At 39.5% G+C, this 72,089-nt stretch overlaps 1 protein-coding gene across 1 annotated transcript; it reads left to right on the plus strand.

Moving 5' to 3' along the window:
• Positions 1–35,296: 35,296 nt before the first annotated feature.
• Positions 35,297–37,498, plus strand: LOC145106214 (uncharacterized). Its single transcript, XM_079043232.1, has 11 exons — positions 35,297–35,315; positions 35,393–35,467; positions 35,574–35,667; positions 35,745–35,872; positions 36,014–36,098; positions 36,193–36,328; positions 36,409–36,464; positions 36,697–36,785; positions 36,897–37,069; positions 37,147–37,197; positions 37,289–37,498. The coding sequence occupies exons 1-11, from the start codon at positions 35,297–35,299 to the stop codon at positions 37,496–37,498; spliced, it is 1,116 nt and encodes a 371-aa protein (XP_078899358.1).
• The last annotated feature ends 34,591 nt before the right edge of the window (positions 37,499–72,089 follow it).

Raw genomic sequence — 72,089 nt, forward strand, 5'->3', positions numbered from 1 at the left:
GATTGATGTCCAAAGTGAACATGTCACCTATCCTTTTGGATTTCAGTAACACTTCTTTAGTGTTAACATTCGAAATAACACTTCCTTCTTCATTAAAAAGAACTTGATTGCCAGTGCCCACAACAAGTTGGGAAACACTTATCAAGTTATGTTGAAGACCTTCAACATACACAACACGATTCACTGTGAATTGTCTGTTTGTGATCTTCCCATATCCTTTAACTTGACATTTTTGATTGTTCCCAAACTTCACAACTCCTGCATTTTTTAGGCTTCGAAAATCACGTAAATTCTCCTTCTTCCCAGTCATGTGACGAGAGCAACCACTATCAATGTACCATTTATTATCATATTGCTCGTCACATAGTACCTACAATCAGTGGAAAAATTTAGCTACCCAAGGCTTTTTGGGTCCTTGGAAATTAGATTTCAATTTCGAATGTAATGATGAACTTTTAACCCAATCACAAATTTTGGTTTTGAGACTATCAATTAAGTTCTCATCTTCATTTAAAGGAACCGAAACATAAGATTTTGATGGTTTCGAATGTTCACGGACATTACCCTTCGACTTCTGAGTTTGTGAATGGACATTCTTTGCTTGTATTACTGGTTTCCAAGCTTTGACTGATATGTTCGAATCCTTAGAAGATGAACTGTCGTTTGATGAAGTATTCACATACTTCTCATATGCTTCGTGAATTTGCTCCTTTGAAAATTTACTCGACTGATACATCTTTCCTTTGCCTTCAAGCCAATGATCAATGTTTTTCCTTGAAGTCATTCCTTTTTCACGTGAAATTTTCATATTTTCTTTCTTCGTATGATTTGGAAAATTTGGCTTTTGAGGAAGAAAATCAACTTTTATATTTGTTAGAAAAGATTGAGCATATGATGTATCAACTGTTGATTTAAAATGTTGACGTTGAAAGAATTTTTTATTTGGATTTGATTTATTTGAAAATTTTCATGGAATATTAGTTTCTGAAACTTTCGAAAATCTTGGTTGTTTATTCACTTCAGACCTTGAATGATTTGATTGTGATGAATGTTGAGTTTTTATTGAAAAAGAGGAATTTTTAGCTTTGAAAACATTTTTGGGTGATTGTGATTCAGACATCTTTTGAGACTCAATATTCTGCCAAAATATTTTCTTCCTTGCTTGTCTTTTTGAAATGTTGTTTTCCTTCGAAAATTTGTCAATTTGATCTTTGAATTCCTTAGAGTTTAATTTGACAACTTTTTCATTTTCCTTTATAACTTGTTTTGAATTATCTTTTTCCATTTTTGATTTTTTAACCCATTTTCTTTGTGGTTTTTGACGTTGAAACACATATGAATTCTTTGTTAAGTTGTTTTCAACTGTGCTTTGATTTGCGAAAAAACCTTCATCAGTTGTTTTTGAATTATCCTCCTCAACTAACTTCTTTAATTCTGGTTTGATATTCTCAACATTTCCAGTAGTTACGAAAACTTGATTTGGAAAAATGACATCATCTGTACACTTGAAATTTGGATAAACCACAGTGTTCATTTCAAGGTAATGTTCACCTTTTTCCGTTATTATATTTTCGAACTTTTGTGTATCACCATACACTTGATCAACCACTATTCGTGTAGTTTCTTCTTTCTTTGAAGATTTCTTTCCCTTCGAAATTTTCTCTTCATCTTCATCATAGCTATCATCAGTTTGACTGTCTTTGAGATCCACGAAGTTCATATCACAAACTTTCGAAGTTGAAGGTATATCAGTTTCTTTCTCAACCATCAAATCCTTAACTTTTTCTTTCCCTTTAAATGTTGATGCAACATTAACAACAGACAACTGGAAACAATCAACATCCTCAAGTTCACTAATTTCACTAATATTGTCAGAATTATCTTCAATATCAGCAAAATTTAATTGAGAATCAGATGTTGAGTTCTCAGTCTTTTTCAAAATTTGAATTTATTCAGATTTAGTCAAAGTATCATTCACTATGTTAACTAATTCATTTGCATCAAGACATTCATCAATTTTGACAATTCCATATTTATATCTATCATCAGGAACTTTGTCAAAATCAGCTATTATTTGCTCACAATCATACGAAATATTATCTACCTTAGCTCTTTCGTATGCTAGAAAAGGTAGTAATTTTCTGTGTTGCTCTTTACTTATTCCACATGAATGATGTAAATCAGTTAATTTTCCATAAAGTCTTTTAGCAGAATTACAATAAATGTTTCTTTGTGCTAGCAAAAGTTTGACTTCACTTGATAAAGTATCCCTATCACACATAATATTTGTTATTTGTAATTCCAAACAATCAATTTTACTTATTTTCATGTTTAATCGCTTTTTGGTCTCTAACAACTCCATTGACAATTTGTTGGCCTCATTGCTAGCAGACACAACAAGTGAATCAAAATAAGTAACCGTCTCATCAAAAGATATTAGTTCAGAATCATAAGCATGTGTAGGAATATTAAAAGATTCGAGAATTTTACGTACCTTTGTTGTCATTGGAGATTTGTCTGCTGTCTTGGATACGAAGCATTATCCTTTCACTTCGAATTCCTCGTCATCTGAGTCCTCCATTTTCGCATACATTGCTCCATGTGTTGGATTCCTCATTTCTTCATCATCTGATCCGGATGACCAGATTTGATACGTTCCATCTTCATCTTCATGTTCACCTTTTGCAACCAATGACATGTTTTTCGCTTTTGCACGAACCTCCTCAAGCCTTTCTATATAATACGCCTCATCTTTAACTTTATTCTTCCTCTCATCTTTCTTCTGAAGCATACAATCATTCGCAAGATGATTAGCTCCGTTGCAATAATGACAATCTATACCAGCATCACCTTTCAGCTTTTTCTCGATCTTTCCTTCAGACATTTTCGAATCTTTCTTCTCAATTTTCTTTTTCTACTCATCAGCAGTTTTGCTCATAACACTTCCTTTTACCTCAGCAAGCTTAGTCTTCGGATTGAACGACTTTTTGAAAAACTTCTTAACACGATTATTTGAGTAAAAAACTATTGCCTCATCATCCGAATTCATGATGAATCCTTCTTTTTCCTCAGAATCACCATTTTCTGCTTCTTTCTCAGATATCTTTGACACAAGTGCCAATGGACCTCCCAAATTTTGCTTCGTCTCTTCAGCAATTTAATTTACCTCAGTTTCGTGTGTCTTCAACTGATTGTACAAATCATTGAGAGTTGATGTATCAAAACTTTGCTGATTCTTCACCATCATACTTACGCTTCTCCATTCTTTTCGAAGACCCATCACAAAGATGAGATTAAATTCCATTGAAGTCCTGGTAATTCCATAGCGATTACAACGATAGATTAACTCGTTCAGTCGATCATAGTAGACTTCAATTATTTCACCTTCTTTTTGTCTGAAATCTTTCAGCTCAACCAAACACTGTTTGACTGAATTGATTTTCGTCTTCTCACTTCCTTGAAACTTATCTTTCAGATTGTTCCAGATCTCCTTTGCAGTTGTACAACTCCTTATATAATTGTACACAACTGGAGGTAAAGCTCCTCGCAATTCTCTCATACACCTCTTCTCCAGTTTCTTCAGACGATCAGTTTGATTATAAACTTCAGAACTTGTAGAAGATGATCCAATTGGTTGAACATTCAATGGAACATTGACATTTCCAGTGATACATGACCACAATTCTTCATCAAGGCCATTTAGATAATCCTGCATACGATCAGCCCACTGATCATAATATTCAGGGATTAGCATTGGAATTTTGGTTGATGATCCTAACAGATGAAAAAACGAGGTCATCGAATTGAGATTGAAACTCGCCATTGTTGGACGGAAACTGAATTTGAAAATTTTTAAGAAGATTTGGAAATTTGAAAACAAACTCGTTGATTCAAATCGGAATTGCAAGAAAAACACTCGATTCAACAATTCAAATGCAGAATCAAATCACAAACTAAAATCTAGACAAATTTTTCACGATCAAAAAGTGCGGAAACTTTTGAACTAAAAATTTGATTCAAAAACTTTTTGAATGGATGAAAATCAGATCACAGATGTGATTCCTGCTCTGATACCAATTGATGAATCAAAGAATCAAGTATAAAATGAATCAGAGTATGAAATCAATTATGAATGCGAGATTGAACACCAGATGTAAAAATGATCTTGTTTCAGCTCTATTACGCTTTCGAATGTTTACAGAGTACAAAGACAGGTCTGTAAAAACTCTTCTCTAACTCTAGTAAATATCCCTATTCATAGGGAACTGAAAGCGTACAAAAAATATACTATGGAATAGATACTTAGGCTTCGAATAAAAGCGCCTCAGTAAAATAGATTACAAAACATTCGAAGAGTTCAAAATACATTTCGACTAATTACAACAATTCGACCCTTACAATAAGCATCAAGTTTAAGACTTTATGCGTCAAATAAGAGCGCAAAGATGATGAGGTTCTAGATCTATAAGCCTTCAGTCCTTCAATGAAGCTTCAAGGATTGACACGTTCCTTCAAAGCACCAGAATACTCTTCCAAATGGCCTTCTAAGCTGTAAAATCACACAAGATGGGATTAGGGTTTGAATGTAGGGTAAAGGGGACAAGGAGGCTGGTGAAATGAGGGTTTCAAGTCCATAAGGATGCTTATATAATGGCCAACCCCGAAAATTAGGGTTTTCATTAATCATTGCGTACACCTCGCGTACGAAGCTGTACGCCCCGCATACGTATCCAAGACCCCAATCACACCCACGCATGAGTATGCTAAGCGTACCACCAGGTATGCCCTGCGTACTCACTTCATCACTTGTACGCCAACCGTACCTTGTTGTACGCCCCGCGTACAACTCAAGGGTTAAAAGGGGACATTTAAATATGCAAGGTCAAAAGAGGAACTTACCGAGATTCAAGTGTTACAATTCTTCTGGATTTTAGGAGTTGGGCGATCATCGAGATTAGATAGGAATGGAATGCATGTCATAGACGGTTCATGCTATATGAGGTTGATTGGTTGGGAATCCATCGGATTTTAGAGATGAGAGAGCTTCGTCGAATCCAAGTGGGGGAGAATCGATCTGAATTTCTAGGAGTTAGGAAGGGTGTGGAACAAGGGCAAGTTTCACATCTTGGCAAGGAGGAGAGACGACCCAGGGGCCGTCTGGATTGATGTGGTGTAAGATGGGAGTTCAAGAAACTTCCAACAGCTGGTCGGTGCCTTCTTGTTATGCATAGAAGGATTGTGGATGGATCTAGGTCGAGCGTTGTGTTAGATCCTCGCTGCATGTTCTTTTTAATGAAGGCTTTGGGGTTGAAATGGTTTGTGTGTGGTGAAACCATGGGTGGTAACCATGGTTGGTTAGAAGTGTTGTAAGATTGAGATGGGATCGTAGCATTCACCAGTTGAGGTAGCCTATCGTTGAGGTGGTCACGAGTTTAGAGGAGGATAAGTTCATGCCTTGGGCATAACAGACAGGATTGACGAGGAGCATTTCTATGTGTTAGGTTGAGGACCATTGGGGTATGAGATGGAGTCGGTCCTGTGCAGTTGTAGTTTAGGTGGGACCCGTGGGCGAGGCCGTTCCATGGAATAGTTTGGGACTCGTGGGTGAGGCCCTAGTGTTTAAGGAAATGCAGGTGGGACCTAGAAGATACCGTTCGGTTAAGGTACTTGATCTTGGGTTACAGGATTGAGTGTATGGTCAATAAGTAGCGCAGAGGGATGTTTAGGATGGGTAGCCTTGCCATTTTATCTCTTGGGAACCTGGTGGCTGGATTAGGTGCGAGACTGGTACTCTTAGCGATGGTTTGGGAATCTTTATATCTCGGTTTAGAAAGGGGTTGTCGTGAATCAGAAGGTTTTGGGGGAAATGTGAGTGTAGATCCTTGGATCTCCGGTTTAGTGAGGGGTTGTCAAGGTATTGTATGAGTTGGGTACCGGGCTGATTCTTGGTGGGAACTCGCATTCGGAATCGCGGTTGTTTATGTGCAAGGTCTTCTTTTCAGTAGGATATGAAATAGGATGGTTGTAGGTTGATGGAATCATTTGAAGGCTTAAGGGGTAAATAATGGATTCAGTTTTGATGGTAGATCAGAACCTTGTGACTGTGTTTTGGATTGGTTCTATCTGTGAGGGGCATCAAGATAAGTCAAGGCGACATTAGTTATTTAGGACTCATGTGTAAAGTCACTTGTTATTTGGAGAATATGCCAAGATACTTGCAGTTTGGATTAAATAATGTTAGAGTAAATGATTTTACCCTGTTGTGCAGCTCTCATCTGCGTCAAACCGTTTCAGGGATGAGTCCTCTACTCGAAGGATTATTTGAGCCTTTTGTCAATTATAAGTGTTCTGCAGCAATAAATGGTCAGTGATTTTGTTCCCAATAAAAGCATCAAGTATATCAATAATTGGAAGCATTTTATCTATGTCTAGACTTCACTGATGTTTTGACCTGGTAGTAGTTTCGTATGGGCTGTCTGTCGGAGAGTCAGACCGATTCGAGGTTTCGGAGAGCCCCGCTAAGGTTGGTTTCGGTTGCCTTGGGAAGGTTATGGTATGTACGGGGATGGTAAGGAATGATTTCGAGGATGAAATTTAATTTAAACGTGGGAGATTTGTAACGCCTTGTCCCGAATCATTGCTCATTTGGAGGTGGGAGATGTAATTTAGATGATCCGGGTGTTCGATTTGTGTCTTGGAGCCAAGAGGTATTTTGGGTAAAGTGTCAGCTTGGGCTTTTATGTAAAATTGGGTTTTTCGGGAAATTGTATGGCATGTATGAGTTGATTAAAGCGTAGAGCTTCTCGTTACCTTTTCATGGATATAAGGATCGTCGAAATCGGGTTTATAATGAAGAAGTTATGGCCTTCGGATGAATTTAGGGTTTAAGGAAAAACCTTAATACGTGGGGCGTACATAGGTAGTACGCGGGGTGTACTAGTGTGAAGTATTTATGCTAGGCATACATTGGTGTACGCTAAGCGTACTGCAAAGGGTGGACCAGGAGTGCAAGGCCTCGTATGCTGGGCGTACGAGGATTACGTGGGGCGTACAAAGGGATTAAGAAACCCTAATTTTAGGGTGTTGCACCCTATATAAACACCTTAAGTCGTTAGGACTGGCCTCTTTTCCAGCCTCTAAGCCTCCAAAACCTTAAACGTCGTCCCTTAGACTCCATTGTTGTGCATTTTAGTTCCTAAGAAGATTGTGGTGGTTGTTTTGCTCCTTGTGAAGGAAGACTAGAAATTGGAAGGTGCTTTGCTTGGTGAGAATGTTATAGATACAAAATCATCACCCTTGTTGCAAGATTATTGAGCTATTAAGTTCAAACCTTGTATTCTCCACAATTAATTCTCTTCATTTCTTTGTCTTTATGCTTTTGGTCCCTTTTTGGGTTGGCTTGAGGAGTTGGATTGTTTTAAGGACCTATTCTTTTAGATCTGAGCTTCTTATGGACTCCTATGGCATAAAGGTGCAAGCTTTATGGGATTTTTGGTCACATCCATGCATTAAGTCACTTGTTAAGTCCTATTGAGCTTTAAGAGCTTCATTAAGCCATGCATGAACGTAAACTTAGCAACTTTACGTGATAATCCAGCTCAAGGAAGCCAGATCTACGTTTTGGAGAAATGTCTTAAGGAATTAAGGGTTAAATGTGAAAGTTGGCTGAACAGGAGGAGTACGTTAGGCGTACAAGCCAGTACGCGCAGCGTACAAGCCCTAAAGCATGTAAGCTTAGCGTACAACTGAGTACGCCCCGCGTACTCAGCATATTGGGCCTCCGATCTTTTGGTCTCCGGTTTGGGCTTAGATATTTGGGGCTTTGTTGGGCCATCTGATTTATGGTGTTTTGGGATGGGAATATTTGATGGGTTTTTGGTAAAACAAATAAACTAGAAAAAAAATTCCTAAGTTCACATGCAACCTACTTTGGATCTATGTTTTAACTATTGAACATATAACTTTGAATTGCAAAAGAAGAACCCTAAGGAGAGAGGCTATTTTCCAAAATACCAATTAGGGTTTAAGAGTTACATACCTTTCAATTGTTATAGCAAACAATTGGTAATCCTCTTGATCTTGATCTTCTTGGAAGCTTAGCACCACAAATGTAATGCCTCAAATGAAGTCACACCCAAGAGCTAGCAAGAAGGAAACTTGTGAGGAGAGAGGCTAGGGTATGCAAAAATCGGCCTAGGGTTTCTTCAAGGTAGGAGTGGCCGATTTTAAGAGCCAGTAGGCTCCTTATATAGCTGAGGGATCTAGGGTTTAGGGAAAACCCTAATACTCATTTGCTTGGGGCCTAAGTTTAACCAAAGGCCTTATCCAAGTCCCTTGGACGAAAACATTAGGGTTTCCCCTATAGATTTCGTCCACCTGCTTTGTAACATCCCAAAAATCGGGTCCAAATTTTTTTTTGAAAACATTACTAATTCATAGCGTTAAGTCATTCAAACATACTAAAAGGGTTTATATGACAAATCATAGTTTCATTTCCAAAACACTTGTTTAATTATCAGAGTAAACATCCCAGGCTACTTGTCATGGTGTGTGCACTGCAACCCTCCCGAGCTCCTCTTCTGAAAACTGAATACCTGAAACCAAAACTGAAAACCGTGAGCACGAAGCTTAGTGAGTTCCCCAACCTACCGCATACCATACATATCTACTAATCCATACATGCCATACATAATACTGAGCACATAACCACATACTGGGCTCCCTCCCGATGCATTGGGCCTCGCTCGCTATCGGACCCCGTCCGTCACCAGGCCCCGCCTGGCTTCGAGCCCCGCTCGGCGTACATATCTGTTTTCCTTAGGCCCCGCCTGTCTCCGGGCCTCGCCCGCTAACATATACTAGCATACAATCATATCACAACACATAACTAACATACTCTACTGGATTACTGTGCTCAGGCCTCGCCTATCTTGGGCCTCGCCCCTGTCCTGCTACTGACGAATCATGGAACCCCGTCCACGCTCCTACTGACAGTGAGATACGGGCCCAACCCACACTCACTCTTTTCCTATCATGGGCCTCGCCCCTGCTCTGCTGCTAATGAGGTATGGAACACCGTCCACACTCCTACTAATAGTGAGATACGGGCCCAGCCCACACTCACTCTTTTCCTATCATGGGCCTCGCCCCTACTCCGCTGCTAATGAGGTATGGAACACCGTCCACACTCTGCTATTGGTGAAATACGGGACCTCGCCCACACTCACCTCCCTACCAGGCACATACATGTATCATACAGACAACAAGTATAACTATCATACAAACCATTCCTTGGGCACCCGCCCGCTAACATTGGACCTTAGTCCCGAATGCTATACTAGCATATTGTGCCTAGGGCTAACCCCCGGGTCTTCCTACTCACAACTACATGGGCCGACATTGTGGCCGTAGACCCATCCACACAAAGGGAAACTCACCTTGCTCTGCTGAAGACTTGCTGAACACTTCTGACTGCTAACCGGCACTTATGACCTGCTGATCCCTCGGCTTCCCGAACTGTCAATACCCGAAACAACATTCAGACCACAATAGTCCAAAAGTCAACCCTGGTCAAACTTGGTCAAAGTCAACTTCCAGTTGACTCGACTCGCCGAGTTGTTCTACCAACTAGTCGAGTCCTTAGTCCTCCAATTCCAAAACAACCCCGACTCTACACGTCGAGTCTAGCAACAACTCAACGAGTCCTCCTTCAACCATACACTCGGGACTAACTTCCACCGACTCACCGAGTTCATCCTTGAACTCGTCGAGTTCATCATCATCCCATGAATGTCCAGACCATGACTCGCCGAGTTGTATGAACAACTCGTCGAGTCCGCCTTCATAACTAAGGAGATTGCCCTGGACTCACCGAGTTCGACCTTGAACTCGTCGAGTACGACGATTATCAAGACCATTATGGACTCAGGCTGGCTGAGTCCCTAACCAATTCAACTCGCACCCTTAGCAGAAGGGTTTCGGGGCAAGAAACTGGTCTGACTCGCCGAGTCCCAGAACGGACTCGCTGAGTCCCTCTATGTCCAACCCTATTCAGACGATTATAGACAAGCTCAATGCATCCAAGATCCAGATCTAGCCTCTAGGGGTCAGGATATCACACAAAGTCACCACCTTTGCACCCATGCATGGCCCTTTTTGCTCAAAAGGCCAAAACAACCCCTTAAACCTTGCATGAGGAGTCCTAGGGGCATAAAGCTCCCACCTTTATGCTTTCCCTTCTCTAAACACCTCTAGATCTAAAGGTATCCAGCCTGGGGACGTCCAAATCCCACAAAGCATCAATCTTGGTCCAATATTTGATAAAGAGGGACATGAAGAGATCTAACAATTAACAAGGCAAGGAAGGAACTTGATTACCAAAATGAGCAGCAAATGAGAGGAATCTTCTGGATCCACAACCTTCCTCTTGAACCCTCAACTCCTTCTTCTTCTTCTTCTAGACTCCAAGAACACTCAAAATCCTTCAATAATGGCTCACACACTCAAAGAGAGCACTAGGGTTTCGTGGGATAGCTTCTGGACAATGGGGGCTACAAATGAGGCTGATAGAAGGAGAATGAGATGCTTAAATAGGGTACCAAGTCCGGAAATTAGGGTTTCCCAACCCAGACCTGACTCGCCGAGTCCACTCGCCGACTCATCGAGTCGGTCACTTACTCTTCCACCCGGATCCCGCTTCGACTCGTCGAGTTCTTCCTTGGACTCGACGAGTTGATCCCTTTGACTTAGGGTTTTCCTTTCCTTTCTAGGCCTTTCTGATTCTGGGTGTTACAACTCTCCCCCACTTAAACTAGACTTCATCCTCGAAGTCCACCACGGTTCACTTGCTTACAAACCGCATACCACTACCACTACTTCCGAGTATGACATTTTCACCCAACCGGTAACCCTCCCGGCACTCCCAGTCCACTTGCACTGATACACAAGGGGTTCACCCCCCTTTTCCTGCACTGACACTGGCCTTACCAAGGCACTTCCCATAAGCAAACAACCTTTCCGATCTCGATCAATAAAAAAACCTTCTGCTGAAACCGCAATCACGACCACTCCCAGTGTTGGCCACCACACCAACACTCACGGCTTACTTCCTTCGAGTAGCAGATCCCTCTCTGCTACCGACAAGACTCAACCAGGAACTATACCACAGTGTCCATACAATTGCTCTGAGATTACCTGATCTCCCCGTGAGCAACTTAGCATTACCCGATCAGCTCACTGCTCTCCGCCCTAAGTCCCTTAACATCATTCTTGACTGAAGTCGTCCTGACTTCCATCCACCTACCGGATGAACCAAGACCATCCTGGTCCCAACCGATCTACCATTACTGAAAATAAAATATCGGTTCCCTACCGGTTATCGAACGCAAGAACCTGCCCACAGCCGCTGTCAGCGACTTAAGAAGATACCACAACAACCTGAACTGCTCTACCAACCTATCCACTCTGGCTCTAGAAGATCTGGGATCCTCGATCCCCTATCTTACCCTAAGGTCTCTACCAGGTCCCACCTGCTGCTATAAAAACACGGGCCTCGCCCACGGGTCTCACCTAACTACACTTCGGAGTGGCCTCTCCCAAAGGTATCACCTATCCAGGGCTATGCAGGCCCACTCCTCCTGTAGTCTCATCTTGCTAAACTTTCCTGACTCTTATCATACTAACTCGGAGATACGGTCCCCTGCCCACACTCCGCTAACTCAGCTGCTAATGAACGCTACGGCTTACCCGCAGTCTTATGACACTTTCCTCACGACTCGTTGCTGGGGAATGTTGCGGCTACCCCACAGTCTTATATCCCGCCCAAACTCGCACCTGGCGAAGGCTCTGCGACCTGGTTTCCCCGAACCAGTCATCAGCTAAACATGAATACACAAACTCAAGGTAGGAAAGTTTCTCCAACTCCCAACTAAACTGATCCTCAACCAAACAGCCACTTGAGCTGCTTCCTTCCTTACCAAGACTGCGAAACCACCCCAGTCTGGTACTTACTTCTATCCTTGGCCACACAGATGGCTCTCCCCCAATTTGACTTGACTAGCTCCTCACAGCTCACAACTCAGAAGAATTTTCAATTCTTCCTACCATCCCCTGGTCACTTCGCTGAAAACCCGACTTACCACCACTGAGGATCTAACCGATCCATTTCCAATCGACACCTCCCCGAACAAGCGAGGCACTACCAAGCCCCTCACATGCATGCTACAGATAATGCATCCTAAGTAACCCGCTCATAAAGGAGACGACCTCCAACTATCATTCTAACTTCCAAGGTATGCAGATGGCATATAAATCAATCACAGCAGGCCGCAAAATTCCGAAATATCATTATCAATACCGATGCAGAGCCATAACAATAAGACCACAACATAAGCTGATAGAGAAATGAAAGAAGATATGTACCTGACACATCGGGCTGCTCACACCTCACCTGAAACCAGCTGATACGCCTTGCTCCTTGCTGCAGGCATCTCTGCCCGGCCCTGACGGCCGTCGTTGATCATCATGGTTGCAGTGGCAGGTGCTATCACGTGTCCTGCTGAATGCAAACTCGGACATTGGGCCTTCTTGTGGCCCCTCTGACTGCAATGGAAACATAACAGGTCTGATCCCTGGGTGGTGGTAGCAGTGCAATCTCTGCTGAAATGACCAATCCGGCCGTACTTGAAGCAACCAGGATCACCACCGTTGCCACTCCTACACACACCCTCGTGCATCCTGCCGCACTTGCCACAGCGGCCCCGGTCCTGAGGACCTCTCGATCTAGAGTCTGATGTCTTGGGCCTCTTGCCCGGTCCCGTAGATACCTGAACCTCCTCCGGCTTCCTCTTCCCGAGGTACTCCAGATCGATCTCCCTTTCTCTGGCCCGAGTAATCATATCCTCCAGCGTCTTGCAGCTGGACCGACTCACAAACTCCCTGATGTCGTCTCTTAGCATATCGTGATATCGGGCCTTCTTCACCTCCTCATCCGCGACATACTGCGGAACAAGAAGAGCCCTCTCCCTGAACTTGGCGGTGATCTCCGCCACCGTCTCGGTCGTCTGCTGTAGATCCTTGAACTCTCGGGCTAACTGTTGCACCTCAATAATCGGTGCAAACTCGGCCTTGAACCTGGCTGAGAAATTACTCCATGTCATCGCGTCCAATGCGGCATCATCCCCGATAGCATGACCAACCTCCTCCCACCAATGCCGTGCTCTGTCCTTCAGAAGACAGGAGGCGAGTCGAACCTTGTCCCCCTCGGGACACCGCCTAGAACGAAAAGCATTGGTGACATCAGCCAACCATCTGCCACTAGCAATGGGGTCCCTAGCCCTATGATAATCTGGAGCTCCACAAGCCCTGAACTCCCGGAATGTCTGTCACACCCCCAAACCAAGGATGGCGGAAACGTCCGGGGGTGGAGGACTTCATGTATAGTATCATAACAACAATTGTAATAGTAATTGAAGCAAACACAACCAACATATATATAATTGAAAAAGTGACATCATTGTATGAATTACATGTTTACGAATCAATTACAATATGTTGACAAAATATGAAATAGTAGACGCCTTAGCGCCCCATCCTCAAAAGCACTTGGTTACCTGTTTAATGATTTCCTTAGAATACAAGTTGTTTGAAAAAGTGTCAACACAAAGGTTGGTGAGTTAAGCTTTTGTTTGGTATTATTAAAAGCCTTTCGTTTGTAAAAGTAGTATTTGTGTTAGAAAATCCAATATTTTCCTTAATGTGTAAATGTAGTCTTAAAACCCAAAGACCGAAATGTACAAGTAATTTGTCATATTTATAGTAAAACAATGCAAGTTTAAATCGACATAAACTCGTTAAATTTTAATGAAGTTCCCGTAAATTCCAATGTTTATTAATACTTTATGTGAGTTTATTATAACCATACTATGACCAAGGTTGCCTAAAACGACGTTCTTCAGGCGTCGGAAATGTTATGACATTTGTCACCCCAGACCTATCGGTCTAACTGTTGCATGCAGTTTAGGTGTGGGTTTGTCAAACCCAATATAGATCTATACACAACTATCACGCTCTCCCTCAAGGAGACTCTGGTTACAATACAGGACTTAATGGTAATTTGAAGTAAATGTCTCACAAAGTCATTAACGGAATTACGTGTTATGAAAACTTGGTACCGTATGGCCGTATCTTGCTTAATGAAAATATCCTTTGTATAAATGTACCCTTTTTAAATGTATGTGTTATGTAATGTATCATAAACTATACCTATTATAGTTTATCAACCAAGGGTAGTACGTAGTAATGTATGCAAACTATATTCAAAATAGTTTATTAAATGTTTGAATGTATCGGTTGTACTTTGATTAAAATCACTTGTTATTCTTTATATTTTATATGTCCAAATCCATTTGTAAACTGATGTGTGTCTAAATATTAAGATAAAATGTCATATATTGCAATAACATATAATCACATAAAGATATACACCTTGCTCAACATGTTACAAGGTGAAATGAAATTGACAGCAACTTTTCGTTGAATACAGTTTCTGTTACTGTTCTTAGAAAATTTATAGAAAAATCATCAAAGCTCTAAATCCAAATCCGCAAATTCTGAGAGTTTGGAATATGAGTCTAGTTTGTTCGTAAATTTTATCATGATTTTTAGTGATCTCTAACAGAGGTGAAAATGTTCATAATCACAGACTGGTCCGGGTTTGCCTCTGAAATGACAGGCAGTTTTGTAAAAATCACCAAAACAGTCCGTGATCGAAGTTCATCTTTTCTTATGTAATCTGATAGAAAAAGTTTAATTGTGTTCTTGATGATTTTACTTGTATTCGCCCCTTAAAACTTAAGAAAAACATGTAAATGTAGGGGTATGAACTCACCTTATGTGGTTTCAGTAGATGAAAGTGAGAGAGAGGAAGTATTCAACCCAAGAACACTAAGAAGATGTCTTGATGATTCGAGAATCTAACACCGAATAAGATGGAATTTGTGTAAGATATCAATGAATTGAGTAGAATGGAGTGTAATAATTATATGAATGATGAAGATACTTACTAATTGAAGAAAGAAATCCCTGAAGAAAGCCTTGAAGTTCTTGAAGTTGAGAGAAAAGATGAGAGAATTTTGGAGAGTGTCCTTTGGTTGCTAAGTGTAGAATGAAAGAACTTTATGGAGAATGAGGAGAGAGGATCAATCCTCCAGCTCTTAGAACGCGGGAAGAGCTGGAGATTGGGTGTAAAGGTCCACTAAGGAGACAAGGGGTAGTGGGAAAGAGTGGCTGATCATAGAGTGAGGTGGTGGTGGTTTGCTTTTGCCATAAATTAAGGAAAAGCATATATTCCCTCAATAATTAGTTCAACCACTAATTCTTTTAATATATTTTTATAAAAACCCTGGAGATTTATATATTTTGGGACCTTAGTTTATAAAATAAAGTTTTGGGTGAAAATCCCACGTTAAAATAATGAAAAACGGAGTTAAAACGAAGTCGTAGTCGAAAAACCGGTAAAAAGGGGCCGTCTGCGAGACCCCTCGCATGGAGGCCGGATTCGGACCCTCGCATGCGAGGCTGCTGTCTGATGGCTTCGGATTCGGTCTCCTGAGAGGCTTCAGCTTCGGTCCTGATGAGAGGCTTCGGATCCGAGGCCTCGGATGAGAGGCTTCGGTCCTGAAGCTTCAGTTCCAGGTTCTTAAGGCTATTTTACCCGTTTTTACCCCGTTTCAAGCGATTTTTGACCCGGTTAAGGGTCGATATGACCCAAATGATTACAAAAAGTTAAAGTAACTTTTGAGAGAGATTTGGGAGAGATTTCAAATAGAAAGAGATAGAGTGAAAACGATTTAGAGAGGTTTCGTTTGTGATTAATTTGAGTGTCCGGCTTCACAACGCAAGGTTCGTAAACCCTGTTAAACCGTGTTTTAGTGTCGTACACAATCCCGATGATTGTGCAATAGTGTTTTATCGCTTTGGTTCGTTGTTTAGCACTGTTAAGGCTAAGGAAAATCAAACACATGAACTTTCCAAATGATGATTTCTCATTAAAATAGCGAATTGTATAGTGATTACATAACGTAAACCCTAACATACAAGGGTTATTGCAGTTGACCGGTTTGACTTGTTGACTTTGTTTGACTTTGACTTGACCGAAATTTGACGGTTGTCACATCATCCCCCCGTTAGAAGGAATTTCGTCCCGAAATTTTCATTTTGACTGGGATTTCAAGAGTTTGGGAAGAGATGTGGATACTTTTGTTTCCTCTGATCCTCGCATTCCCAGGTGAATTCTGGTCCTCGTTTAGCGTTCCAACGGACCTTCACGATGGAAATACGACTTTGTTTCGTTCGTTTGATTTCCCGATCCATGATTTCGACTGGTTCCTCCACGAAGTGGAGATTTTCGTTAACTTCGATTTCGTCGACTGGTATTACGAGTGTCTCATCAGACAAACACTTCTTTAGGTTCGACACGTGAAATGTGGGATGTACTTTGTCGAGTTCCTGAAGTAATCGAAGTTTGTATGCTACTGGCCCAATCCTAGCAAGGATTTCGAATGGCCCGATGTACCTTGGATTTAGTTTCCCGCGTTTGCCGAATTGTATCATTCCTTTCCAAGGGGAAACTTTTAGTAGTACACGATCACCCACCTGGAATTCCAAGGGTTTGCGTCGTTTGTCTGCGTAACTCTTTTGCCGATCGCGAGACGCTTTCAGTCTTTCTCGAATTTGAACGATCTTTTCTGTGGTTTCCCTTATGATTTCAGGGCCAGTGAGGGTGCTATTAGAGACTTGCCCTCTAGCTAGCTGTGTATCCCCCACCTCAGCCCAACACAGGGGTGATCTGCATTTGCGACCGTAAAGAGCTTCGAATGGAGCGACTTTGATGCTAGTATGATAGCTGTTATTGTAGGAGAATTCGATAAGCGGTAGATGGGTATCCCATGCTTTACCGAAGTCTATCACACAAGCTCTTAACATGTCTTCCAACATTTGAATGGTTCGTTCGCTCTGTCCGTCGGTTTGTGGGTGGTAGGTCGTACTCATGTCAAGCCTAGTTCCCAATGATTTTTGTAGAGACTGCCAAAACCGTGAGGTAAATCTACTATCTCTATCGGAGATAATGGATATCGGCACACCATGGAGTCGTACAATCTCTCTGATGTACGTTCTAGTCAGCTTCTCCATCTTGTCGGTTTCTTTTATCGGTAGGAAGTGTGCTGATTTGGTCAATCTGTCTACGATTACCCATATGGTGTCAAGCCCGCCCGATGTCTTAGGCAGCTTGGTTATGAAGTCCATGGTTATTCGTTCCCACTTCCACTCAGGTATATCCGGCTGTTGTAATAGCCCGGATGGTTTCTGGTATTCGATTTTGAACTTGGCGCAAGTCAGACACTTGCTCACATAGGTAGCAATCTCAGCTTTCATGTTCGGCCACCAGTATAATTTCTTGAGGTCCAGATACATCTTATCTGACCCGGGATGGATGGAATATCGAGTCTTGTGTGCTTCATTCATGATGACGTCTCGGAGTCCACCGAACTTCGGTGTCCAGATTCGATTCATGAGATAACGTACCCCATCATCCTTGACTTCTAAGTTTTTATCCATTCCCCTTAATGTCTCTCCTGCCACATTTTCTGGTTTCAAAGCTTCTAGTTGAGCTTCCTTGATTTGTATGGTCGTGTGGGAATGGATCGTCATTGTTAAGGATTTTACTCGGCGGCCCGAGTACTCCTTCCTGCTTAGAGCATCAGCCACTACATTGGCCTTGCCCGGATGATAACGAATTTCACACTCGTAGTCATTCAGCAACTCTACCCATCTCCTCTGTCGCATGTTGAGCTCTTTCTGATTGAGGATATGCTGAAGACTTTTGTGATCAGTGAAGATAGTGCATTTCGTGCCGTAGAGGTAGTGTCTCCAGATCTTCAAAGCGAAAACCACTGCTCCTAATTCCAGGTCGTGCGTAGTATAATTAACCTCGTGCGTCTTAAGCTGTCTTGATGCATACGCGATAACCTTCCCTCTCTGCATGAGCACACATCCGAGGCCTTGATTCGAAGCATCACAGTACACTACGAAGTCCTCGGTTCCCTCTGGGAGAGACAAGATCGGTGCGCTGCATAGGGCTTGTTTTAACGTTTGGAAAGCAGTTTCTTGTTTATTTTCCCACTTGAATATCACACCTTTCTGCGTCAAGGTGGTGAGTGGTTTCGCAATCTTGGAGAAGTTTTGTATAAATCTTCGGTAGTAGCCAGCAAGCCCAAGGAATTGTCGAATTTCGGTTGGCGTCTTGGGTGCTGACCAATTCTCGATTGCCTTGATCTTGGAGGGATCCACATGTATGCCTTTCTCACTTACCACATGGCCAAGGAAATCCACTTCTCTAATCCAGAATTCACACTTAGAGAACTTAGCATAAAGCTTCTCCGCTCTTAGTGTCTCTAGCACTTGGCGTAGATGTAGGCGATGCTCTTCTTCGCTTCGTGAGTAGATCAAGATATCGTCGATGAATACGATTACAAACTTGTCTAGGTAGGGTCGACACACTCTATTCATTAGGTCCATGAATACCGCAGGTGCGTTTGTTAAACCGAAGGACATCACCACAAACTCGTAGTGCCCATAGCGAGTTCTGAATGCAGTTTTGGGAATATCTTCTTCTTGAACTCGTAGCTGATGGTAACCTGACCTTAGGTCGATCTTTGAGAAGAAATTTGCTCCTTGGAGTTGGTCGAAAAGGTCGTCGATTCGGGGTAGAGGATATTGGTTCTTGATGGTGAGTTTGTTTAGTTCCCGATAGTCGATGCACATGCGAAAGGATCCGTCCTTCTTCTTTACAAAAAGGACTGGTGCTCCCCAAGGTGAGAAGCTTGGTCTGATGAACCCTTTGCTCAAAAGCTCGTTCAACTGACTGGACAACTCTTGCATTTCTGTTGGTGCGAGGCGGTATGGAGCTCTGGCTACGGGGGTAGCTCCGGGTATTAAGTCAATTCTGAAATCGACTTGTCGTGCGAGTGGTACACCAGGAAGATCTTCTGGGAACACATCCGGGAAGTTACACACTTCGGGGATGTCTTTGATGTCTTTCACGTCTTGTTTCTTGTCAACTACGTGGGCCAAGAAGGCGTGGTACTCCTTCCGGAGATACTTTTGGGCTTTGATGCATGAGATGATTTGTAAATTCGCACTAGGTTTGTCACCATAGATGAGAAGGGTTTCGTCATTTGGTAGATTGAGGCGAACGACCCTTTCGTAACATAGAATGTCGGCACGGTGAGGAACTAACCAATCCATCCCGATGATTACGTCGAAGCTTTTTATAGTGACCGGCATCAGGTCAATTTTAAATGTATGGTTGTCTAGAGTGAGAGTACACTCTGAGTATATATCGCTAGTGCGTTCTACTTTCCCATTTGCCATTTCTACTACATAAGTATCCTTTAGTGATTGGGGATTTTGTTCAAGTAATTGTTTATATTGGTGGCTCACGAAACTCCTCTCCGCTCCACTATCGAATAGTACGCATGCATAAGAGTTATTGAGGAGAAACGTACCGGTAACCACCGCGGGATCCTCAACTGCTTCCCCATGTCCTATTGCCAGGATTCTTCCTACTCCACCAGCATTAGGGGCTTGTGCTTTGGGGCAGTTTCTTTTGAAGTGACCTGCGTCTCCACAGTTGTAGCAGGTTCGGGTTGCCCCCGTACTGGCGACTTGGTTGATTGGTCGAGCCGGCGCTTTACAGAAACGAGCAGTGTGCCCCTTCCTGTCGCAGTTGTTACAGTGCATCTCCCTACAAGCACTATTGTGGTGAAAGTTGCACTTGTTGCACTTGGGTAGGGTTCCAGCATATGGCTTCGGTGGTGCAGTAGTGGCAGCATTAGTGGCAGCATGGACAGCAACAGTTTGTTGCTTCTTAGCGGGGTCCTGTGCTGGTTGGCTCTTCTTTTGGTTCCAGAACTTCCTTTTGTTGTTTCCCCCTTTTGATTGATCAGTGGTGGTGGTTGTAGTATTATGACCGGCTCGGTGGTCAACAAGTTGTTGTGCCAGCTCCCTGGCACTGTCAAAAGCAGTTGGCCTTGAAGCCAGGACACTACTTTGCACTTGGGGAGACAGTCCCCAAAGGTATCGCTCTACCTTTTTCTCCTCCGGAGTAACCATTGTTGGGCAGAGGAGAGCCAATTCATTGAATCGGGTGGTGTAGGTTTCAAGGTCGGAGCCCGTCATCCTGAGGTTCCAAAGTTCTTGTTCCAGCTTTTGAATTTCACCTCTCGGGCAGTACTCCTTCATCATCAAGGTTTTTAGTTCTGCCCAGGATATGGAGCTAGCCACTTCGAGAGTAAGTGAATTAATCCGACAGTTCCACCAAGTAAGGGCCCGGCCGGTGAAAGTGAAGGCTGCGAACTTAACTTTGCTCGCTTCGGGGCAAGAGCACACTTGAAAGACTACTTCAGTCTTTTCAAACCATTGCATTAAAGTGATGACTCCCCCGCTCCCATTGAAGTTGTCGGGTTTGCCATTGGTGAAGTCTTTGTAGGAACACTCTCTTGCACGCCACGTACTGTCTCCGTGGTTAGAGTTTGTAGCACCCGATCCAGAACCACCAGCTCCGTTTGTCCCTATCTGCGATATTGCGGCCGCTACGGCTGCTGTTACTGCAGCCTGGAACATCGCAGGATCAAACTGTGGAGGCAGCGGCGGAGGAGGTGTTGCTGTGTTGCCGGAAGGTCTTGGTCTTCTCCTTGGCGGCATGGTTCTGTCATAAGTCGTAAACCAATGTACTTTTAGTAAAAGTATATTTATAGGAAGAGAAATCTTTTATACATAAAGTATATTATTACGTTGTTTTTCCGGTATGTTTACGATACATACGATTTTATACTTTTAATTGACCCAATACATTGGGTTATGAGGTAAAATGAAAGTATAAAATATTTTATTTGAGTTTCCTTGTTTCCAAGTATATGACTGTTTGTAAAAGTTTCACATATACTAATTTAGTCAGGACATAATTAATATATTATATTTTAAAATGATCTTTATCGGTTACTTAATTAGTTGCAAAGTGCATACCAGTCATATGTGATTAAGATATAATAGTCCTTCGAATAGATGACCCTAACTCCAAGACCACAACCAAACAAGGACAGGAAGTGAAACAAAGATACATAAATTCTAAGTCTATAGCATCTTAGTTACATATGACCTTAGCGCATCCACTTAGCAGCTATTGATCTATAAATAAAGACCTATTTAATTCTCAGATAATTTATTATAGTAACACAAAATACTCCTATAGTATTTGTAAATGTTTAGTTTTGAGTTCTTAAAGTATCCTTTGTAGTGTGTTATTAGGTTTGTTAGATTTGTTGCCCATCCTGACCATCCCCCGGTATATGCAAGTCAATTCTCGGACAGATATAGTTGATCAGGCTATATCCTTCCCAGATTTAATCCACATATACTAAGGCATACTCAAAATGTTCAACTCTTCTTCTTTTGCTTTATGTTTTCGCTAGTTATGATACCATGCGAGCATGTAATGTATGTATGTATACTTTAATCAAGAAAATCATTTATTTTCTAAGAGTATATTTATTTGAAAAATGCACAAATCAGAGACTATTAGTCCCAATTGTGTTTATAGTTTGTATATCTTATGTGGTTTGATATACTTAATTCACTATAAACTGTGCTCTGATACCAATCTGTCACACCCCCAAACCAAGGATGGCGGAAACGTCCGGGGGTGGAGGACTTCATGTATAGTATCATAACAACAATTGTAATAGTAATTGAAGCAAACACAACCAACATATATATAATTGAAAAAGTGACATCATTGTATGAATTACATGTTTACGAATCAATTACAATATGTTGACAAAATATGAAATAGTAGACGCCTTAGCGCCCCATCCTCAAAAGCACTTGGCTACCTGTTTAATGATTTCCAGAGAATACAAGTTGTTTGAAAAAGTGTCAACACAAAGGTTGGTGAGTTCATAAGCTTTTGTTTGGTATTATTAAAAGCCTTTCGTTTGTAAAAGTAGTATTTGTGTTAGAAAATCCAATATTTTCCTTAATGTGTAAATGTAGTCTTAAAACCCAAAGACCGAAATGTACAAGTAATTTGTCATATTTATAGTAAAACAATGCAAGTTTAAATCGACATAAACTCGTTAAATTTTAATGAAGTTCCCGTAAATTTCAATGTTTATTAATACTTTATGTGAGTTTATTATAACCATACTATGACCAAGGTTGCCTAAAACGACGTTCTTCAGGCGTCGGAAATGTTATGACATTTGTCACCCCAGACCTATCGGTCTAACTGTTGCATGCAGTTTAGGTGTGGGTTTGTCAAACCCAATATAGATCTATACACAACTATCACGCTCTCCCTCAAGGAGACTCTGGTTACAATACAGGACTTAATGGTAATTTGAAGTAAATGTCTCACAAAGTCATTAACGGAATTACGTGTTATGAAAACTTGGTACCGTATGGCCGTATCTTGCTTAATGAAAATATCCTTTGTATAAATGTACCCTTTTTAAATGTATGTGTTATGTAATGTATCATAAACTATACCTATTATAGTTTATCAACCAAAGGTAGTACGTAGTAATGTATGCAAACTATATTCAAAATAGTTTATTAAATGTTTGAATGTATCGGTTGTACTTTGATTAAAATCACTTGTTATTCTTTATATTTTATATGTCCAAATCCATTTGTAAACTGATGTGTGTCTAAATATTAAGATAAAATGTCATATATTGCAATAACATATAATCACATAAAGATATACACCTTGCTCAACATGTTACAAGGTGAAATGAAATTGACAGCAACTTTTCATTGAATACAGTTTCTGTTACTGTTCTTAGAAAATTTATAGAAAAATCATCAAAGCTCTAAATCCAAATCCGCAAATTCTGAGAGTTTGGAATATGAGTCTAGTTTGTTCGTAAATTTTATCATGATTTTTAGTGATCTCTAACAGAGGTGAAAATGTTCATAATCACAGACTGGTCCGGGTTTGCCTCTGAAATGACAGGCAGTTTTGTAAAAATCACCATAAATTGTAGAAACATCATATGGAGATGTGCAAGTATCAATTTTAAAGCTAAGAGTTTGAACTACTTGCACCTGGAACAGTTTTGAAAACTAAAATATTTAAGTTGACCAAAACAGTCCGTGATCGAAGTTCATCTTTTCTGATGTAATCTGATAGAAAAAGTTTAATTGTGTTCTTGATGATTTTACTTGTATTCCTCCCTTAAAACTTAAGAAAAACATGTAAATGTAGGGGTATGAACTCACCTTATGTGGTTTCAGTAGATGAAAGTGAGAGAGAGGAAGTATTCAACCCAAGAACACTAAGAAGATGTCTTGATGATTCGAGAATCTAACACCGAATAAGATGGAATTTGTGTAAGATATCAATGAATTGAGTAGAATGGAGTGTAATAATTATATGAATGATGAAGATACTTACTAATTGAAGAAAGAAATCCCTGAAGAAAGCCTTGAAGTTCTTGAAGTTGAGAGAAAAGATGAGAGAATTTTGGAGAGTGTCCTTTGGTTGCTAAGTGTAGAATGAAAGAACTTTATGGAGAATGAGGAGAGAGGATCAATCCTCCAGCTCTTAGAACGTGGGAAGAGCTGGAGATTAGGTGTAAAGGTCCACTAAAGAGACAAGGGGTAGTGGGAAAGAGTGGCTGATCATAGAGTGAGGTGGTGGTGGTTTGCTTTTGCCATAAATTAAGGAAAAGCAAATATTCCCTCAATAATTAGTTCAACCACTAATTCTTTTAATATATTTTTATAAAAACCCTGGAGATTTATATATTTTGGGACCTTAGTTTATAAAATAAAGTTTTGGGTGAAAATCCCACGTTAAAATAATGAAAAACGGAGTTAAAACGAAGTCGTAGTCGAAAAACCGGTAAAAAGGGGCCGTCTGCGAGACCCCTCGCATGGAGGCCAGATTCGGACCCTCGCATGCGAGGCTGGTGTCTGATGGCTTCGGATTCGGTCTCCTGAGAGGCTTTAGCTTCGGTCCTGATGAGAGGCTTCGGATCCGAGGCCTCGGATGAGAGGCTTCGGTCCTGAAGCTTCAGTTCCAGGTTCTTAAGACTATTTTACCCGTTTTTACCCCGTTTCAAGCGATTTTTGACCCGGTTAAGGGTCGATATGACCCAAATGATTACAAAAAGTTAAAGTAACTTTTGAGAGAGATTTGGGAGAGATTTCAAATAGAAAGAGATAGAGTGAAAACGATTTAGAGAGGTTTCGTTTGTGATTAATTTGAGTGTCCGGCTTCACAACGCAAGGTTCGTAAACCCCGTTAAACCGTGTTTTAGTGTCGTACACAATCTCGATGATTGTGCAATAGTGTTTTATCGCTTTGGTTCGTTGTTTAGCACTGTTAAGGCTAAGGAAAATCAAACACATGAACTTTCCAAATGATGATTTCTCATTAAAATAGCGAATTGTATAGTGATTACATAACGTAAACCCTAACATACAAGGGTTATTGGAGTTGACCGGTTTGACTTGTTGACTTTGTTTGACTTTGACTTGACCGAAATTTGACGGTTGTCACAATGTCAAAGTACGCGCTCCTAACATAGCCATCATCTCTGTGCGAAAGGCTCCAACCCTCTCATCCAAAATCTCCAGTAAACCCTCCTTGACCGTGCCAAAGATCACAGGAGTCTGATCAAGAATACCGCGTGTAATCTCAACTGATACAAACTCTCTCGCCCGCTCCTCGATCTGCTCGATCCCTGAACCCGAGCTTGACCCCTCTCTGACACCTGATCCATCCACTGGTCCATCTTGCGATGTCGACATACTGAAAACATGCCATAACAATCATCAAAATACACATCACTGCTTAGGGACCTCACACGCACTGCAAGTTCCCTGGTTTTGTCTCGACCCCTCTTGAATCGAGTACATATCCTCTGCTTTCAGTAGTACGGGCCCATACTACCTTCCACATCTATCCGTACTTTCCTCAAGAGTTTCCTCGACTCCACCAAGTCCCTTGCATGACTACCACTGCTGCTCCCAGCACTAAACTCATCCTAGGCCTACTCTAGGGAAATCTCTGACCCAAACCAGTCCTCAGCTGCTGAAGGTCTCTTTGTAATGCCAATTAGCCATCACCTGAATACCATCATATGTAACGAGGCTTGGATAATCCTTCGAGTAAAGGACTCGTCCCTACAACGGTTTGACTCAGACGAGAGCTGCGCGATAGGGCCAAATCCAACACTCTGAGATTATTCAACCCTGGTCACATGTGACTTAACGCATTCACCTAATAGCTAACTCCCATCACTCCGAGTCCCACAAAGCACAAAGCAGGCAACATTCAGACCAAAGGAAAATCTAACCAGAGCATAATTAAGCAGTTCTAACAAAATACAAGAATCTGTACTAGCATGCAATATAAGCTCACATAATCAGGCATAACCTAAACAGGCTATCCTACCACTGTCTAACCAATGCTAGCATATAGCTCAATAAGCGCATATAACAGGCACATAAGGCATCCTCCTAGATCCTTAGCCCTACATCTAGCATGATGATCACATAATCATATCATATCATAAACTTGTATGGGTAATTTGGGAGAACTTACTTGAGCTCGGCTGATTGCATGCACCACACCCTTTTCTCTTTTCAAAGTTCCTTTTGCTTTTTCTAAAACCCTATTCTTTCCTCAAAATCCTTTTATAAATTTGGTTTTTCTTTTGAAAATTTAATACCACTTCCTCAGTTTGAGTTCAGACACACCCGACAGTGTGCCCGAATCCCTCAAACCAAGGCTCTGATACCAACTTGTAACATCCCAAAAATCGGGTCCAAAAATTTCTTTTGAAAACATTACTAATTCATAGCGTTAAGTCATTCAAACATACTAAAAGGGTTTATATGACAAATCATAGTTTCATTTCCAAAACACTTGTTTAATTATCAGAGTAAACATCCCAGGCTACTTGTCATGGTGTGTGCACTGCAACCCTCCTGAGCTCCTCTTCTGAAAACTGAATACCTGAAACCAAAACTGAAAATCGTAAGCACGAAGCTTAGTGAGTTCCCCAACCTACCGCATACAATACATATCTACTGATCCATACATGCCATACATAATACTGAGCACATAACCACATACTGGGCTCCCGCCCGCTGCATTGGGCCTCGCCCGCTATCGGACCCCGTCCGTCACCAGGCCCGGCCTGGCTTCGAGCCCCGCTCGGCGTACATATCTGTTTTCCTTAGGCCCTGCCTGTCTCCGAGCCCCGCCCGCTAACATATACTAGCATACAATCATATCACAACACATCACTAACATACTCTACTAGATTACTGTGCTAAGGCCTCGCCTAGCTAGGGCCTTGCCCCTGTCCTGCTACTGACGAATCATGGAACCCCGTCCACGCTCCTACTGACAGTGAGATATGGGCCCAGCCCACACTCACTCTTTTCCTATCATGGGTGTCGTCCCTGCTCTACTGCTAATGAGGTATGGAACACCGTCCACACTCCTACTGATAGTGAGATACGGGCCCAGCCCACACTCACTCTTTTCCTATCATGGGCCTCGCCCCTGCTCCGCTGCTAATGAGGTATGGAACACCGTCCACACTCTACTATTGGTGAAATACGGGACCTCGCCCACACTCACCTCCCTACCAGGCACATACATGTATCATACAGACAACAAGTATAACTATCATACAAACCATTCCATGGGCACCTGCCCGCTAACATTGGACCTTAGTCCCGAATGCTATACTAGCGTATTGTGCCTAGGGCTAACCCCCGGGTCTTCTTACTCATAACTACATGGGCCGACATTGTAGCCGTAGACCCATCCATACAAAGGGAAACTCACCTTGCTCTGCTGAAGACTTGCTGAACACTTCTGACTACTAACCGGCACTTGTGACGCGCTGATCCCTCGGCTTCCCGAACTGTCAATACCCGAAACAACATTCAGACCACAATAGTCCAAAAGTCAACCCTGGTCAAACTTGGTCAAAGTCAACGGTCAAAGTCAACTTCCAGTTGACTCGACTTGCCGAGTTGTTCTACCAACTCGTCTAGTCCTTAGTCCTCCAATTCCAAAACAACCCCGACTCTACACGTCGAGTCTAGCAACAACTCAACGAGTCCTCCTTCAACCATACACTCGGGACTAACTTCCACCGACTCGCCGAGTTCATCCTTGAACTCGTCGAGTTCATCATCATCCCATGAATGTCCAGACCATGACTCGCCGAGTTGTATGAACAACTCGTCGAATCCGCCTTCATAACTAAGGAGATTTCCCCGGACTCACCGAGTTCCTCCTTGAACTCGTCGAGTATGATGATCATCAAGACCATTATGGACTCAGGCTGGCTGAGTCCCTAACCAACTCAACTCGTACCCTTAGCAGAAGGGTTTCGGGGCAACCCAAAAGGACTGTGCTACTATCAATTCAAGTACATACCAATTATAGTTATGGGCTTAGACACCTAATCCAACAGTCTCCCACTTGGATAACTCTGTAACTATAATTGCTAGTATGACTTCTAAATTTGACCAGCAAATTGTAGCTTCCAAAAGCTGCTGCTGAACTCTGACCCAGTCAGTTACGTGTCCTTAGATAAGTGATCATATAATCCTTTGTTCTGCTAGATATCCCTAGACATAAGACATGGAATGTAATCAATCTCTTTGTCCAGAATCTATGTTTCCCGATTTCTGATTTGTGATGATGTAGGACTTCTAATTAAACACATCAATTTAGTCCTGGTGGGGCCCAACACATAAGTCAACACCAATTCAACGAGGGGCCCACATATATCGCTTTTCCCGTTAGGGAAAAAGGAAGGAATAAACTTTGACTCATATGCTTGTATCTTTTACTCATCAAATTATACATGACAATACGTTTTATAACACCAAGTTACTGATATGTTTTCGTATCACCAATGCATGACCGACTCGTAAATTACAACTCATATTTCTCCGTTTCAAGATTATAAGATATTATCGTCTCAGTATTACTCATGATGAATTCCATGAAGTAATACTCTGAGCGAGGGTTTATCCAATACTCAAATCTCTATTTCTAAGTACTCATGAACATTGCAGCAATTCTATTGTTATGTTTAACTCCCTTAGACAATCTGCAATCCAATTCATGACAGTCTTAATTCACTACTTACTTCCAAAAGTACGAGCGACTGTGGAGTTTGAATAATCAAATTATTCGGGAAGTAAAATATGCAAAATATGAAACACAATGATAAACAATTGACAAGGGAAGTAAACAAACTCATAAATAATACATTATTATTTAATCACCAAAAGTCAATTACATTTACTTTGTTACAAGTTTCAGAATAAAACTAATCTAACTACTAAAACTAATATCATCTCTCAGTCCAATGCTCCGAGCATGTTGAATATGCTTAACCCTACTCAGAACCTTTATGAGGGGGTTTGTTGGGTTATCTTCAGATGATACCCTCTTTACAACAAGATGACCTTCTTCTACTCTATGTCTTATGAAATGGTACTTTCTGTCGATATGTCTGGTTTTACCATGATCTCTGGGTTCCTTTGTTAAGGCAACCGCTCCATCATTATCGCAGAACATTTCCATAGGCTCCTGGATGGTTGGAACAACTCCGAGATCTCCGATGAAGTTCCTCAACCAAGCTGCTTCTTTCGATGCTTCACTCACTGCTATGTACTCTGATTCACAAGTAGAATCAGCCACCGTATCTTGCTTGGAACTTTTCCAAGTAACTGCTCCTCCATTCAATAAAAATACCCAGCCTGATTGAGAACGGAAGTTATCTCCATGCGTTTGAAAGTTAGCATCACTTTAACCATCTATTCTCAAAGTATCTTTGCCACCAAGTACAAGTACCCAGTCCTTTGTCCTTCACAAATACTTGAGTATATTCTTAACCGCTATCCAATGAGCACTACCCGGGTTTCCCTGATAGCGACTGACCATGCTCAAAGCAAATGCCACATCAGGGTGAGTACATGTCATAACGTACATGATCGATCTGATAGCGTAAGCATAAGGTACACGACTCATGTCAGCTATTTCCTCATCTGTACTCGGGGATTGAGTCTTACTCAATTTGGTATTGCTCGGGATAGGTAGCTATCCCTTCTTGGAATTTTCCATACTAAACGTCTTTAGTACCTTATCCAAGTATGTGCTCTGACTAAGTCCAATTAGTCTCTTCTTTCTATCTCTCAATATTCTAATCCGAAGAATATAGGCAGCTTCTCCAAGGTCTTTCATGGCAAAACACTTTCCAAGCCAAGACTTAACATATTTCAAGGTTGGAATGTCGTTACCAATGAGTAATATGTCATCGACATATAATACCAGAAAAATTACTATACTCCCACTAGACTTGATATACACACAAAACTCATCTTCACTTCTAGAGAAACCAAACTCTTTGACTTTCTCATGGAAGAAAAGATTCCAGCTGCGAGATGCTTGTTTCAATCCATAAATGGATTTCTCAAGCTTGCACACTCTATTGGGAAACTTTGCATCAACAAAACCCTCTGGCTGATTCATGTAAACATCCTCAGCCAACTTCCCGTTAAGGAAGGCAGTCTTGACATCCATCTGTCAGATTTCATAGTCATGAAAGGCAGCTATGGCGAGCAATATCCTAATAGATTTAATCTTAGCTACTGGCGAGAAGGTCTCATCATAGTCAACCCCCGGGATTTGAGTGAAACCTTTTGCAACCAGTCGAGCCTTGAATGTGTGCACATTTCCATCCATGTATGTCTTCTTCTTGAAGATGCATTTGCACCCAACTGTCTTACGACCTGGTGCACTATCAACCAAATTCCAAACTTGGTTGTCATACATGGACTTAATCTCACTGTCTATTGCCTCTTTCCACTTGGAAGCCTCTGGGCCTGCCATTGCTTCCTTGTAAGTAACTGGTTCATCTAAATTTACCAGTGTCCTATCACTGATGAATGTGTCACCATCTAAAGTAATATGAAAACCATACAACTCAGGTGGCACACTCACTTTAGTGGATCTTCGAAGAGGTAATGAGTTATCAATTGGTTCAACAGGAACTATTTCCTCTGTTTGAGTGCTAGTGTCATCTAAGGTTCCTTCAATGGCTAACTCTTGAATTTCTTCAAGGTCAATGGTGCTCCCACTGTCCTCTTTGAATATGAGCTCTCTTTCTAGAAAGACTCCTCTTCGTGCCACAAAGACCACCTTTTCACTAGGTCTGTAGAACAAATATCCAAAAGACTGTTTTGGGTAACCAATGAAAACACATTTCACACTTCTAGCTGCTAGCTTGTCGTGAGTCTCTCGTCTTATGAAAGCTTCACAACCCCAGACTTTAATATGTGCTAACGAGGGAACTTTCCCCGTCCACATTTCAATAAGTCTAATCTAACATCATTATTAAGCAAAAGTTGATAAATTCCGATCTTGGTTACTGGTGAAGACTTTCTGTTCCCCATGATCAAGTTTATCCTCCCTCGTTCCACTTCCTCACTTTCTTTTAGCCTCTACAAATCAGAAAAGATGTGAAAACCATATCTTGTATCAAGGACCCATGAACAAGAATATAATGAGTTATTAGAAGAAATAGTGTAAATACCTACTGAAAATGGCTTCACTTTTCCATCTTTGATATCCTGCATATATTTTGGGCAGCTTCTCTTCCAGTGCCCTTTATCATTGCAATAAAAGCAATCAGCAACCTTTGGATCATAAACATGGGGAATGGTAGCATTGGGCTTAGCCTTTGGGCCATTACTAGATGACCCAGCGTGAGCCTTGCTCTTCCAATTTTGCTTAGGAGGACCTTTCCTCTTTTTCCCCTTTCCCTGTCTAATAGCCAAGACAGGGGCACTTGTAGGAGTTGAGGCTATACGTTTACCCTCCATCCCTGCTTCAGCTGTCTGCAACAAGCTGTGCAATTGGGCTAGTGTCTGCTCAGTGTTGTTCAAATGGGAAGTTAGGATAAACTGACCATAAAAATCGGGTAATGAGTTCAAGACCATGTCAATGGATAATTCCTCATCAAAGTGAATGTTGATCTTGACCAAACGCTCTATGTAGCATTGCATTCTTTACACATGACTAACAACCGACTCCCCTTGCTTCATCTTGCAAGCCCTGAGTGACTTGACTACCTCAAAATTTTCTTTCCATAAGGTCCTTGTTCATCTCAAAAGGCTAGTAGTCCTCATAGTAGCTCTGCAGTTCTGGGGACATGGTTGCGACCATGATGCATGCCACTTTGGTGGCATCGTCATAGCGCTTCTTGTAGGCAGCATATTCTTCGGGAGTGGCTTTGGATTCATCAATTTCTTTGAGCTCCTTTTCAAGGACATACTCTTTGTCCTCAAAACGAAGTGCCATTTTGATGTTGCACATCCAATCGTTATAGTTTGAGCCATCCATAACGACTTTGGAGCAAATGTTGAGCAAAGAGAAGTTGTGGTTGGAGGATGATGAAGCAGAAGTGTTTCCAGGAGTAGACATCTGAAAAGAAAGATAGTTTTAGTTAGATTTCAAGATACCTCAATATAGTAACCCAAAGATACAATATTAAGGTTAGGATCCAACTATGACGATTCACAACTTAGAAATGGGATGCCGAGATCCAAGTGTAAATTTCATAAAGGTAGGTGAGTGCCAATTCACCAGTTCTACCATAGGACGAAATGAAGTGAAATTCCTAATTCTTTTGAGATACATTGAAACTATTCAATGGCATGTTTTAATCTTGGATTATGCTCTTCTATTTGTGACTGGGATACCGAGGATCACAAACAAGATGTAAATAACCATGCAAATATGCTTGGTAACCTCATTGTCTTTATCATTACCTATTGATGTGCCGATAAACCACACACGCTCCATCAAAATGATAATTATGAGATAGCCATTACTACTCTTTATTAGTGTCTATTAGTGTGCTGGTTAACCACACATGCTCCACTAACGACCAATAAAGCATAGTGTGCAATTTCATGGGTTAGCATACTTTTCACATTTTTCTTGAAGTAACTAGTGTTGGGATTTTGTAAAATAATGTTCTAGTACTTTCTTAATAACATTATACTTTTAATGAGATTTAGTTGTCCTATCAAATCTGTTCTGCTAATGACCCTCCACTAATCAAGGAAGCGGTGGGTGAGAGTGGACACCCATTCAACTACCATTTTATAGGCAGTTTCCTTATACCCCCCTTATAGACTAGCTTCGTGAATGAGGCATACTAGCGATTTGACTGACCAATTCTTATATATATATAATATTTAACTTTTAATTATAATATATATATATATATATATATATATATATATATATATATATATATATATATATATATAAGGTGTGTTTTAAACCTTTTTAAAACTTTAGGGTTTATATAAATTTCGAAAATTAAACTATTAATTTTAAATTTAAAATAAACCAAATAACTAGATTTAATAATTATCTATTAATTAACTTTTAATTAATTAAATATTGTAAGGATTATCTAATCAAATTAAACAATTAATTTAATCCTAATCCTTATCCCTCTAGATTTCGAAAATTAGGGTAAATGATAATTTCCTTATTTTTCTTAATTATCCAATTACACAATAATTATCCAATAAGGCAATAATTATCCAAAATAAGATAAAACCCTAAAATAAGAAGCAAATTTCGAAATTCAAGGGAGGAGGCTAGGGTTTTACAAAACCCTAACCCTAATTTCGATTAGGGTTCATGGAGGCTAGGTTTTTCAAAAAACCCTTTGAACTCACAAACCCTAAAAACGAAAACATCGCCATTTAGGGTTTAATAGCTATAAACCCTAATTTGCAATTCAACCATTATAGCAATTCAACTTAAAACAAACAATGGATCTGATACCACTGATGGGTTTTTGGTAAAACAAATAAACTAGAAAACAATTCCTAAGTTCACATGCAACCTACTTTGGATCTATGTTTTAACTATTAAACATATAACTTTGAATTTCAAAACAAGAACAGTAAGGAGAGAAGCTATTTTCGAAAATACCAATTAGGGTTTAAGAGTTACATACCTTTCAATTGTTATAGCAAACAATTGGTAATCCTCTTGATCTTGATCTTCTTGGAAGCTTAGCACCACAAATGTAATGCCTCTAATGGAGTCACACCCAGGAGCTATCAAGAAGGAAACTTGTGAGGAGAGAGGCAAGGGTATGCAAAAATCGTCCTATGGTTTCTTCAAGGTAGGAGTGGCCGATTTTAAGAGCCAAGAGGCTCCTTATATAGCTGAGGGATCTAGGGTTTAGGGAAAACCCTAATACTCCTTTGCTTGAGGCCTAAGTTTATCCAAAGGCCTTATCCAAGCCCCTTGGACGAAATCATTAGGGTTTCCCCTATAGATTTCGTCCACCTCCTTCCGAGGAGGTTTTGGAGCCTTCCACTTAACTATTTGATAATTGCAAACTAGTCCCTACACTTTATAATTAATACAATTAACCCCAAAATTAATTCTAATTAATTTCTGGCTAACTATTAATTAAACCTTATGATTTCTAATTAATATATTAATCTTTTATCATATTAATAAATCATTTATATTAATTTATTAATCTTATAATAAATCAATATCTCTCCTTTCATAATTTCCTTGTCTAGTTGCTAGGTTTGAGGGCAACCCAAAAGGACTATGCTGCTATCAATTCAAGTACATACCAATTATAGTTATGGGCTTAGACACATAATCCAACAATATTATTGGACCTTGGGTTAAGTCCCATGGAACGAACTAGGGCCCAATTTGGAAAATTGGACCATGTTTAGGCCTTGGGTGTTATTTGGAATTTAGGCTTCTGGATTGTTGGATTGGGCCAGGTTATGAAAAGGTTAAAAAGGTATTTTACCCTAGTTGGACACTTAGCTTGGGTCGAGATCCGATTGTTGACTGGATGTTTATTTTGTGATTGTTAGGGCGGGGATTCTAGCGGGCCAGCAGCCAGTGATTCTTTTTGTGAGATTCGACGGTGTGAGGTGAGTCTCCTCACTGAGTTTAGTGGGTCGAAGGCACCAATGTCGGCCCATGGTTTTTATGTTAGGGTGCTAGATATCTGCATGACTCTTACATGTGTTTTGTGATGGTATGCTTACCAGGCAAGGCCCGATGCCAAGCGGGGCCTGATGAGTATATAGTATGCTATTTATCAGTATGTGTTTTTATGCTTACCGAGCAAGGCCCTATGCTGGGCGGGGCTCGCTGACTGTATGGTATGCTATGGTCTTCGTGATTATTGCATGTGCTAGTAAGATTATATGTTTATATGATTTTATGGTTATATGAGTATGTGTGTAACGGGCGGGGAGCGATGTCAGGCGGGGCCTCGTGATTGACCAATCTGTAATCTGAGCAGGGCTCGATGCCGGGCGGCACCGGAGGCCGGGTGGGACTGTATACCGCGCGGGGCCTAGTATGTGATTATGTATGTATGGTATGTAGTATCTGGGGGAACTCACTAAGGTTTTTGCTTATGGTTTGTAGTTTATGTTTCAGGTACTTCGGTTTTCATTTGTATGAGCTTGGGATGATTCTAGAACACACACCGCATGTTTCGACATTCTGTGATTTACTCTGATGTCGATGATATATTAATAAAGTTTTGATTACCTTGGTTTTACGAAAATGATATGATTTACTATTTTAGTAATTTAAAAATGAGAACTTTTTAGTCTTATTCTTGGGACGTTTCAATTAAAGTATAAACCACTTATCTGTCATTACACTTTAATATGGTCCATTTATTAAAATTACGTACTACAAGGACCATTTAAAAAAATAACACTGTAATACCAGTGCACAATTTTTTACTTAACTTTCAAACTCCATTAAATTGTTTGCTGGAGAGGAATATAGGTAATAAAGTATACCTCAAAAACGTTGAACAGATTGATGATGATTCACATATCAAACTGCGGGTGTTAAAGATGTGGAACTTTATAAGGAACAATGCAGTTTGATCAATTAAAACGATCGTAATGGACGAGGAGGTTGGTTATTTTATTTTTTTAATATCCCACTAAATATTACATATGTTTCAATTAATAAACTAATTGTTATTTATTTGATCGAACATGGTACAAAATACCATTCTTGTGTTTTCAATCAAAACTTTTCCAGATTTGGTGACCTTTTAAAGGTAGGTCAAACTTATATCATATAAAACCCAACATGGCGGCTATAAATAATGGTTTTAGTGGTACGGGTCAAAAACATACCATAACTTTGAATTGAAAAAGTATCCTAAAAAATGTGAGGAATTTTCAGGTCCGGTGAATGGTTTTGGGTTTGTTGATTTTAATTCTATTATCGAACAAACATGCCCAAGAGACTCATTCTTTGGTTAATTAGTTAATTTTATTCCAATCACTTTATAACTTGTGTAATTTAGTATACATGTTAGTATTTAAGTTAATCTTACTTATTATAGTTTATTGAACTTATGTAGATGTTATTGGACAAATTGTCTCATTTCGAGCACTTGAAACGTCAAATTCTAACCCATCCAAGCATTACATAAAGATGACTATTAGCAACTTACAGTGAGATTATAGTTCTTTTATTTCATTATTATTTTTACTCAGATTTTTTCGTACTAATTAATTTCTTTTTTATTTAGGTATGTACACGTGAAGGTTACTATATTTCGAACTCAAGCACACCAGATGTCACAGTACCTTAAAACTAACCCCACGGTTACCTGTGTTGTTATAGTGATGTCGTTTGTTAAACTTAACATTTTGGATGGTTTGTAGTCACGCTAGCTATATATATATATATATATATATATATATATATATATATATATATATATATATATATATATATATATATATATATATATATATATATATATATATACTTTTATTGACTAATTTCTTTTTACAGGAATTGGTCAAGCCCAAAGTTATTATGATGCAACCAAATTGTTCATTAACTCTGACATCGTCGAAATTAATGAGTTCAAGAAAGAGTTAGTTTCTTTTTTTAAAAACTTTTTTATATTGTTTTGTAATTAAAACCATGATAATTTGGTATATGTAAAAAAATAATTTTAAACATGACAGATTGAAAATTGTTAACAATGGAGGTATGTATGAAAAAAGCATAACATCACTCCCAAGCCAGTCTTCTTCTTATATGGATGATTTTAAACGGGATTTCCCTTTAAAATCAGTTTGTGAGATCACAGAACCACTAAAGGTATATTGCATTATTTGATATCCTTTAATTTTATTTATACATTCTATGTTTTTATAACTTTTACATTTTATTTCATATAGGTAATGAGATTTCTATTAATTGGTTCCATCATCAATATAATACAGAATCTTCCTTGGTATTACGATACGTGCCCGAAGAGTGGAAAAAAAAGTTAAACACAATGTCCAAACCCAATCATTCCTATACCGCCCCCGGCAAAATTTTAGATAGTGTTGTTGTTCAATGTAAAAATGCACGTTGTAACGATTCAGATTTTCATTCGATTACAAAGTATACACATTTCTTGATATATTAACCATTTCAGTCTTTCAGAAAAATTAATATTAATGTTATATTTTTTTGTTTAGGTATATGATTCTATTCAACATACAAGATGATACTGGCACCATCGGATTGATTGTTTTTTATAGGGAAGCGAAGAGGTTGTTGGATTTAAGTGCATATGACTTGAAAAAAAATGAAGCGGTATATTATGTTATTCATATTTTTAAATCAATAAACATTTTATTTGCGTTAATATATTAAACAATGTTCGTACGGGTTGTAGACAGTTTGGAACTATTTCCAAACCAAATTAACGTCTTGAAAAACCGCAAGTTTGCTTTTCTTGTAGATATTACACGCTATAATGTCGACAACTATAAAAATATTTACACCATTGTCAAACTTACAGAAGATGTGTCCATTGTTTCCGAATTGGAAAGTAAAATAGAACTTATGGTACGTATATTTAATTTTCAACAGTTATATTTTTTTTATATACATAACGTTTTACATCGTTCCATCTTATTTTGTAGAGTATTCAAACCGTGTCCTTAAATCAAGTGCCTTTGGAGCAGGATGATGTTGTACAAAATGTTTAAAAGGTATTTCGATTCCCATATTAACTTTTATTTATATTTAATTATTCCAATTAACAACTTTTTTTTAAAAATTTAGGATGTAATCTCACAAACGGATGAGAGTTTTACACCCTCAACAATTGATAAATCAACCGCAACCAGTCCTATCAAAATAGCAACTGATTTGAAGCGTAACCTCTATGATGTTTATGACGTTTATTGTGGAGATGATTTCAGTTCAACAAAATCTAAAAGAAAATCAATCGGAGAGGAAAATCCACTTTTAGTTCCAAAAGTAGAGAAGTGAGTTGGGTTTGGTTTTAATAAACAAATGATAATTTGGGATATTGGTTTGGTTTTAAAGACTATTGGGTTGTTTGGTACAACACTTTTCATTTGGATGTCTATAATTTATTCGACAGGACTGATATGTTTATATAGGTATGTATGAATTATCATTAGTTTGGGAAGCTGAGGATAACAGAATTCGGTAAGTTTATTTGAAGTTTTTGAGGTTAAGATTATTTGGTTGTTTTCATACGATACATGTATTTTGGATATTTGGTGTTTTTTTTGTTATGATTGAATAGACAATAAGCTTTGGTTTGAAAGTTTAGAAATCGTTACTATATTGTTGCCTTTATGGATTGTCACTTCATCAACTTTAACAACATTTTTTTTTTCAGAAAACAATGATAAATGTTTAGTGCATATTTTCTATCACTAAATGTTTCAAAATGCCTATTTTCTCTCTAAATTTCAAATTATAAGGATAATTTAAGTGAAAATGGTTAAAAAAAGTTATCCTATTTGTGATAAATCCTTCAAATGCAATATTTGATGTTTATGGTTGTTTTTATTTTTATCTTTGATGTTTATGGTTATTTTTCTTTTTATCTGATCTACATATGTGTTTTATTGCTCATTTCTGTAATGGCAACCAAAAGAAATGTAACACCCTGTTCGGGATAATTCTTGATTTGGGGCCATGACCCGAAGATCAGTTATCATAAGGCTTCAAGACTTGGGGAAAAGAGAGATTTACATCCCTTTGGATGTGGGTAATGTAGATTAGGTGATCTGAGAGTTCGGTTGGTGCTTTGGAGCCCAAGGGTATGATTGTAAAGTGATAGTTCAAGCCTTTTATAAATTTTGGATTTTTGTTCGAGATGTTTTTAGTCCAAGATATTTTGATAATCTTTTAGAGCTCCTTAATACCTTTCTGTGGATATAAAAACATCAAAATCGGAGTTAGAACGAAGAAGTTATGCCCGTTTGAAGTTTGGTCGATTTTGGGTTATGTTGAGTACGCTGGGCATACAGAGGGGATTACGTTGGGCGTAGTAACGCACCCTGAGTAATCTGGGCGTACCAGGAGTATGTTGGGCGTAGGCGATCAGTGTCTAAACCCTATTTTTATGGTTTGAGCCCTATTTAAGATCCTTAACTCCCCCAAACCCACTCCATTCTCAGCCTCCACCCCTCAAACACCCCTTCCATGAAACCCTATGTAACGACCCGAAACTCTTTTCGTTGACGATGTTAGTTTTTCTGTTAGATGACTATTTTGTTTCGTAAAGTTATTTCGATTCTAGGTTATAAATCAAAATAAATTAAATAAAAATGTGTTAATTATTATTACTTAAAAAAACATGATGTCTAAAATAATTAATTAATATTTAAAGGATATATAGTTTAATAAGTTGGTTTTGTGGAAAATATGATAAATATAATCAATTTATTTGGCTGAAACGATGTTGAGGGGCTAAAGTGCCAATAAAATAAACTCATTATGTTAAATTATCTAGGGTTGGGGTAAATAGGGTTCAAGGTTAGAAGTTTACGGCCGTGAACGATGTTCTTGAAAAATCTATGCAGGTTTGAAGGGTTTACGACCGTAAGCGGGTTTATGATTTTAAACCTCGAGGGTCTTCATTCTCCGTTTACTTGTCCGACACTTTCACACGACAAACAGTGAGTTCATACCCCTATGCTTTTATGATTTTAAAATGTTTTCAGGGGCAGAGTACAAGCCAAACACAACTGATTTTGTGCATTTATACAAAAGGATTTCAACACATTTAAAACTGATTCAATTGATTCAATCTCACAATTTCCACATGTTTTATAAAATATTTAGATATTTTATCCCTTTTGTAACATGCTGAGCATAAGGGACTTTTTCAATCTACAGTAGAAATTGCATAGTTTTCAGATCAATACGTAAACCAAGTACATGTCATACATGCAACTATAATAGGTATAGTTTGGGGTTTTCAATACACAGTTTATGAATTTAGAGTTACACATTGCAAAACATAAAAACTATGATAGATTTAGTTTATGATATACTTTACTACATTTGGAATTCAAGAGTACAACATTTAATAATTATTTAAGTATAATTATTGTTACACTACAAGTATACAACGGATTCAAATACAAGAGAACAATACAGAACCACACGTAAATTAGTTAATACAGGATTGTGAGACAACTCTTCAATTGTACCTTTCGAGGTACAGGTTAAATGCTATCATAGTATAACCAGAGTCTCCTGGAGGGAGAGCGTGAGATTTGTGAATAGATCTATTCGGGACTGACTATCCCACACCTGAACTGCTAGCTACAGTTAGGTAGGCATGCCTGGGGTGACAAATGTCATATATCCGACACTTGAAGAACGTCGAAAAGGTCACTAGGTCATATCAAGCATGGTTATACGACTCACAATAGTATAAACTAACCTTATTGTTTACGGGATTTCATTCTTACTTAGTTTTATTTTCATTAATAAAACGAATTCAAATTACAACTGGAGGATTCCAGGGATTTCAACTCATAGTTTTATTTCAAGTAATGAAACTACTATACATACTGGTGGTAACCGGGGTTTTTCAAATAGGACATTCTATACATTACTGGTGATGGCCAGGGTTTTCATACAAAAGGGTTTTTCATTCAAAACAACGATATACAATGTATTTGGTGGTAACCAGGCATACAAGCTAATACATTGTACATTACTACAGAATACAGTATCAAACATATATGTTAGAAAATATTGGATTTTCTTGGAAAGTATACAAACATTTTACAGATTTAATGACAGGTTTTCACTACAAAAACATGCTTATGAACTCACCAGCTTTATGCTGATACTCTTTCAAAACTGCTTATATTCTCAGGAAATCAGTAGACATGTACCTTGCATATATTTTGTGAAGACAGAGCGTATAGAGTCACGTCTTTTACTTTTTTATGCTTTTGATGTATAAAAACATGAATCAAACATATGTAAATACCTTTTTATATATATTCAATGTAATGGTTGTGTTTACTTTGATTACTATGATGCAAATGTTGTGATACTACATATGATGGCATCCACCCCCAAGCGTTTCCGCCGTTCTGGTTTGGGGGTGTGACAGAAGGCCATCTGACGAGTTTAATAAGGTCATGCATTTTTTCCTGTGGCCTAAACGTGCGCATCAAGTTCTCGATTCACCAGTTCTGGGGCTGATGTGACATCGATGGTAACAAAAGAAAGTAGCGAGAGAGACAGTGAGATCGAGAGAGAGCAGGATCAAGAAAAGAAGTGCAACGAGAGAAAGAAAATGGTTATGTGGCTCGATCCGAAGCATACCTTGGGATTTTATTGATGTTGGTTGATCATTAGGAAAAAAAATTAAAAATCGAATGTGATGGAGAGAGGGGGAAGACATGTGCGACATAAGGGAAGAAGAAGAAGGATTGACGGGATTTATGGCGGGTTTGAAGCTATGAAATCCATCGTATAGTATTGGTATGTCTTGATTCTTTGTTCCTTTTGACTTCTTGACCTGATTACATGTTGAGTTTGTAGAAGTTATGAGTCAAATTGATTTCTGTTTGTCGACTAATCTCGTTATCATTCATCTCAATTCTTATGGCTTCTCATATGGCCAAAAATCCAGCCATTTGGATTGTATTTTGATTGATTGTTGCTGGAATATCTAAAAAAAACTCCCTCATATATTGGAATTGGTTGCAATCTTGGAGTCAAATGTTTTCTTTTGTTGCAAGGAATTCATTCTTTTGTTATCTTCGATTCTAGTGACTATTTTCCTATAAAAGACCATATTTTGAACCATCCAAAAGGTCTTCAAAACATTCTCTAAAAGGTCTTAATGGTGGAGAAAACTCAACCCTACTGGTGTTTTCTCTTTTAGCAAAGTACTTTGTTTTCCCATATAAGCAATGTACTTTGAATCATGGATTGAGGTTGGAATTGTTATTTTAACTTGTTGACATGTTGGAACTGTTAAGAACTCGATTTACATCTTTATAATCGATTTTGGTTGTGGATTAATGGGTTAAGTTGTCAATTAACCCTTAAAATGCATTGCTGGGAAATTCTGAAAAATTACCAATCTATCCTTGTTTTGAAAAAATCTAGAAACATCACCAGGAGTCGGATTAATGATCCTTAAATTCTCAAAGTTTTCATTTCGAGTCTAGTTTGTCCATGAATTTTTCCAGGACCTGGTGTTGCCTCCAACTTAAGTGAAAACCGCCTTTTTCACCAGCTGCTCGGAATTTAGTTGCATTGATAGACAGTTTTGTAAAAATCATATAAAATTGTAGAGAAATCGGTTGGACCTTTCAAAGTACTTTTTGAAAAGCTAAATGTCTAAACTATTGGAATATATGAAAACATTGCATATTTTCCAGGAATTTTTGGTGTTAAAATGGCTTTGAACATATGGATGTTGTGGGACAAAATCTGAAACTTTGTTCTAAACGTTCGTCTATATGTTTAGGCATTCTACTCTCCACATTTTTGTGTCAACTGTTTGATATTCTCATAAAGCATATGGTGATTTTTGGTGAATGTTGGAATTCTACACAACAACTTTACCCCATCTTGAGAGAGTTATAGCTGCTAATCTTGGCAGAATGGGATGATTCTATAATCTTGCTAAGTTCTAGGAAATCAATTCTAGTTTCTAGAAATTCCAATTTCATCCCAAATAGAGCTGTAGATTCGGTTTTATGCTTAAAACACTGAACGGGGGGCGGGCTGGGAAATAATCAAAAATATTATAAAAGTTAAAATAAGGTTGTATTTTTGAATAATATACTTTATTTGTTAATTAAATGTTATGTGTGATGTTTAGGTGGGGCCTTGAGAACTTCATGTAAGTTCCAGACTTGGAATAGAAGGAAGATTTCATCAATGCTAAAGGTGAGTTCATAGTCTTAACTCATCAAGGTGCATAATCGAAACATGCAATCTGTAAATGATGATTTGATTCACATTAGGGTGACCTAGTCATTACTTGTGCATGATGATGATATGATATTTGTGATACTACCATATGATTTGTGCTTTTAAGAGTTATTTGCTACAAGTTATTTGCTATGACGCTTTCACTTTGATGAATTTGATGCACGTGAAAAATTAGTTTTTGGTGTGATTCAATAATTTTCTTGACTTTAGGGCATAACCGGAAACTACAACTCATAAATGGATTGGTGATGCAAATTAGGAATATGACAGAATTAAAAATTCTTAGGATAATTGTTTGAAAATAAGTTGTTTGCATATTGTGTATGGTTATGCCTTGGAATCGGTTGATAGGTGATATGCATGTTATGTGTTAGTTATAATTGCATGCAGTTATGACGCTTAATGATTTGGTAGTTATTAGCTATAGTATGGTGATAATATGATGATTTTTATTACATGTTTTATTTCTTGTTAAAGTTGTATCAGTAATATGACTAGTCTGGTGTATGTTTGTTTTGTGGGGTATAATGGTGGTATGGGTAGAACCTTGCAAGTGTAATAGGTTGAAAGAGCTTAATCCATATCGGTTGTTAGTTACACGATCTTTCTAGATGGCTGTGTGACACATGGTTCGCGTGCACCCCGATGTACAAGAACCGGAGTGGTGTTGGCTTTATGGTGTGGCCAGATCAAGCATCATGTGGGAATCGGTAGGTGTATCGGTAGAATTGACACCATTTGTACCAATCCTGAACGACACCGTGAAGTACTTGTACTTTGCAGGTCGGAGTAGCAAAAGTGGAAGTCTTGGGGTTGGTGAATTCAGGTGGAAGTCATGATCCACTTAGAGCACTAAACTGGCTGAGCACACAAGTAGTGAACGGGGTTAAGTTGTTAGGTAGGCTGTCACTAAGAAACCCCAAGGTAGATAATCGGTTGAAATGTGATTATATACAAAAATCGGTTCAATTGAATTTGTATATGATGATCGGTTGAAATGAATTACCCATAATAAAATGGTGAATTGATCTATATGTAATATCCGGTTAAATTAAGCTGATAACTATATTTGGTTGAATTAAAATTAAGATGGTATGATGAAACGTTGTATTGTAAATGGTTGAATGTTGTTTTCTATTTGGTTGGTTATATAACAAAAGGTTGGTTATTTAAATAAAGTTTGAATAAATAATAAAATGCTATTTATATGAAATGTGATTGTTTACATGTCATGCAATTGTTTATATGGATTATGGTTGATCATATATTTTATTAGTTAAAATTGTGGTTAAACATTTATGCATGTATGCGTTTGAACATGCTATTGAATGATTATGATATACTGTTGTTTGGTAATTGGTGTTTCTCATGTTTATGCTTCATCGTAAAATGAATGACTGACCCATTTGGGGTTTGTATGTTTTTATATCCAACTTTAATGAACTCACTCAGCAGGGGCTGACACTTGTATCTTTTCTCTCTTGTGCCTTATGATTGGTGCAGGCAGTTTAGAAGATTGGCCTTGGTGAGAGTGTAAGAACAAGAGATCTGATACGCATGGACAAGGTTTGAAAACTCAAACCTTGAGTTAATGCTTAAGATCAATGTTTGCTTATTAAGGAATGTTCCATTCAAGTCTGGCAAGACCAGTCAAGTCTGAGTTAATGCATTCAACAAAGTATTCAAGATATTAATGACGAGTAAAGATAATGATCAAAGTAAAGATAATAAATGAAGAACAAGAAGAATGTTTGAAAGAAGTGACTTGAAAGGTGAAGTAGACTAGAATATTGTTATATATTTGTTTTAACAATCCTTCGTTTGATTTAAGATTGAAAGCTCCTGTAAATAGGAGAACATATTACATCGTACTGACCAAATACAAATATAGGACCGAATAATAGAGTTGTTTCTAACACTCTGATTATCTAGGTTTGACAAAACAGACTAAGTCCTATGACATGTTAAATCAAGCTAAATGACAAATACAATTAATTCAGATGGAAAAAAGTACATTCAGACAACACCAATTTAAATCAACTGTTCCAAACATAAACTTTGTTGCGAACACCAATTTCACTCAAGAACTGATTGACTCCTAAACATCTTCTGACTTTGGAACACCATCTTTCTCCGGAACTGGCCTACATCAGAGCATACAAGGACAGAGATTGCTAGAGGTTCACTTTCCGGTTCCAACAATTTCCCCTAAGTGAACTTAGCAATCTGGTAAGTTTAGCTTGAATCTTCCTTGATGAAAACGTATGTCATGTACAGCCATTCTCTAACCGCAACGTACCATTGAAGCTGGCTTACGAACTTAGCCTTCACATGCTATGGAGCGTCGGACTTGGATGCTCGACTAATGAACTTCTGAAGAGCCTTAGTGGGAACCAGGTGCTTGTCTTGAAGGTAGACAAAGCCTAACACTGGTTCATCGGTGGGTCCTTCCGCAAGGATTTCAGCTTCAGGTAGCTTGAAGTCGATTTTGGCCAGATATTTATCTGTTCGAACAGGTGGGCTAACTCATAATCGCTTTCTACAGAATTCAGCAACGTAATCCTTAAGATAGCTTAAGACAGAATGGTAAGCTCCCATATTGAGATCATCTGACTGAATGCTTCGGAAGTGAGCAACAATAGACAATATATCATTTGGATTAAGAGCAGGAAAATCAGCATCAGTAATGGTCTTGTAGGTTGGTTTGTTCCGGAAGATGTGAAATCGAAATCGGAAGCAGTTGAGTTCAAATTTTGTCAGAATTTTCCTTCTGAATCCGTAAATCTTAGTGATCCTTTTCCGAGACCATACTTCTTTGAGAGGAAGTGCGTTCTTGGCATAAAAGGTCTTCACTCTTTCACGTTCCGTCTGGATGATCGTTTGAGGATCATCCTCCGGATGGAGAGGAGCAAATTTGGTGTAGAACCTGCTGAAGGGAGAAAGAGGGAGATCAGGTTGTTCCGAATCATTATTGGGGATGTCATAGTACATGAAAGGCACTATGTTGAAATCCTTTAGGATTCCTTCTCGGCGGAGTGGAGAGATCCCTAGCATCGGATGGGGATTGTCATCCTTAAAATATTGAATCTGGATGCTCTCTTCAAGGGCTTGAAGGATCTCTTTTTGGCTTTTGGCTTTGTGGGAGAAATCTTTCTCTTAGCGGACTTCTTTTTCTTTCCTCCGGAAGGAACTACTTTGCCTCGTCCAAGATAGGCTCAATAGAGACATGGGTAGATTGTGTAGGGCTATACACAATCGAAGTCTCTAAATGTTGTTTCAAGTAAATTGATTCAGACGGAATTCAGGACAACATGTGAGCTGGTAAACGTCTAACAAGTCCAAATGACCTTTGGTTTGGAAGGCAATAGGACTTGATAGTTTTAAATGAGAGAAATACCTCTTCCGGAATGACGTTGACGGGAATGGGTTCTTTGCGTTCCTTGTAGAGTTTTTGAATGGTAAGAGCCGAAAAGCGAGGACTAGAGATCTCGTGTGGCTTACGGTTGATGGAAAACTTCCGAAAGTCTTGCCATAGCAATTCGGTAAAATCAACTGCATTTGTTCTTCCGGAGTAGATGTTGTAGACCACGTACAACCAATCCTTTCTCAGTGAGTCTGTACCACCATTTTCGCCTGACAAACCTCGAACAATAAAGTGCATCAAAACTGTCCATAACCCTGATACTGCCGATTTCTTGAAGTTCTTGGATTTGTATTCTTCGCTATACCCAATATGACTCAGAAACGTCTGAAACTCTTCAGTCGTGGGTTCTTGAATAGTGAAGTTTGGTGGGTTTTCTGCAACCCCAATTGCCTTCAAGAATGTTGATTTGTGAATGGGTACAATTCGATCTCCAGTAATGCGTGTTTCCAAAAATCCATTTTCAATCTTGATACGATCAAAGGCTAAATGCAGTAGAGAAAGAGGAATGGGAGGGTCTGGAACCTCTGGGAGTGGCACTGAAATTGGATGATGAGCGATGAACTTGATCATCACTCGAATCGATTCATCGTAGTCGTTGGGATCAAGAGAGAACAGCTGAGTAGTTTCCATGAGAAACGGTTCTGAGGACATTGTTGATGATGAACCCTTGGAAGATTTCTTCTTGGTGGTGGATTTCGAGATTTTGGGAGCAGTTTGGGATTTCTTGGTGGGAGAAGAAGACGCCATTGATGAAGATGGGATGACAGCTTGAAGAGCACAAGAATACTTAATAATATGAGAGGTTTTTGAGGAATTTGTGCGCGTAAAGTGATAAATTAGGGATTAAGAGGCTTATATATGTGATGGAAACGGGTCAGGTTAGAAACTGTAATGATGAAATCCGAATTGGAAACGGGTAGCATTTAATGTTTTGCCTTTTTAGGGTTGAGTTGACCTGAGATAACAAAGGGTTTCTATGGATGGAAGTTAGAAATAGAAACTATAAACGGCGATGGGATGTTTTCTTTACGAATCGTGCAAACGTGGCGCAGATTTCAAGGAGAATACGATAAGGATCACGGGAAGTTACCATTAGAAAACGTTTCACCTAAAAAACCTTTGGACTTCACAATGTTTGATTCCGAAACAATGGTGTTTCGGAAGTTTTGAAAAAGGTTTGCATAAAATGAGAAGTCTGGGATGAAAGCATGTGATTTGTTCCGAAAAGAAGCATAAGAGCTTAAAATGGTCCAAAGTTATTTAGAAAATTCCGGAGACAAAAGTTTTGAGGTGATTCCGGAGCAAAGTTTTGGGATTCCGGAATAGAGTTTTGAAATTCTCGGATAATCAATAAGATGTTCCGGAGTGCATTTTGAAGGAAATTTCCGGAGCATAATTTGAAAAACTTCTAGAGTGAAATTTGAAAATTTTCGAAGTTTAGAATACAATACCTTTCCGGATTTGAATTCCGGGTTGACCTTATGAAGTAAGTTCCGAGGTGAAAAATGTACCAATGTAACTATGTGGACTATGGACATCATACGATAGGATGAACTGTACAACTTAAAACTCAGGTGGTGGTTAGAAATAATGACAAGTAAAGTGATCCTATATATTTCGAGAGACAATAGTTCCGAGATGAAAAATAATTTTGAATTCGGAACCAAATGTCTTTCTGATGTTTCAATCAGAGAGTGCAAGTCTCTTGAAAGAACTGAGGATCAGGCATCATCATACCCATTTTGTTCAGAAAACCATTGAACTTGGTTTCGTCTAATGCCTTGGTAAAGACATCAGCAACTTCATCACCATATGGAACAAAAATAAGTTCGATGTTACCATTTAGAACAAGATCTTTTATGAAATGGTACCATATGTCAATGTTCTTCGTCATGGAATGTTGAATTGGATTGTGTAAAATCTCAATGGCACTTTGAGAGTCATAATAGATCGGAATGCGTTAAAAAGCAGTAACCATAATCCAAAAGTTGAGATTTCATCCATAGAACTTGAGAGGTACAGCTTGCAGCATCAATGTATTATGCTTCGGCTGTAGCGAGTGCAATGCAGTTTTGCTTCTTGGATGACCAACTAACCAATCGACCACCTAAAAATTGACAGCCACCAAATGTGCTCTTTTGGTCCAATTGCAGACCACCATAATTTGAATATGAATATGCTTGAAGTAGGAAACTCTCATTTGCTGGGTACCAGATTCCGAGATTCTTAGTACCTTTGAGGTATCGGAATATTTGCTTAATAGCCAAAAAATGAGACATGATTGGGTTGACTTGAAATCTGGCACACACACATGTTGAAAACATGATGTCCGGACAACTTGCTGTGAGATAGAGTAGAGATCCAATCATTCCTCTGTACTTCTTTTCATTAACTGCTACACCTGAAGGGTCAGAAAAGATCTTGTGTCCGAAACCCATTGGTACCTTGGTTGAGGCACATGTGTCCATTGAGTACATTTTGAGGAGTTTCGAAATGTACTTTTCTTGGGGAATGAAAATTCCTCTGTTAGTCTGTTTGACTTGGAGGCCAAGAAAGAAGCTTAGTTCCCGATTCATACTCATTTGAAATCTATTGACCATTAACTTAGCAAACTCAGCAACCATTGAAAAATCGGTGGATCTGAAAATGATTTCGTCAACATAAATTTAGACCAGCATTAGATGCTTTCCATTTGACCTTCGGAACAGAGTAGGAGCTAAAATTCCTCTTTGAAAGCCTGAACGCTTGAGAAAATCAGTGAGGGTCTCGTACCATGCGCGAGGAGCTTGCTTTAGGCCATAGACAACTTTCCGGAGTTTGTAGCAATAGTTCGGATATGATAGATTGACAAAACCGGGAGGCTGTTGAAGATATACTTTAGTATCAAGTTCACCATATAAAAAAGCACTTTTTACATCCATCTGGTAAACCTTGAAGCCTTTATGAGCAGCATAAGCAAGAAAGATTCTGGTAGCTTCAAGACATGCAACAGGAGCAAAGGTCTCATCGTAGTCAAGCCCTTCAATCTGTGTAAATCATTTAGCCACCAATCTTGCTTTGTTCTGAATGATAACTCCTGCATCATCTAATTTTTTCTGAAACACCCATCTAGTACCAACGATGGGATGATTCCGAGGATGAGGGACGAGAGTCCAAACTTCATTTCTGTCAAATTTTGCCAATTCTTCTTGCATGGCTGTAATCCAATCAGCATGATCAAATGCTTCTTTCATGGATTTGGGTTCAACCATTGAGATAAATGCCGAGAAATGACATTCATTTTGAAGACTTGTAGCAGAGTGAGTTTGTACGCCAGCGTTTAGGTTTCCAGTAACTTGGTTCGGAGGATGATCCTTGGTCCAAACATGTAACCTTGGAAGTTCTTGTGCAGTAGATGATCCAATATCAACAATGGGGTTGTGTTGCCCCCCCCTCCTCTGAATGGTTTGAACGTGTGGATGATGCTCCCCCTGAACTTATGAACCGAATAGGTTGACGTCATCTTCAAGTGGGAATTCAAAAAAATTTACATAATCATCGATGTTGATAGGATTAGAATCGAATTCAGCAGCTGCATCTTGAAATCCATGCACATTTAATTCAAGGGAAGAGTGACCATTCTCCCCTCAACATGAGAATGTTGAAATGGTTCGGAATCAAATAGAGGATGACCAGGAATTGGACCAACGACATTTTGAGAGACCGGAGCTTCGGATGTGGTTGGTCTTGTTCGAGATTCCGAATCAAGAGTTGTTTCTGAAGGTCCGAATAAGGCCTCAAAATCAACTTCAAAGATTGTTTGCTGGTTCGGACATCCTGGTGCTGGAGCATCAGACTCCATGATGTGAGTTGTAACATGGGTTGGGCCATAATTTCGAACGAAATTGTCATCAAAGGTAACATCAAAGCTTTCATCCATAACATGAGTTCTCCGATTAAGAACTCGATAAGCCTTTGATTTAGTAGAGTATCCAAGGAAGATGGTTTCATCCGCTTTGGGTTTGAACTTGGTAAGCTGATCACGACTGCTCTTGATGAAGCATCTGCATCCGAAAACATGAAGAAACGAGATAGTTGGCTTCCAACCGTTCAAGGCTTCATACGGCGTTTTGTTGAGGCGTCGATTGATGATACTTCTATTCTGAGTAAAGCATGTTGTAGAAACAGCTTCAGCCCAAAGATAGAGTGGAAGATTTGCAAATTTGAGCATGGATCGAGCAGCTTAAACAAGTGTTCTGTTTCGTCGTTCAACTACACCGTTTTGTTGAGGAGTGTATGGAGCAGAAAAACTTTGGTCGATGCCCTTCTCGGTAAGGAAGTTTTCAATGGTGGAATTGGTGAATTCTGAACCATTGTCACATCGGATTCTCCTTACAGGGAGTTTGATAAGAACTTCAATTCATTTGATAAAGTTGATGAGCTCAGAAGTTGTTTCACATTTCAGCCTTAGGAAGAAGACCCAGTTGAACCTAGTAAAGTCATCCACAATCACAAGAATGTACTTTTTGTTATGCAAACTCTGTGGTGTTGATGGTCCACACAGATCAATGTAAAGAGGTTCTAATGGTTCTGAGATTGATTTTTCAATAATGATGGGATGACCCTTCTTTGACTGCTTTCCACACTCACAAGCAGCACATAAATGATCATATTCTAACTTGAGGAATGGTAAACCTTTGACCATTTCACCCAAAACAATATCATTCATATATCTAAAGTTCAAGTGAGCAAGCCTCATATGCCATAACCAACTGACGTCGGGAACAACTTTTGAGAGTACACAGAGTTGGGGCTTGCCAATGATCATGTTGATATCAAGAGGATACATGTTTTTGTTGCGATTTGACTTGATCAAGCATTCCTTTCGATCTTCGGACATGACGTAGCTATGTTTCTTGTAGAATTCTACTCGACGATTTGCATTAGTGAGTTGAGCCACACTTATCAAATTATGCTTCAAGTCAGCTACATATGCCACGTTTGAAATGGAGAAGTTGCCACTGGTAAGGATGCCATAACCTCGAATCTGAGAATTGGAATTGTTGCAATACGTCACATAGCCAACATTTGGTGCAAGTTTGAGATATCGCAGAAAGTCATTCTGCCCCATCATGTGCATGGAGAAAGCACTATCAATATACCATATTATCTCTTGCTCCGAAGCACAGAGTTCCTGCAAAATTAGTGAGTTATGGAGGTTTTAGGCTCCTATTTAGGTTTTAGGACAAAGGCACGAGTCTTAGGCTTCGGTTGTGACTTTTGAGCAACATATGGTATGGAAGGTTTGTTCTGATATTCCTTAGGAAACAAACAGAAGGTCATAGTTCTTTCATCTATCCAGTAGTTATACTCAATGATATGAGAGTTTGGAACAGCTTTCTTTGGACATTCAACTTTCAGAGTAGTAGGAACTACTTTGTCCTCCGGAGTTGTTTCATCATTGCGTTTTTTAACTTTCCAAACAAGGTTTTGTTTTGAAGATTTTGAAGAGTTTGTTTTCTTAACACTTTTTTCTTTGGTTGATGGCACATTTGATTTTGAAAGTTGAGGTTTAAAAATTGTACCATCGGTTTTTGCAATAAAAACGGATGAAACAGTCCGAGGAGAAGGATTTCGGACAGATATGCTGCATACACTTCACTTTTTCGGAGTGGGTCTGACCACTTTCTTTTGTTCTACAAGAATGGGAGGATTTGAAGGCCTCTTGAGAATCTTAGTGGGTGTGAAGGAGTTTTGACTATGGGTTGATGAATGAGAAATTCGAGATACACTCTTTTTGGAGTTCTCAAGGAATCTTGAATTTTGTCTTGTCTTAACTGTTGGGTTTTAGTATACTACAACATCCTATGGTTCACATACAACCCTAAATACCTTGGATCTATGTTTTCACTAACTATACATGCAATATTGTTTCGAAGGTATTATGCCTACAAGTAGCATGCAATTGACATGTACCATACAAGATACTAGTTAGGGTAACATACCTTTTATTTAGCTTGAAGTCTTGATGTATTTGGCCTTAAGAGCTTAGCTCCAAAAGTGTGGAAGCCTCAAATGAAGTCACAACACATCATGAACAAAGGTGGAACTTGAGAGAGAATGCCATGCACCCAAAAACACCCATGAACTCCAAGAACATGCATATAGGCGTTTTTTAGGTTAAGAACATGTATTTATCTGTTGGATTTCAAGGGTCATATGTGACAACCCGGAAAATTTTTGCTTTTAAGACCCAGTCAATCAACTCAACTGAGTGTCAAACTCATTAGTACTAAGTTCTAGCCCGGTTAAAGGTCATTCTAAGGACTTTTGAGCCTAATACACCTAAGGAATAAGTATTAGAAAGCACCTGCTAGAGACTCTGTACAACACTAAAGCCCTAAACTCCAACATGTGGAGTTTACGGCCATAAACCTAAGGTAGGCCGTTGACTCCACCTTATAACCTCATTTCCTTCACTTTTCTTCATTCTTTCACTTTCACCTCAAGAACACATGAGTTTTCTCTCAAGTATCATCCCGATCTTCATACTTGATCTTCAAAAATCATAAGTGTTCTTTCTCTAGTTAGTTATTAATCCTTCTTAACTAGCTTCATCCTCATGATTCATCCATGGAAATCATGTTTTCTTAGATCTTCAAGTTTCACCAAGAACACACACTAGTGTTCTTGGCCAATATCAACCATTTCAAGCTTCTAGATCGTAAGTACTTTTCCCTATACTTCTTATCTAGTTAGTATCCATGCTTAGAGACTTGAAACATCCACTTTCCCAAGAACATCTTGAGTTTACGGTCCAAGATCTCCCTTGGCTGTAAACTCAATGTTGAAGAATGCATGGACCATAAACCCTATAAGATGCAAAGCTAGTGACCCAGAACCCTTCATGGATGAGATTAGGACCTTAAACTACTCTCAAGTGCACAATGACCATGAGTTTACGGCCGTAAACTCCTTTGGGCCGTAAACTCATCAAAAGCCTCATTTGAGGTGGTCTTTTTCATACAAGTGTAGAACAAAAGTCCCTAAAGTTTCCCTAGCTTTCAAACCAACACATAAGCATGTTTGACCATGAGTTTACGGCCGTAAACTCCCTTGGGCCGTAAACCCATGACCGTAAACTCATGTGAGTGTCATTCTACCTTCCGTTGATGAATCACATGTGATTCCAACACTTGGTCAAAGTGTTTCCTAGTCCCGGAAGGTAAACGTTTCCTTTCATATAGTTGTGTATAAACACTATATTCATGTCAATATGTGTCCTTATATGTCATTTAAGAGTTATTGTGTCTCGGGACTTCATTCGTGGAACTTCTCATCCTTACACGCATACCCATTTGAATCAACCACATCAGGTGAGTTCATACCCCGTAAAGAATCTTTTTAACTGTTTTAAATGTTTAAGGGGGGGGGGGGATACAAGTTGAACACAATGATAATTGTGTAAATTTTTGTTATAAACATCTTTCAAAATGTTACTTATGTCATTTATAAGTTGTCAAAACATTTCAAAAACTCATTTAAAGTTATGTTACTTTATAGTTTTACAAAACTCTATTTTTAAAGTACAAGCATAACTTAGTAGATAAATGAGTCTTTTCAATAACAGTCCAAGTAGAACATTAGTAAACTATAATAGGTATAGTTTAGGAGAATGCTATTCATTACTTCTAGTACAATGAATCAAACAAACAATACCATACAGAACATTCAGTGAAGAGAAACAAACAATACCATACAGAACATTTAGTGAAGAGAAACAAACAATACCATACAGAGAGAACACACAATTATGAGAAACAAACAGAACATACAATATACAGTACAAAACAAACAAGTTACGTTGCTATAGCATGAGAACACACACTACAGGATCTAATTATACCAATGAATCACTAACTCATTGTTCTAAACAAAAGGTGATAGTTATATTAGGTATACATGATCATATAACAAATGTGAATTACATGACTTGCAAGAATTTGCAGAGGTCGCATTTGGTTCCCTTAATCTCTTGATAGGGAGAACGTTTAGTAGGGGTTCTGGCCTTCACATTATGACCTTATTAAAACAAACATGTTTTTAGGTCATCAGTACATCCGCATGTCATTATAAACGACAACTGTGTACTTACATTCCCCATTACTTTCATAAAGTGACAGTACCACTTGAAAGTCAAAAACAAACTATTTTCGAGTCAAGATAGTTATAAACTAGGGAAAATATACATTTTTTTACAAACGACAAACAGAACAGTCGAGTCTAGCACATAACAGAAGATGCCTTGGTAGAAGGCTACGTTTAAAAAGAAAGGACCATAATGCTAGTCTTATGATTCCTTAATGTATACATTACAGGATATATAGATACCAATAGGGTCCGACAGGTAATAGGGTGTGTGCTCTCCGCTTCATTGCTTGTTCCTTGTTTGGTTGTGGGCTTGGAACGAATTTGCCCAATCTATTTTCTATTCGATTCTATATATATGTATGCTTAGTATACATCAAGTCATCATAAGGGTACCAGGTATGGGTCAGGTTATAGGACATAGAGTCAAAGCATAGTTTTTCTAGTACAAAACATACTTTCCAAGATCAGTACTTTTGGTATACAAAACTAGAAACTTCCCAGTAAAGGGTTTAATCCATTTTATTAAATCAGTACAATTTAAAGGACCTTAGGTGAGTAACTCTATAATACCTTAGTTTATACACCATGTTTATATATAAAACTAATACCCAATAGGTAGTTGGATGTGTGTTTTCCGCCTTACTTCCTGTTCCTTGTTTGGTTGTGGGCTTAGGGCAGATTCGCTCAATTAACTTTCTATCCGATATTAGATTATATATAGCAGTATAAACTAAGCTATTATAAAATTAGTCACTGTGGTCACCATTTTACTATAAGAAAAATAGGTTTTCTTAAAGAACATTTCATATATATAAAGGAACCATTACAATTAACTCCATGAGTAACAAGTGAATACACCAGGGTTATATATGACAATGATCTAACAACCAATGGGATGTGTGCTATCCGCCTTAATTTCTGTTCCTCGTTTGGTTGTGAGCTTGGGGCAGATGCGCACAATCGATTGTTTGTTTACTCTGAGTCTTATATAACTTGTACCCACTTAGTACCCATAGAAAGGGTTGTAGTGTCATTTTTACTTAAACTTCCATCAAAGTAGGAAATATAGGATTTTCTAGAGGAACCGGCGAACTTTTCAAAACAGAACTTACCACTTACAACATTTTACAACTACATGTTACAACTACATTTTCAACAAAATTTTACAACTTACTTACATCACTAAACTCTTATGCACTCACTAGCTTAATTGCTGATCAACTCTTTCAAATAACTTGTATTCTCAGGAGACTTTTAGACAGGTGCTCGTGCTGGGGATTCAGAAGATGGAGCATTATAGCTTGAAGTCTTGTTTTGTTATTTGTTTATAAATTCTATATTTTGTGAACACACACATTGTAAACACTTTCTTTCGAAATGAAATGGTTGCTCATTACTTGCTTACCATATACATATCTCGTGATACTAAACATGACGTCCTCCACCCCTGAACGATTCCGCCGTTCCGATTTTGGGGTGTGACAGATTGGTATCAGAGCATTGTTTATAGTGAACTAAGTATATCAACCGATAAAAGATATACAACTATAAATACAATGGGGCTTAAGTGCTCTGGATAATGATATATTTTTAGAGTATAACTAAAAGTTATAAAAATATACCTCCTTGCTTATACATGTACATAATAGAACTAGTGTCACTAGGAGAACAGAACTAAAGTATTTAAAGGTTGGGCACTGTCGTCAATCCGAACAGTTATGTAATCATAGCTAGGATCAATATAGCCTGATCAACTATATTCATTTGAGATGTGACCAACATGTGTTTGGGAATGATGTGGTGTTGCAACAGTGTTAAAACTTACCTGAACACCAGTCAAGAGAACGCCAGAACAAGTTCATTTAGAGTTAGAATACTATAGGAGTATTCTATGATACGATAGCGCGATAACGAGTTTAGAACATACCAAGTACATTACGTTGAAATACTATAGGAGTATTTTAGTCCATATAAATAACTGATGTGATAACATAAAAGACCCTTACGGATAGGTCTATAATCTTGCAATGTATATTCCTAAAGTTTTATGTATAATTAAGATCTTATAGACTTAGAATCTGTGGTCTACGCTTCACTATCCATTCCTCTTAAGGGTGTAGTTTTGGAGTAGGATCACTTATTCGAAGGTCTATTTAATCTTCAACTATATACAAATTTGTATACATTGTATAATTATAGGAGGACTCCGTAAGGATCACCCAATAAAGTTACCTTAAAGCTCATAGATTCTTTAGTCACTTTCATTCTCGCACGACAAGCCCAGATAGATGTAACCACTTCCTCATAGTAGACAACAGAAGAGTCCAGGAGGAACAAGAACAAGATCATGAGAAGTTTTCAAAGAGGGATCCGCCGAAGTAACCAAAACGTCTTACACGTCACACTATTAAATAATAATCTTGTTTAATGAGCGAGTGGAAACACTGCTCACATTATATGTTAAGATTATTTTCTTACATGCAGCTGGTAACAGTTATTCAGGAAACAGATATTCATTCGAGGATAGTTATTTCAAATTCATTGAGTTTATTAGGTATACACTCTTTTATGAATTGTTTTTAGAACCCTACGGAAGTCAGGACCCGATACATCCAGAACTTGGATAACCTTGTCTTTTCAGCTTTCGGCTTGTGTCCATTGCTTTAGACTTATTCCTTCTCATCTTTGTATTCTTTTAGCAAAGATGCCTCCTCGCAGATCTAACAGACGCACTACTCCGATAACTCCAATACCACCTCCTTCCCAAATCGATATGGCAGATATAAACGCTACAGTGGCTGCGGCTGTGGCAACAGCCATGGCTCAATATCACTCCATCAGTACCAGCGGAGGTGAAACGCCTGTTGATTCTACTCAAGGTGAGGTCCTCCTGCGCTCGATAGAGTTCTCCTACAAGGACTTCACCAAATGCCAGCCATTGTCCTTTAATGGGACTGAAGGAATCATTGCCCTCTTGCAATGGTTCGAGAAAACAGAGTTGATCTTCGAAATCTGTTTATGCCCAGAAAGAAGTAAAGTGAAGTTTGCTACCTGCACCTTCTCTGGCAAGGCCCTAACATGGTGGAACAGCCATGTTAAGTCACTGACTCTATCAGTGGCTAACTCAATAGGTTGGGAAAACCTAAAAGAGTTAATGCAGGAGGAATACTGCCCGTTAGGTGAAATTCAAAAATTGGAACAAGAACTGTGGGATCTCACTATGGTCGGCTCAGACATAGTGACCTACACGGGCCGGTTCAGCGAGCTAGCAGCTCTATGCCCCAGGATGGTTACCCAGGAGAGCAATAAGATAGAAAGACACATTTGCGGTCTGACTTCTCTGACCCAAGGAAATGTGTTGTCTTCTAACCCAGCCACGTTCGATAGTGCTAAATGCCTGGCTCAACGACTGATCGACCACGGAGTCCGCCATGGTGAAAAAAGTCCCTATTCCTGAGGCACCGAGGGAAGAGGACTATAATCAGAAGTCAGGGAACAAGAGGAAGAAGAAGCGAACAACACAGGACACCCCGCAAGGGCAACGAGCGAGTACTATGTACGCCGCTACAACGCCTACTGTTCCAGCACCTGCCAGTCGATATGTTGGAAACCTCCCGAAGTGTGGAAAGTGCAACTTTCACCACACCGGAGTATGCCGGGAAATGTAGTGTCTGAACTGCAACAGAAAGGGACACACAGTCCGTTTGTGCAGGGCACCGGCTCAACCGATCTCCCAAGTCCCCGGAGCTGAAGAAAACCAAGCCTGCTATGGCTGTGGTGAGATTGGACACTATCAGAGGGACTGCCCAATAATAAGGAACTCAGGCGCGGATGGACGCATTCTGATGATCACCGCAGGAGAATCTACCCCGGAGTCGTCGACGAGTAGCGGTACGTTTTCGAAATAGTAATTACTTTTAAAAATAATTTATATTGGTATAAGATTAAAATTTAGGGATAACACCTAAAAGTAATTATAATAACTCACATATTGAATTAGGTCACAATATTCAAGAGAACTAAAAGATCCGTTTAGAGAAGCTATTATGGCTTACCATACACATCAGGGTTGTGCACAACTAAGATGTTGCAGACTTAGAGTGAGTGACTCCGCTTAGGTCCCCATTCCTTAATTGGTTGAGGATTTGAGGCAGAGTTACTCAGTCGACTGCCTGGTTCATCTTGAATATTCATAACTTGTATATGACAGGCGATGGTAGTGGTACCAAGGAGGATCATGATATAAAGTATTCCCACCAGTTATTAGAGCACTTTCGTTTGTATGTATGCGTACATAGCGGTACGATACGTAGGAGTGTTAACATCAAAAGAGAAAACAGGAAGCACGGGAACATTTACAAAGAGTACATTCTCGAAACATACTAGGAGTACATTGTCGAACATACTAGGAGTACAATATCGATCATACAAGGGATACATCGTCGTATAGCAGACGTTTCTTTCATTTGACCAAAACTTTGTTCGTCAAAGAGTCTGTTACTTTTATTCGTCATGAGTTGGCGTGGTCCTCACCATACTGAGTTCATATGTTTATATCTCCTCGATCGGCAAGTTCTCGAAACTTTCGTCATTCGTATCGAAAGTCCAACCTAAACATCGATTTTATCTTTCGTATTCTAAACCCCGAAGTACTCGTGCGAAGAGTACTTTGTCCTCCGAAGCCTTATCGTCAGATATCCGCAGACCGTCACGAAATACCGCTCGTCCAGCAGACCAAGTTCGAGCACAGAGGCTAAGGACGAATACAACCCACCTATTACTATTCAGTGTATACGTGAGGGTGGTATATGATTATGATTACACAGATTTAGTATGTGTGTTTCCGCCCTATCTCCTGTTCCTTGTTTGGTTGTGGACCTGGGGCAGAGTCGCACATCCGACCGTCTTACTAACCCTAATTTTATACGACTTGTATACACGAGGTAGTGATAGATGGACCAACTACGAATCCTATCATGAACACCAGGGTAAGGTTGCCAGGTCTACGAGTAAGTATTCTACCAATCAGAGGAGCGCAACCCCAATAGTAATGCTAAAAAAGCTAATTTCGGGACGAAATTCCATCTAACGGGGGGATGATGTGACAACCCGGAAAGTTTTTGCTTTTAAGACCCAGTCAATCAACTCAACTGAGTGTCAAACTCATTAGTACTGAGTTCTAGCCCGGTTAAAGGTCATTCTAAGGAGTTTTGAGCCTAATACACCTAAGGAATAAGTATTAGAAAGCACCTGCTAGAGACTCTCTACAACACTAAAGCCCTAAACTCCAACATGTGGAGTTTACGGCCGTAAACATGGAGTTTACGGCCGTAAACCCAAGGTAGGCCGTGAACTCCACCTTATAACCTCATCTCCTCCACTTTTCTTCATTCTTTCACTTTCACCTCAAGAACACATGAGTTTTCTCTCAAGTATCATCCTGATCTTCATACTTGATCTTCAAAAATCGTAAGTGTTCTTTCTCTAGTTAGTTATTAATCCTTCTTAACTAGCTTCATCCTCATGATTCATCCATGGAAATCATGTTTTCTGAGAACTTCAAGTTTCACCAAGACCACCAAGAACACACACTACTGTTCTTGGCCAATATCAACCATTTCAAGCTTCTACATCGTAAGTACTTTTCCCTATACTTCTTATCTAGTTAGTATCCATGCTTAGAGACTTGAAACATCCACTTTCCCAAGAACATCTTGAGTTTACGGTCCAAGATCTCCCTTGGCCGTAAACTCAATGTTGAAGCATGCATGGACCATAAACCCTATAAGATGCAAAGCTAGTGACCCAGAACCCTTCATGGATGAGATTAGGACCTTAAACTACTCTCAAGTGCACAATGACCATGAGTTTACGGCCGTAAACTCCTTTGGGCCGTAAACTCATCAAAAGCCTCATTTGAGGTGGTCTTTTTCATACAAGTGTAGAACAAAAGTCCCTAAAGTTTCCCTAGCTTTCAAACCAACACATAAGCATGTTTGGCCATGATTTTACGGCCGTAAACTCCCTTGGGCCGTAAACCCATGACCATAAACTCATGTGAGTGTCATTCTACCTTCCTTTGATGAATCACATGTGATTCCAACACTTGGTCAAAGTGTTTCCTAGTCCCGGAAGGTGTTTCCTTTCATATAGTTGTGTATAAACACTATATTCATGTCAATATGTGTCCTGATATGTCATTTAGGACTTATTGTGTCTCGGGACTTCATTCGTGGAACTTCTCATCCTTACACGCATACCCATTTGAATCACCCACATCAGGTGAGTTCATACCCCGTAATGAATCTTTTAACTGTTCTAAATGTTTAAGGGGAGGGATACAAGTTGAACACAATGATAATTGTGTAAATGTTTGTTATAAACATCTTTCAAAATGTTACTTATGTCATTTATAAGTTGTCAAAACATTTCAAAAACTCTTTTAAAGTTATGTTACTTTATAGTTTTACAAAACTCTGTTTTTAAAGTACAAGCATAACTTAGTAGATAAATAAGTCTTTTCAATAACAGTCCAAGTAGAACATTAGTAAACTATAATAGGTATAGTTTAGGAGAAGGCTATTCATTACTTCTAGTACAATGAAGCAAACAAACAATACCATACAGAACATTCAGTGAAGAGAAACAAACAATACCATACAGAACATTCAGTGAAGAGAAGCAAACAATACCATACAGAGAGAAGACACAATTATGAGAAACAAACAGAACGTACAATATAGAGTACAAAACAAACAAGTTAGGTTGCTATAGCATGAGAACACACACTACAAGATCTAATTATACCGATTAATCACTAACTCATTGTTCTAAACAAAAGGTGATAGTTATATTAGGTATACATGATCATATATCAAATGTGAATTACACGGCTTGCAAGAATTTGCAGAGGTTGCTTTTGGTTCCCTTAATCTCTTGATAGGGAGAACGTTTAGTAGGGGTTCTAGCCTTCACATTATGACCGTATTAAAACAAACATGTTTTTAGGTCATCAGTACATCCGCATGTCATTATAAACGACAACTGTGTACTTACATTTCCCATTACTTTCATAAAGTGATAGTACCACTTGAAAGTCAAACACAAACTATTTTCGAGTCAAGATAGTTATAAACTAGGGAAAATATACATTTTTTTTACAAACGACAAACAGAACAGTCGAGTCTAGCACATAACAGAAGATGCCTTGGTAGAAGGCTACGTTTAAAAAGAAAGGACCATAATGCTAGTCTTATGATTCCTTAATGTATACATTACAGGATATATATATATACCAATAGGGTCCGACAGGTAATAGGATGTGTGCTCTCCGCTTCATTTCATGTTCCTTGTTTGGTTGTGGGCTTGGAACGAATTCGCCCAATCTATTTTCTATTCGATTCTATATATATGTATGCTTAGTATACATTAAGTCATCATAAGGGTACCAGGTATGGGTCAGGTTATAGGACACAAATTCAAAGCACAGTTTTTCTAGTACAAAACATACTTTCCAAGATCAGTACTTTTGGTATACAAAACTAGAAACTTCCCAATAAAGGGTTTAATCCATTTTATTAAATCAGTACAATTTAAAGGACCTTAGGTGAGTAACTCTATAATACCTTAGTTTATACACCATGTTTATATATAAAATTAATACCCAATAGGTAGTTGGATGTGTGTTTTCCGCCTTACTTCCTGTTCCTCGTTTGGTTATGGGCTTAGGGCAGATTCGCTCAATTAACTTTCTATCCGATATTAGATTATATATAGCAGTATAAACTAAGCTATTATAAAAGTAGTCACTGTGGTCACCATTTTACTATAAGAAAAATAGGTTTTCTTAAAGAACTTTTCATATATATAAAGGAACCATTACAATTAACTCCATGAGTAACAAGTGAATACACCAGGGTTATATATGACAATGATCTAACAACCAATGGGATGTGTGCTATCCGCCTTAATTTATGTTCCTCGTTTGGTTGTGAGCTTGGGGCAGATGCGCACAATCGATTGTTTGTTTACTCTGAGTCTTATATAACTTGTACCCACTTAGTACCCATAGAAAGGGTTGTAGTGTCATTTTTACTTAAACTTCCATCAAAGTAGGAAATATAGGATTTTCTAGAGGACAGGTGAACTTTTCAAAACAGAACTTACCACTTACAACATTTTACAACTACATGTTACAACTACATTTTCAACAACATTTTACAACTTACTTACATCACTAAACTCTTATGAACTCACCAGCTTATTTGCTGATCAACTCTTTCAAATAACATGTATTCTCAAGAGACTTTTAGACAGGTGCTCGTGCTGGGGATTCAGAAGATGGAACATTATAGCTTCAAGTCTTGTTTTGTTATTTGTTTATGAATTCTATGTTTTGTGAACACACACATTGTAAACACTTTCTTTCAAAATGAAATGGTTGTTCATTACTTGCTTACTATATACATATCTCGTGATACTAAACATGACGTCCTCCACCCCTGAACGATTCCGCCGTTCCGTGTTTGGGGTGTGACATTATAGGTATAACCCAAATCCATACCCATGGGTCTTATGATCCATGGTTCATGTGGCCCAACTCTTTATGTATCTATACATAAACTTAGTCCAACATGGATCATAAGCCCAACCCATATAAATATAACTAATTAGTCCCCATAGATTTAATTAGTCTCTTTTGATCACAAAATTAATTCCAAATTAATTCTTGATCAATACTAATTAAAACATATGATTTCATATTAATATATTATAACTTATAATATATTAACAAATCATATATAACCTTCTCTCAAGAATCCATGCTAACAAATTGTCCTGATGATATGCAACCCAAATGGAACATGCTACTCTCGGGTCAAGTAAAGGCCCAATAATAGTTATGGGCTTAGACTTCTAATCCACCAGTCTCCCACTTGGATAAGTCTAAAACTATTATTGCAAGTACGACTCCAAAACCCGACTATCAATCGTAGCTCTTAAAAGCCGTTGTCGAACTCGGACCTAGTCAATGACGTGTCCATTAGATAAGGGATCATATATTCCTCCATTCTAGGTACCATATGGACTGAGACATGGACTATAATCACACTCTCTGTCCTATGTGTTGTTTCCCGATTTCTGATTTATGATGACCGACTAATTGAACAAATCAAATCAGTCCAGGCCCGGCCGAGCACTTAGAGTTGTCATCACTAAATCATCGAGGGTCCCACATATATCACTTTTATCCCTCCAATCATAAAAGGAATGGATAAACTTCGACTCATATGCTTGCTCTATTTACGCACCAAATCACACACAACAATGCGTTTTATAACACCAAGTTATTGGTGCATTTTCACATTATCAATGTGCAACCGACTTGTAGACTGCAACTCATATCTGTCCGTTTGAAGAATATAAGATATTATCTCCTCATGATCACTCGTGATAAAATCCATGAAGTGATTCAAATGAGCGTGGGTTTAATCCAATACTCGAATCTTATTCCTGGAGCACTCATGAATACTACAGCTATGTCTAGGCCACCTAGGCAAACTACAGACCCATTCATGACAGTCTTGCCTCAATACCTACTTCCAAAGTATGATCGACTGTGGACGGTTTGAATAACCTAGTTATTTGGGAAGTCAAAACGTGTAAAGTGAAACACAAGAACAATACTAATCCTATATGGCCCTAATACTTGTGAGAGTAATTAAAACACATTTTATTTAATCACCATATTGATTACTTATTATTCATTGTATAATGTTTCGAATAATAAACTTTATACTTGAATAAAAACAATAGTTGTCCCATGCTCCAAGCATGCACACTATGTTTACCTATGGTCCTTTGTTTGTGGGATAGATCAATTGACAACATTTCAAATGATACTCATTTCACAATTCAAAATCCTTATCACAAATGTAAGAATACAAGATTCTTTTCCATTTATTGAAATCTGTTAGATTCTAAACTTATATGCATTGATCCTTTTGTAATGACCATGCACAAAAGCCACAAATACTCGGAAACAGACATTACAAAGTATTCCAATGCCGAGCAATTCCATGTAAACGAAGTCTCTGTGACAACCCGAAACTTTTATCCTGTACAATTGATCTTTATATCAATATTAAACTTGATTTTATCATCTTTTAACGCCATTTAAGGGTCCGTTTAAGTGTTCTAAGCATAAGTGCAGTTAGGAATGAGTCTTAGGAAGGGTTAGAAAGTGTGTAGCATCACAAAATCGGGCCAAACACACCAAAGAAGGTGTGTGCGGCCGCACACCCAGCCGCACACACCCTCCAGCCTCACACCCGACCCTATATATATTGGAAGAGACCCCCTTCATTCACTCTTTTCCTCCTTTAACTTCTCTCTACCTTTTCTCTACTTTCTCTCTCTAAGAACTTCATCCAAGAACACTCGAAAGGCTTCAAAAACGTGAATCACATCATCATTCAGCTCGTTATAGTGGTAAGAAACTTGAATCCAAGCTTAAAACTCATAGTGTTCTTCGTGTGTTCTTCGTGTTCTTCATTCTTTGAAGGAGTGCGGCCGCACACCTTCATAAGGTGGCCGCACACACACCAAACTCTCCAAAGTGAAGAGTTTAGCCTTCATTCGGACACCAACAAGGAGTGTACGGCCGCACACTCTTGTGTGCAACCGCACACACAGTCTGGCCGCACACCCTGGCCGCACACTCACTCAAACGGCCATACACATCCTTTATTTGATTATATAATGTCCCGACAAGCATTTCCAAGTCATTAGGGTGTTTTCCCGTCATGTTTAGCCTTAAAACACCCTAATTCTAACCCACATATGTGTTATCACGTGCTAATAGGATCCACTCGTGTGCGAAACATCGGTTGACACTCAACATTTGTAACTTCTTGTGCTTTCGGATCCTATGTCAAACAGTGAGTTCATACCCCTACATCTTTTACTGAGTCTTTTCATGTTTTCAGGGGGGAATACAAGCAAAAGTACAAGGAAACTTGTACTCAAAACTTATTATTTCGTGTGAAATACTTACATGTTCAGTATGCTTTTAACACAGAAAACCGTTTTACCAACCGTTTGAGAAATCAATACGCAGAAACAGATTTTCAAAACTAGAGCAAGGAAACTTGTGAATCTTATCATAAAATGTTATATTTTACACAGGATTCATACCAACTATAAACAGGATTTTCTATATCATTACTTGTAAATTTGTTAGTCTAAGGATTGGAGACACGTCCTTGGTAACACTCCACCGGATTCGTGAGTGTAGGACTATCCTTGTAACCAGAATCTCCTGGAGGGAGAGCGTGACTATTGTGTATAGATCTATACGGGACTGACTACCCCGCACCTCGCTGCTAGCTACAGTGGGACCATCAGGTCTACGGGTGACAAAGTCATAAAAAGATACTGGCCACCGTACGTGTCAGATCTAGTTTAATGTATGGTTATGAAACTCGCAACCTAGATAACAGAGATTTACTTTTAGTAATAATGAGCCTAGTGAACTAACCTCAAAGTAATAACCGTTTTGATTACTAGAGGGTACTAGTAGTACCCTTAGGAATTAGTTCATTACTTACTTATTAGTTTTATGTACATAATAAAGCTAATACAACCCACTGGAAGTAACAGAGTTTTCAGGGAAACTATACCTAACGACACAAGTATGGTAGATACTTGTACACTTCTTTTCGGAACCGATAACCAACCACCAACCTTGAAGGAAAACATAGGGTTTTCCTGGGATAACATAACTTTTCATAAACAGGCTTTTTAACAATTGGATAACCGAACTTCTTTCATAAGAAAATATGGGATTTTCTTGGGAAACAACTTTTCATAAAAACAAAGGAAACATTTCTTTCACCAGAATCAACCGCTTATGAACTCACCAGCTTTATGCTGATATTTCTAAAATTGCTTGTATTCTCAGGGCAACCATAGACAGGTATTTCAGTCAACTTTTGGAGAAGACGGAGCATCTTGGAGTCACGTCTTTTACTTTTGCCATATACTGTTATGTATAAACCAAGTTTTTGAACAATGTAAATATTCATATGTTAATGTAATGGTTGTGTTTACTATGCTTACTATACAACTGTTGTGATACTACACATGACGTCACTCCGCCCCGGAACGTTTCCGCCTTCGGTTTCGGGGTGTGACAGATTGGTATCAGAGCTTTTGTTTATAGTGAACTAAGTATACCGAACCTTACATGGTATACAACTATAAACACTAAGGGGCCTAAGTGCTCTAAACTAAAAGTATACTTTCAAATTATAAGTATTTTTACAAAAATATACAAGTATACACGTATTCCAGAAACCGTGCCTTAAGTAGAACAGAACAAAAGTATTTTGGATGTTGAACATTGCGGATAAACCTGGGCAGTTATGTAATCATGTTTAGGGTCAATATAGCCTGATCAACTATATTCATTCGAGACATGACCAACATGTGCTTGGGAGTGACTTTGGTGTTGCAACAGGCCTAAAACTTACCCAGTAACCATTCAACTTAAAATACTATAGGAGTATATTAGTCAGAACCGAAATACCTCATAGAGATTCATTCCAAGTGTTGCTACTCATTCCTTTTAGCGATAACTCATTTGCATTGGTAGCTCTTCTTGTTTATCGCTTAGTAGAACACTCTAACAATTATTATGAGATATATCCTTGCTTCATATCTCTTGATTCGATTCCAGAGGACTTACCATCCTCTTCTTCCTGATTGTTTTAGAACAAAATGCCTCCCCGAAAGAGACCTATCAGGAGAAATGACGACACTCCACCACCACCACCGCCTCCTCAGTTTGATCCCGTTATATTCCAAGCAGCTGTTACTGTTGCTGTGGCAGCCGCGATGTCACAGATGAACCCTGGCGGATCTGGTGGGCAGGGAGGTGGTACTCATCCCCAAAATCATGAAGGTGGTCAGGGACACCAGAAGGAGTGCTCCTATAAAGACTTCATGAACACAAAACCCACATCCTTCGATGGCACTGGAGGTGTCATTGCCCTGACTCAATGGTTCGAAAAGATTGAGTCCATTTTTGAAATTTGCGCTTGTTCTGAATCCAACAAAGTAAAATTTGCCGCTTGCACTTTCGCCAAAAGGGCACTGACCTGGTGGAATGGTCGGGTCAAATCCCTAACCCTACCAGTGGCAAATGCTATGGGTTGGGAAAGCCTAAAGGAACTCATGATAGCTGAATACTGCCCACGGGGCGAGATGCAGAAACTAGAACACGAACTCCGGAACCTAAGGATGAAGGGTTCCGACATTGCTGCCTACACGTCTAGGTTTGAAGACCTAGTACTTCTCTGTCCGGGAATGGTCACCCCGGAAAGCAAGAAGGTTGAAAGATACATTTGGGGACTGACCCAACCCACCAAAGGGAACGTCCTGGCTTCTAAGCCAAACACCTTTGACAGCGCTAAGTGTCTGGCGCAAACCCTCATAGACCATGGAGACGATCTCGATGAAGTGACAGCTGCTCCTGAACTAGCTAAATGGAGTGGTGAGAAAAGGAAATTCTGGAAGCAGAAAAAGGGTCAATCTTCGCAGGAACCCTCAAAGAAGCAACATACAGTAGCAGTCCACGGTGCGACAAGTGTAACTACCACCATAATCCCGGCCCATGTCGTGAAATGTTGTGCTCTAGATGTGGCAAAAAGAGGCACACAGTTCGATTTTGCAAAACACCAGTTCAACCAACCAATCAAACCACTGGAGCAGGCGTCGGTCAAGCTTGTTATAATTGTGGAGAGGTTGGGCACTACAAAAGAAACTGCCCCAAGGCAGCAACAGCTGGTGGCACAGGGAGAATACTGACGATGGGACACGAGGAGGCAGTCGCTGATCCCACAGTTGATTCAGGTACGTTCTTCCTCTACAACTCTTATGCATGCATTCTTTTCGATTCGGGTGGGGAGAGAAGTTTTATTAGCCATGCATTTAAACATCTCCTTAAACATAAACCTCAACCCTTAATCGAAACATTTACCGTTGAGATGGCTAACGGTGAGAAAGAGAACACTAACGAGATATACGTAGGTTGTACCCTTACTTTAAACGATCATTCTTTTCCCATCAACCTTATGCTTGTTTCCATAAAAAGCTTCGATGTCATCATCGGCATGGATTGGTTGAGCCCCAATCGCGCTGATATCCTATGTTACGAAAAAGCTATCCGTCTCAATCTTTCTCTGGATAAAACTCTTGTAATCTACAGCGATAAAATCAGTTCAAACCTTCGTATCATTTCGAGCATCAAAGCCCAGAAACTCCTGAGGAAGGAGTGTTATGCATTCCTAGCCCACGTCATTAACGAGAAGCAGGAAGTTAAAGACCTTGAGAGCATCCCCGAAGTCTGCAACTTTCCCGATGTTTTTCCAGAAGATCTCCCGGGAATTCCTCCCGAACGTCAAGTCGAGTTTCGCATCGATTTAGTCCCCGGAGCTACCCCCGTAGCTAAATCTCCATATCGTCTAGCACCAGCAGAAATGCAGGAACTATCTAGTCAGCTCAATGAGCTGCTCAGCAAAGGAATCATAAGACCGAGTTCCTCACCCTGGGGAGCCCCGATCTTGTTCGTGAAAAAGAAGGATGGATCCTTTCGGATGTGTATCGATTATCGAGAGCTGAACAAGCTCACTGTCAAAAACCGTTATCCTCTTCCTCGAATCGATGATCTCTTCGACCAACTTCAGGGAGCCAGTTACTTCTCGAAAATAGATTTAAGATCAGGGTACCATCAGCTACGAGTCCATGAGGATGATGTTCCCAAAACAGCATTTCGGACTCGATATGGTCACTACGAGTTCATAGTTATGCCCTTCGGTCTAACCAACGCACCGGCAGTATTCATGGACCTAATGAATTGGGTATGCCGTTCTTTCCTGGACAAGTTCGTAATCGTGTTCATCGACGATATACTTGTCTATTCTAAAAGTGAGGAAGATCATCGACAACACTTGAGAGTAGTGCTAGAAACTCTAAGGTCGGAGAAGCTTTACGCGAAGTTCTCCAAATGCGAATTCTGGATTCGGAAAGTAACCTTCCTAGGTCACGTGGTAAGCAAAGAAGGCATACACGTGGACCCCTCCAAAATCAAGGCGATAGAGAACTGGTCAGCACCAAAGACACCCACAGAAATCCGTCAATTCTTGGGTCTCGCTGACTACTATCGCAGATTCATCCAGAATTTCTCTCGAATTGCCAAACCCTTAACCACTTTAACCCAGAAGGGCGTACCTTTTTGTTGGAGTGGAAAACAAGACACTACGTTCCAAACATTGAAGCAAGTCCTATGCAGCGCACCTAATCAGGGTTTGGGCTGTGTGCTCATGCAACGGGGAAAAGTCATTGCTTATGCCTCAAGACAGCTGAAAGCACACAAAGTCAACTACACAACGCACGACCTGGAATTGGGAGTAGTGGTTTTCGCACTGAAAATATGGAGACATTATCTTTACGGAACCAAGTATACCATATTCATTGACCATAAGAGCCTGCAGCACATCTTCGATCAGAAGGAGTTGAACATGCGACAACGGCGTTGGGTTGAGCTACTCAGCGATTACGAGTGCGAAATACGCTACCATCCCGGCAACGCCAATGTGGTGGCGGATGCTCTTAGTCGCAAAGAGTACACAAGTCGCAGCGAGAAAGCATCATCTATGACTATCCATTCCCACTTATCCATGCAGATCAGAGAGGCTCAGCTGGAAGCCTTAAAACCAGAAAACACACCAGGTGAAACCCTGAGGGGAATGGAGAAGAACCTAGAAATCAAGGGAGACGGAGTCTACTACTTCATGGACCGGATCTGGACCCCAAAGTTCGGTGGTTACAGACAAGTCGTAATGAACAAAGCCCACAAGACCAGATACTCCGTTCACCCAGGATCGGACAAGATGTACCTCGATCTCAAGAAACTGTATTGGTGGCCGAACATGAAAGGAGAGATCGCTACCTACGAGGGCAAGTGCCTGACTTGCGCTAAAGTGAAGATCGAATATCAGAAACCCTCTGGTCTACTCCAACAGCCGTAGATACCTGAATGGAAGTGGGAAAGGATTACCATGGACTTCATCACCAAATTACCCAGATCTCCGAGTGGGTACGACACCATCTGGGTGATAGTCGACCATCTGACTAAGTCCGCTCACTTCCTACCAATCAAGGAAACCTTCAAAATGGAGAGACTGACACGAATCTATATTCAAGAGATAGTCCGACTGCACGGTGTACCTGTGTCCATTATCTCCGATCGAGATAGCAGGTTCACTTCGAGATTCTGGCAGTCCCTACAGAAAGCTCTTGGAACTAAGTTGGACACGAGTACAGCTTACCATCCTCAAACAGATGGACAGAGTGAGAGAACCATCCAAACCTTGGAAGATATGTTGAGAGCATGCGTCATCGATTTCGGCACATCATGGGACACTCATCTTCCTTTGGTTGAATTTTCCTACAACAACAGTTACCATACCAGCATCAAAGCTGCGCCTTTCGAAGCCCTCTATGGCCGTAAGTACAGATCCCCTCTGTGTTGGGCTGAGGTGGGCGACACGCAGCTAGCTAAGGGACAAGTCCCCGACAACACTCTCATTGGTCCAGAAATCATCCGCGAAACCACCGAAAGGATAGTACAAATCCGAGAACGACTAAAAGCCTCACGAGATAGACAAAAGAGCTACGCCGATAAGCGACGAAAACCCTTGGAATTCCAGGTTGGAGACCATGTCCTGCTGAAAGTCTCACCCTGGAAAGGCATGATACGCTTCGGAAAGCGTGGAAAGCTAAACCCGAGGTACATAGGCCATTCGAGATCCTCGCCAGGATTGGTCCCGTAGCTTACAAACTTCGTTTACCGCAAGAACTTAGCAACATTCATCCTGTCTTCCACGTCTCGAACCTTAAGAAATGCTTATCCGACGAGACTCTTACTATTCCTCCAGATGAGATTGAAATCAACGAGAATCTAAACTTTGTGGAAGAACCAATCGAAATCATGGATAGAGAGATCAAACGAACGAAACAAAGTCGCATCCCGATAGTGAAGGTTCGCTGGAATGCCAAGCGGGGACCTGAATTCACTTGGGAGCGCGAAGATCAGATGAAACAGAAGTATCTGCATCTCTTTCTCTAATTCATGATTTGTATTCCATATTCAAATTTCGGGACGAAATTCCCTCTAACGGGGGGATGATGTGACAACCCGAAACTTTTATCCTGTACAATTGATCTTTATATCAATATTAAACTTGATTTTATCATCTTTTAACGCCATTTAAGGGTCCGTTTAAGTGTTCTAACATTAAGTGCAGTTAGGAATGAGTCTTAGGAAGGGTTAGAAAGTGTGTAGCATCACAAAATCGGGCCAAACACACCAAAGAAGGTATGTGCGGCCGCACACCTGTGTGTGCGGCCAGGCAGCCGCACACACCCTCCAGCCTCACACCCGACCCTATATATATTAGAAGAGACCCCCTTCATTCACTCTTTTCCTCCTTTAACTTCTCTCTACCTTCTCTCTACTTTCTCTCTCTAAGAACTTCATCCAAGAACACTCGAAAGGCTTCAAAAACGTGAATCACATCATCATTCAGCTCGTTATAGTGGTAAGAAACTTGAATCCAAGCTTAAAACTCATAGTGTTCTTCGTGTTCTTCATTCTTTGAAGGAGTGCGGCCGCACACACACCAAACTCTCCAAAGTGAAGAGTTTAGCCTTCATTCGGATACCAACAAGGAGTGTACGGCCGCACACTCTTGTGTGCAACCGCACACACAGTCTGGCCGCACACCCTGGCCGCACACTCACTCAAACGGCCATGCACATCATTTATTTGATTATATAAGGTCCCGAAAAGCATTTCCAAGTCATTAGGGTGTTTTCCCCTCATGTTTAGCCATAAAACTCCCTAATTCTAACCCACATATGTGTTATCACGTGCTAATAGGATCCACTCGTGTGCGAAACATCGGTTGACACTCAACATTTGTAACTTCTTGTGCTTTCGGATCCTAC

Source organism: Lactuca virosa, chromosome 4 (genome assembly GCF_052849685.1).
Source record: "Lactuca virosa cultivar CGN04683 chromosome 4, Lactuca_virosa_CGN04683_v6, whole genome shotgun sequence".
Classification (NCBI taxonomy): domain Eukaryota; kingdom Viridiplantae; phylum Streptophyta; class Magnoliopsida; order Asterales; family Asteraceae; genus Lactuca; species Lactuca virosa.

Bases quoted from the DNA above. Each gene is read 5' to 3' on its own strand.
- LOC145106214 (XM_079043232.1), top strand. The intron at 36,099-36,192 runs GTTAGTTTCTTT...TAAACATGACAG, and splicing joins ATTAATGAGTTCAAGAAAGA to ATTGAAAATTGTTAACAATG. The intron at 37,070-37,146 runs GTACGTATATTT...CTTATTTTGTAG, and splicing joins AAAGTAAAATAGAACTTATG to AGTATTCAAACCGTGTCCTT.